This window comes from Zingiber officinale, chromosome 8A (genome assembly GCF_018446385.1).
Source record: "Zingiber officinale cultivar Zhangliang chromosome 8A, Zo_v1.1, whole genome shotgun sequence".
NCBI lineage: Eukaryota > Viridiplantae > Streptophyta > Magnoliopsida > Zingiberales > Zingiberaceae > Zingiber > Zingiber officinale.
Genome location: NC_056000.1, coordinates 14,541,445 through 14,613,533, shown reverse-complemented (window position 1 = coordinate 14,613,533; position 72,089 = coordinate 14,541,445). Strand labels below are relative to the sequence as shown.

General features: G+C 40.5%; 2 protein-coding genes and 2 long non-coding RNA genes across 5 annotated transcripts; 3 read left to right on the top strand and 1 right to left on the bottom strand.

Moving 5' to 3' along the window:
• Positions 1-24,700: 24,700 nt before the first annotated feature.
• LOC122011373 (probable receptor-like protein kinase At5g20050) lies at positions 24,701-26,416 on the top strand. The gene is made up of 2 exons (XM_042567756.1): positions 24,701-24,743; positions 24,832-26,416. The coding sequence occupies exon 2, from the start codon at positions 24,840-24,842 to the stop codon at positions 26,331-26,333; it is 1,494 nt and encodes a 497-aa protein (XP_042423690.1). The 5' UTR covers positions 24,701-24,743; positions 24,832-24,839; the 3' UTR covers positions 26,334-26,416.
• Positions 26,417-31,219: 4,803 nt separating this feature from the next.
• On the top strand, positions 31,220-31,774 carry LOC122012899. Its single transcript, XR_006120342.1, has 3 exons — positions 31,220-31,241; positions 31,345-31,410; positions 31,505-31,774. It is a non-coding gene; the product is annotated as an uncharacterized LOC122012899 (long non-coding RNA).
• Positions 31,775-44,081: 12,307 nt separating this feature from the next.
• LOC122012644 lies at positions 44,082-46,406 on the top strand. Its single transcript, XR_006120285.1, has 2 exons — positions 44,082-44,717; positions 44,794-46,406. It is a non-coding gene; the product is annotated as an uncharacterized LOC122012644 (long non-coding RNA).
• LOC122012643 (F-box/kelch-repeat protein At1g15670-like) lies at positions 45,412-46,977 on the bottom strand. Of its 2 annotated transcripts, none has more exons than XM_042569247.1 (2): positions 46,842-46,977; positions 45,412-46,672 (listed from the first exon to the last, which is right to left on the bottom strand). In XM_042569247.1, exon 2 carries the CDS (start codon positions 46,669-46,671, stop codon positions 45,544-45,546), a length of 1,128 nt encoding a protein of 375 aa, XP_042425181.1. In that variant the 5' UTR covers position 46,672; positions 46,842-46,977; the 3' UTR covers positions 45,412-45,543. The 2 variants fall into 2 exon arrangements, with proteins under 2 accessions (XP_042425181.1, XP_042425182.1); XM_042569248.1 differs by having other exon boundaries at positions 46,762-46,871.
• Between the last annotated feature and the right edge of the window lie 25,112 nt (positions 46,978-72,089).

Below are 72,089 nucleotides of genomic sequence, written 5' to 3'. Positions count from 1 at the left end.
TGTCAGATGCTCATCGATCGGTCGATCGGTCTATCCTTTTCTCCCAAGTCCAGTCGGCTCACACTTCTCCGGTGGACCCCCGGCCCTTTGATCTCCATGTGGCGCTGACCTCTTGCAACGGGGTCCCCTGCCTTGACCACCGGATCACTTGCCTTCCCCTCAAGTCTAGTCGAAGGAGGCGAAGTCCGACTGACTGGACTACCGATCTGATCGAATGACGACCGATACCCTAGTCCGCTCGGACAGGCTGAGGGTTGCTCGGCCGTTCGGCGATATCTTGCCCGTGCCTTGGAAATTATGTCGAGGCGTCTGTCAACCACGTGCGTTAACCGGTAACTTTCTGACACGTGGCTACCTTTCTCTTGTCAGGGTATGGCGGTGGCGTCACTTCCGATGGGACAGCCGCCGTTTGAAATGAACGGCTGGATGATGACCTCGTTATCGACGACCTGGATCGGGCGGCTGAAATTGATAACGGCCGCCCTTATAAAGTTCCGACTTCCGCTTTCTGCCGCATTTCGGCCTCATCTCCTCCTGACACCTCGCTGCTCCTTTCTTCTCCGGCAACCTTACGTTCCGGCTCTCCGGCGACCCTACAGCTTCTTCCGATCATCTCCCCTGCCCGTAAGGCTTCCTTTTCCTTGCTGCCTCTCCTTTCTTCTCTCTATTAGCTATTTCTTTTATCATCCCACACTCTTTCCTAGTTTTATTTCTCCTTCCTTCCATCATGCCTCCATCCTTGGCCTTATACCATGACCAGTACCTCACAGCCGACCGGCAGTGCTCCTGGTCTTTGGTATTCGACCATGGAAAGTCGGTTCGACGAGGAGGACGCCTTGCGCCTCACTCGAACCTATGATCTGTCGACCGACCACCACATCATAGTAGCTGACACCACCGACCGGCCACATGAACCGCCGTCCGGCACCGTTCTTTTCTTCAGAGACCAATTTTTGGCCGGGCTGCGTTTTCCACCCCACAAGTTCTTCTTACAAGTTTGCAATTATTTTCGCATTCCGCTCGGCCAGGTAGTCCCCAACTCCATTAGGCTGTTGAGCGGAGTGATAGTCCTTTTTAAACTGAACAACATCCCCCTCGACCCTAAGAATTTTCACTACTTTTTTATCCCAAGCAAGCCGAGTGGGGTACCTTTATTTTCCAGTCTAGGATAGGTTTCGTCCTTTTTGATAATATGCCGAGCTCCAACAAACATTGGAAGGAGCACTTTTTCTATGTGCGTTTTCCTGAGCCGCCAACTTTCCGTACCAAGTGGCAGACGGTGATGCCGGCGCAACCGGAGCTCGGCAAGTTTAGAGGCGATGCGGCCTACCTTCATGCAGCCGAGCGGTTGGTGGGTCAGCGCTATCATATCGACAAGCTGCTCCTCCCGGGAGTAATGTATATATTCGGCCTGTCTTCTACCCCAGCCGATCTGACCTGCAGCATGAGTAAGCGATTCTCATCCCTCCTTTTTCTTTTGTTCTAATTGATTTAATCTTTATTTCTGCAGCTGAAGTTATGTGGCGTGCTAAGGCGACCGAGAAGCTCAAATTGAAGGCCGCTCAGATTGAGGCGGTTAAGAACAAGGAAGTCGCCGAGCGGGGCCTTGCTCCAGCTGGTCCGGCCAGCGAAGAAGGTGAGGGGACTCAAACTATCCCCGAAGCCTTGACAGCTACTACCTCTCACGACGAGGCAGCGGGTGGCACAGAACCTTCTACCCAAACCGAGGTGGAGGGCCGTTCGGCCGATGATGTTCCCTTGCTCACTCGGAAGTGCAGACGGCCAGAGCCGGCATCTGCATCAACTGCCTTTGATGAGCCACAGCCCGAGCGGGGCGCGGATGCTCCAATGTTATCGGGGACCATTTCTCTAGAGAGTACCCCGACCCCACATGGCTCTCCGAGGGCAAGCTATGAGGTGCCGCCGTCCAGCCCTTCAAGAACTCTGCGCCGTATCAGGCGTTTGGGCGAGCTTCCTTCCTCGTCCACCGGTGGGCCATCCGGTAAGGCCGATGCTTCTCAGAGCGAGCCGAGCGGCTCGAACTTAATTAAAACCGTCATGCGCCTCCCCTCGGAAGAATACATGGCTGCTGCTGATCGGCCAGTGGTCCCCGAGCAGCAGATCACCTTGACGGGCCCTCTTGCAAAAGCTTGGGAGGATGCTCGGCGCCGAGTAGCCGCGTTGACTCCCGGGTAGCTAGGCGATAGCAACCTACAACAGGGCACCGGGGTATGCTCTTTTTCTTTGTTCGTGTATTTGAATTAAGTTTTTAACTTGTTCACGTTTGCTCGCAGAACTGGGTGGAGCAGATTGCCATTAGCGATCGGTTGGCCGAACTGGAGGACGAACTGAAGAAGCTCAAGGCTGCGAGGGACAACAGACAATCAACGGCCGCCCTGGAGAAGGCCAAAAGATTACTGGAAGCCGAACGGAAACGAGCTTCCGATCTGGCGAGCGAGGTCGCTCGGCTTGAAGCGATGGTCAAACAACGAGATAAGGAGATCAAGACGGCGACCACTCGGAAGCGCCAGGCCATCGATGACATGGACCGAATGAAGGTGGAGATCACAGGGCTAGAGCAACGCATCAAGGATCTGGATGCCCTTCTGACCACCGAGAAGGAGAGCCGCTCGGCCGATTTGCTGAAATTTGATGAAGACTTAAAGGCTCTCCATGCTGCCAACGATGCCTCCCAGGCCGCGCTCAAAGAGTATCAGGAGGGGGAGTCAGCTCGTTTTGAGGAAGTGAGGAAGACATTCGTCCGCTCGGATGCCTTTGGGGAGAAATTTACTGACAAGATCTCCCTTACCTTTGAAGAGGCGATCAAGGCGGCTGTGGATCACTTGAAGACCAAGGGCCACCTTCCCGCCGAGCTGACCATCCCCCCAGAGGATCTGGCTACCGTGATGGGCGCCATTCCTGATGCACTTTTTGATTTTGACGCGTGAGGAGTGTTTTTCATCAACTTTTTTGTTCCCCTGCCGTTCGGCCAAACTTGTTTTTTGCTGTAACTTTTTTGGTTTGCCCAGTGCTCGGCATAAATAGATTATCTTTTCCGTTCCTTCAACTTTTGTTTTGGCAAGAAAATTTTCTTTTGTCACATTAAGTGTTCTTTAAAACTCCTCCACTCGGCTTCACGCTCTAACGTGGACTCAAGCCGCTTGCCTTCAATAACGTCTTTCGCCATGCAATCGGGCAGCCGCTCGGCGCGCGAACGTCACCCGTTCACGTGCTCATATTTTTAATTCTAATTAACCATCTTTTGCTTTGCGCCTTACCTCAAAGGGGTTTTCGCTATATTTTTGCAATGCGAGCCGCTCGGACGTTTATAGACGCCGGCTCGTCTCTGGATATTTAACGTCGGAGCTCGACGGTCTTCCGCTCGGACGTTTATAGACGCCGGCTCGTCTCTCGATATTTAACGTCGGAGCTCGACGGTCTTCCGCTCGGATGATTTATAGACGCTGGCTCGTCTCTCGATATTTAACGTCGGAGCTCGACGGTCTTCCGCTCGGACGTTTATAGACGCCGGCTCGTCTCTCGATATTTAACGTCGGAGCTCGACGGTCTTCCCTGGGACGCTTATGGCCGGCTCGTCTCGATATTTAACGCCTGAGCTCGGCGGTCTTCCGCTCGGGCGTTTATAGGGCCGCCTCTCGATATTTAATGCCGGAGCTCGGCGGTCTTCCGCCCGGATGATTTAGACGCCGGCTCGTCTCGATATTTAACGCCGGAGCTCGGCGGTCTTCCGCTCGGACGTATAGACGCCGACTTGTCTCGATATTTAACGCCGGAGCTCGCCGTCCTTCCCCTCGGACGTTTATAGACGCCGGCTCGTCTCTCGATATTTAACGTCGGAGCTCGACGGTCTTCCGCTCGGACGTTTATAGACGCCGGCTCGTCTCTCGATATTTAACGTCGGAGCTCGACGGTCTTCCGCTTGGACGTTTATAGACGCCGGCTCGTCTCTCGATATTTAACGTCGGAGCTCGACGGTCTTCCGCTCGGACGTTTATAGACGCCGGCTCGTCTCTCGATATTTAACGTCGGGGCTCGACGGTCTTCTGCTCGGACGTTTATAGACGCCGGCTCGTCTCTCGATATTTAACGTCGGAGCTCGACGGTCTTCCGCTCGGACGTTTATAGACGCCGGCTCGTCTCTCGATATTTAACGTCGGAGCTCGACGGCCTTTTTTAAGGCTAACTTCAATACAGCCGCTCGGCAAACCCATTGGCCATCCTTTGAATTAATTTTGCTTCCTGCATTACAAGGGCACGGGCGACCAAAATATATGCAGAAATAAGTTACATTAGTGCACCTTTCACCCAGCCCGATAAGGCTGGAGATGATTCGCGCTCCATGGCCGGCCCAGTTGACGCCCATCTTCATCCTCCAGATAATAAGCGCCCGAGCGGAGCTTTTCAATAACCTTGAAGGGGCCCGCCCATGGTGCCTTCAGTTTGCCGACGTCGCCGACCGGCTTGACTTTTTTCCAGACAAGATCGCCAACCTGGAATGATCTGGGGATTACGCGGCGATTGTAGTTTTGCTTTATCCGCTGCCGATACGCCATAAGCTGAATGGACGCCTTGGCCCGCTCCTCGTCAACCAAATCCAACTCCATGTTCCTCCGTTCGGCGTTGCCATCATCATAGCTCTAGATCCGAGCGGATTTGACGCCGACTTCAACAGGAATGACTGCCTCGCCACCATACACCAGGTGGAAAGGCGTGACGCCCGTCCCTTTCTTTGGAGTCGTTCGGATGGCCCATAAGACGCCCGACACTTCATCCACCCAACTTCCTCCCAAATGGTCGAGCCGAGCGCGCAGAATACGAAGAATTTCCCGATTGGCCACTTCGGCTTGACCATTGCTCTGGGGATATGCCACGGATGTGAAGTCTTGCTCGATGCCATAGCTTTTGCACCAATCTTCGAGCAACTTTCCCGTGAATTGCCGCCCATTATCGGAGATAAGTCGACGGGGGATGCCGAACCGACAGATGATGTTCTGCCAAATAAATTTCTTGACCATCTGCTCGGTGATCTTGGCTAGCGGCTCGGCCTCCACCCACTTGGAAAAATAATCAACTGCCACCAATAAGAATTTTCGCTGTCCGGTCGCCATAGGAAACGGACCCACGATATCCATTCCCCATTGGTCGAACGGGCAAGACACAATGACGGCCTTCATTTCCTCTGCCGGTCGGTGGTAGAAGTTATGGTACTTTTGGCAAGAAAGGCATGTCGACACGGTCCGAGCAGCGTCCGCTTGTAAAGTTGGCCAAAAGTATCCAGCTAGCAGGATCTTCTTAGCTAGTGATTGTCCGCCCGGATGCCTTCCGCACGATCCTTGATGTACTTCTTGGAGGATGTAAGCCGAGTCCTCCGAGCTCACGCATTTCAACAGCGGGCGTCAGAAAGCCTTTTTGTAAAGCTGATCGTCGATGAGTGTGAACCGACCGGCTCTCCTCCTTAGCAGCTGGGCTTCATTCTCATTGGATGGTGTGGCGCCCGAGCGGAGGAATTCTATGATGGGTGTCCGCCAGTTGCTTAGAAACGTGAGGCCTTCCATCCGGTCGACGTGCGCCACCAACAATACTTTTTCAATTGGCTGCTGAATGGCGACCGACATTATTGAGCTCGCGAGTTTGGCTAACTCATCGGCTGCTTGATTTTCTGCTCTGGGTATCTTCTGGACAATAACTTCTCTAAAATTGGCTTTAAGTTTCTCAAACGCTTCAGCGTAGAGCTTGAGCCGGGCGCTGTTAATTTCAAAAGTGCCAGAGAGCTGCTGCGCGGCCAACTGCGAATCCGAATGAAGTGTTACCCGACCGGCGCCTACATGCCGAGCTGCCTGCAAGCCAGCTATGAGGGCCTCATACTCTGCCTCATTGTTTGTAGCTTTGTAGTCCAGCCGGACGGATAAGTGCATCTTTTCTTCTTGAGGGGAGAGCAACAATATTCCAATCCCGCTTCCAAGCCGAGTGGACGATCCATCCACATATATTCTCCACATAGCTTCCGGCTCCGGCCTTTGCACCTCAGTCACAAAATCGGCCAAGGATTGCTCTTTGATCGCCGAGCGGGGCTGGTATTGGATGTCAAATTCACTTAACTCCGTCGTCCATTTGATGAGCCGCCCGGATGCTTCTGGATTCAATAACACACGCCCAAGCGGGCTATTGGTCTTGACAATGATGGTATGCGTCAGGAAGTATGGGCGAAGGCGCCAAGCGGCGAGGACCAGAGCGAAAGCCAGCTTCTCAAGCCCAGTGTAGCGAGATTCAGCATCTTTTAAAATATGACTAAGGAAATACACGGGCTCTTCTCCGCTCGCCCTCACTAACGCCGAGCCGATTGCATGCTCGGTTGAAGACAGGTACATATAAAGTGGCTCACCCGTAGTCGGCTTGGCCAATACCGGGAGAGAGTTCAGATATGCCTTTAAGTCTTCGAACGCCCGATCGCATTCTTCATCACAGTGAAACTTAGTGGCCTTGCGCAAAATTTTGAAAAAAGGGAGGCTCCGGTTGGCAGTTTTGGAGATGAATCGAGACAGAGCAGTTATCCGACCGGTCAAACGTTGCACTTCCCTTGTATTTTTTGGAGGCGACATGTCTTATAGAGCTTTCACCTTGCTGGGATTTGCTTCGATTCCCCGCTCGGTCACTATGTATCCCAGAAAACGTCCTCCCTTTGCTCCGAACAGGCACTTCTGGGGATTTAGCTTGACTCCATATTTGCGCAGCGTTCGGAAGGTTTCCTCCATGTCTTTGAAGAGATCGGCCGCTTGGACGGTCTTGATGAGAATGTCGTCCACATACACTTCCATATTTCGCCCGATCTGCTCTCTGAATACTTTATTCATCAAGCGCTGATAGGTGGCTCCCGCATTCTTCAATCCGAACGACATCACATTATAGCAATATGTGTCGTCGGCCGTCACGAAGCTGACTTTTTCTTGATCTTCACGGGCGAGCGGCACTTGGTGATAGCCTTGGTAAGCGTCGAGCATACAAATTAATTCGCAGCCGGCCGTAGAGTCCACTAGCTGATCTATCCTGGGCAGAGGATAAAAGTATTTTGGGCAGGCTTTGTTGAGATCCCGAAAATCTATGCATACTCTCCACTTGTTGCCCGGCTTGGAGACTAATACTACGTTCGCCAGCCAGCTCGGGAACTGCACCTCGCGTATATGGCCCCACCTCCGCCCGGATGATGGCATTCTGCTCAGCGCTGAAATCTCTTTTTCTCTGCTTGATTGGCCGAGCGTCCGGTCGGACGTGGAGCTCATGCTGCGTAATACTTGGTGAAATTCCGGGCAGCTCATGTGTCGACCAGACGAAGACATCATGGTTTCTTCTGAGGCATTGGATCAGCTCCTCTTTCTGCTTCACCTCCAGATCGGACGCAATGAATGTCGTAGCCTCCGATCGAGTGGGGTGTATCTGCACTTCCTCTTTTTCTTCATAAACTAAAGAGGAAGACTTTTCAGTTATAGCATTCACCTCAATTCGTGGCGATTTCCTAGCGGAGCATGCTTCTGCTCGGACCATTTTAATGTAGCACCGCCGAGCTGCCAGTTGGTCTCCCCGTACCTCTCCCACTTTGTCTTCGACGGGGAATTTGATCTTCTGGTGGAAGGTGGAGACGGCCGCCCGGAACTCGCTGAGCGCTGGTCGTCCCAAAATGACGTTGTATGATGAGGGAGAGTCGACCACCACGAAGTTTGCAGTCCGCGTCCTTCTCAGCGGCTCCTCTCCCAGCGAGATAGCTAGCCGGATTTGCCCGACCGGCAGGACTTCATTGCCCGTAAACCCATAGAGCGGGATTGTCATGGGCAGTAATTCGGCTCGATCGATTTGTAGTTGATCGAACGCCCTCTTGACTGAGCTCCCTGTGTCAACAAATACGCGGTGAATAGTGTAATTGGCTATTACCGCTTTGATGAGCAGAGCGTCGTCGTGGGGCACTTCAACTCCTTCCAAGTCCCCGGGCCCGAAACTGATTTCCGGTCCGCTCGCCCGCTCTTGGCTGCAACTGACTGCATGAATTTGGAGCTGCCGGACACTCGCCTTTCTGGCTCGATTAGAGTCTCCTCCGGTCGGCCTGCCAGCAATAATGTTGATCTCGCCTCGAGAAGTATTGCTTCTATTCTCCTCTTCCCGTGCGGACGGCTGAGACCGTTCTCGTGACTTTCGGCGATCCTCCTGCCTAGGAGAGCGGTGCCGATCGGGCGTCTGTTGCTGTCGCCTATCAGTTCGAGTCCGGTCGGCTTCATGAGTTCTCTGCCTCCTGTCGACTGAGGGAGACCGTCGTCCGGTATTCCGGGGCACGGGATGAGCCACGAAGGGAAGATTTCGACAATCCCTTGTGTTGTGCGTATCCGTCCGGTGGAAGGAGCAGAACATTGGGGTCCATTTCTTCTTTGGCTTGGACCGAGCAGCAGCTACCTCTTGCACGTGGGATCTGGCATGGGGGGATCGGATTACTTCGGCCCTTGGTCCTCTGGGCGGCTGATGAGCGACGTGCTGTTTCCGCTCGGCAGGAGGAGCCCGCTCGGTTGGAGTTTCTTTTTTCCTTGCCGCTTGCGCTTCTTCCACGTTAATGTATTCGTTAGCCCGGTATAGCATGTGATCATAATCTCGGGGCGGCTTTCGGATGAGCGATCGGAAAAAATCCCCATCCACTAGGCCTTGTGTGAAGGCATTCATCATGGTCTCCGAGGTGGCCGTTGGAATATCCATGGCCACTTTGTTGAACCGCTGGATGTAAGCTCGGAGCGATTCACAGGCTTCTTGTTTGATGGCGAACAGACTAACGCTGGTTTTTTGATAGCGCCGACTGCTTGCAAAATGATGGAGGAAGGCCGTTCGGAAGTCCTTGAAGCTTGTGATGGATCCGTCCGGCAGCCTCTGAAACCACCGTTGAGTCGATCCCGAGAGAGTGGTAAGAAAAACTCGGCACTTTACTCCATCTGTGTATTGATGGAGAGTAGCTGTGTTATCGAACTTACCCAGATGATCATCCAGGTCGGTTGTCCCATTATACTCGCCAATCGTCGGAGGCACATAGTGCTTGGGCAGAGGATCTCGTAGAATAGCCTCTGAAAATTGGCGATTGATCCGCTCGGGAGATGCGTCCGCTCGAGGGGCTTTCCCTTTTCTATCATCTCGTCTAGGCATTTCGTCCGAAGAAGATCCTCGATCTCTATGAGCTGCTGCGGCTTCAGGGGTGCGGAATAGGGCTCGATGAAATGCAACGGTGGCTGGCGGTGCTTCCGCTCGACCACCAGACGCTGACGTTGCTTGCTCCACGAGCTTGGCGGCCCTTATCTCGATCAGAGCGTCGAGTTCCTCATTCGAAAGCGTCACCGCGTGTTGTCGTCCAGTCTCGTCCATTGTTTCCGTTCGGATGCAGGAGCGTTCCCACAGACGACGCCAAATTGATCCTGTCCAAATGCTGAATCAACAGACGCTGGGCACGGGGCGCTTTCCGACTGCTGACGTGGATCTTCGACTGGTGGCACGAAGCTCCGGCGAACCTGCACAGAAGTCAGGCCGGGAAGGGGTTCCCGGCGGCGACCCTCCGACGCTCAAGTCAGGTAAGCAAGTGGTGGAAAAAGTAGCTCCAAAGGTGTTCAACGCGTACCTCCGGCGAAGTATGAGGCTCGTTATATAGAACGGTGGAAGGGTTCTTGTGCGTCCACCGAGGCACATACATGTCCGAAGCCCATACTTCGGTATGTGTCTGTCAGAAAGCTTACCTGACGCCATACTGCTACAGTCCAAGTATGTCCTTGATGTGACAATAGAACACCTCGTTGTCAGACTTGGAGTATGGCCTAGCCATAGGACTTGACGGTTGTCAGAAGAGGTTCATGTCCTTCTTTACCCACCACCGGCCGGGACGTCCGTCCGGCCGGCTGGACGAAGAGCGTCGTCCGGACGACCCTCATCCCCTGCGCCGTCCGGGCGGCACGCCCATCACGTCCCGCCTGTCGTTTGCATTGATATGCTGGGAAGACTTCCGGGCGGGTGCTACGTAAGGACTGTTAGCAGTATCACCTTCTCTTAAGCCTTCCACTCGGCTCTTAGCTATTGTTTCAACTGAGCGTCGGAACCCCGACCCTTGTCAGGGCACCTTTTACTGTCGGATGCTCATCGATCGGCCGATCGGTCTATCCTTTTCTCCCAAGTCCGGTCGGCTCACACTTCTCCGGTGGACCCCCCGACCCTTTGATCTCCACGTGGTGCTGACCTCTTGCAATGGGGTCCCCTGCCTTGACCACCGGATCATGTATGGTGGAGGTGCTCGTATATCAAATCCGAGTCCATCTCGGAAATCCATCTTGAAATTGAGCTTATTGATGACATCTTTGACTTTGTTGAAATTATGAATTCAACTTCTTCTTCCTCTAGCTTGTTGTCCTTTCCAGCGATGAGTCTGGTGAAGAGCGGTCTCGCTCTAATACCACTTGTTGGGACATTCCGGAGCTAGAGTGGGGTGAATAGCTCGTCTCTCTTCGTTAATGTTGATTTGTAACAGGAAATACAAAGCCAAGATCTTCAATACTAACACAAAGATTTACTTAGTATTTACCTCAAGATGAGGTGACTAATCCAAGGATTCACGCCGAGCACACTCTGTACTATAAAATACACTCTTTCTTGGAACAATCCAGAGGTGGAGATGTTAGAACCAAAAGAATTCAGATATCTCCACAATGATATGATGTTGTCCACTTTGGACCTGAGCTCTCATGATTTTATTTTTGGGCTCTACCTAAAAGGCTTCATACAAATATAAATATTTTTATTTTATAAACTCATGATCTTTTCCATGCATTTCCAATGTGAGACTTTGATTGTATTTCCAATAATCATTTCCTCAAATGAAGGACCATCATTATTCTCATGGTTCGGGTATCCCCTCAAGTATCGGGTCACTCTTGACTTGCTCAAGGGCTCCCCTCGAGTATCGAGTCACTCTTGACCTGCTCAGGGTCTCCCCTCAAGTATCGGGTCACTCTTGACCTAATCAAGGTCTCTCCTACTTTGTTCAAGGTTCCACCCACATGGTTCGATCTGGATCATGGCTCTGGCTCGTGCCTCTTTTAACGATTAGTCTGGTGAAGAGCGACCTTGTTGGTTGCTACTCGGAAAACCTAGAGGTTCCACTGTACAAAAATTTTATACAAAGGTATGAATCTTTTCCTAGCTACCATGTGTTCTTTTAAATTAAATTTTTGGATCGCCTGCGGAACTTAACACGTTTGATCCAAAACTTAATCTATTTGTTCTTTAAGGTTTAGACTTGGATCTCCTGCGGAACTTAACACGTTTGATCCAAATCACCTAAGTTATTAATTCCATTAAATATTAATTTCCATAATTGGTTCCCAGTACTGACGTGGCGAGGCACATGACCTTCTTGGATATGGGAACAACCACCACCGACTAGACAAAACCTTTTATAGAAAGCTAATATTTAATTTCCTAAAATAACTTTAGGTCAACCAAAAAGAACAATCAAATCACAAGGAAAAGAAAAATAAAAGAACACAACTTCGAAAAACATATTCGAAATACTAGAATCGTAAGCCTCTTGTATTTGGTATTATTTCCATAAATAACTAGCATGATGCGGAAAAGAAAAATTACTAGTTATACCTTCTAAAAAGACCTCTTGATCTTCTACCGTATTCCTCTTCTAACCTCGGACGTTGTGTGGGCAATGATCTTCCGAGATGAGAACCACCAAGCACCTTCTTCTTCCTTGCAAGTTTCGGCCACCACAATTCTCCAAGAGAAGTAGAGGTCCGGCCACCACCACCAAGCTCCAAGCGATGCAAGAAACAAAGCCACCTTTCTCTCCTTCTTCTCCTAGCTAGAACCGGCCACCATCAAGAGCTCCAAGAGAGGTTGCCGCCGGCCATAAGAAGAAGAGAAGAGGAAGAAACTAGGGCCGGCCACCAAGGAGGAAAAGAGAGGAGAAAAATAATAGAGTTGATCCCCGTGAAGGCACCTCTACCCCCTCTTTTATAATCCTTGGTCTTGACAAATAAGGAAATTTTAATAAAAAATTCCTTAATTCTTTTGTCATAAAAAAGAAAAATTATTTTAATTAAAAAACAATTTTCTTCTTTTAATAATAATGGCCGGCCACTTCTAATTCCCCAAAACAAGGAAAATTTAATTCACACAAGAATTAATACTTCCTAATTTGTTTCTAGAAATTTATAAAAATTTCTCCAATAATTTTTATCCCTTCATGATTGGTTAATAAAAAGGAAATTTTATAAATTAAAATTCTTCTTCTAAACATGTGGATAATTTCCAAAAGGAAAGTTATCTCTAAAAATTAAAATCTCTTTTCAATCTACAAATAAGGAAAGATATCAAATCTTTTCTTAATCTTTTGTAGAAGAGAATATTTAATTTTTAAACTTCTCTTTTAAATTATTATCATGGTCAAAAAGGAAAGTTTTTCTTAAAAATAAAATCTCCTTTCAATCTACAAATAAGGAAAGATTTCAAATCTTTTCTTAATCTTTTGTAGAAAGCTTTAAAAGGAAAGATTTAATTTTTAAACTCTCTTTTAAAACTATGATATCCACATAAGAAATAATTTTAATAAAAAATCCTTTTTAATATGATGTGGCCGACCACCTAAACTTGGGCTCCAAGCTATTGGCCGGCCACCTTAAGGCCAACCTTTAGGCTTGGCTTGAGCTTCAAGCTTAGCTTGGCCGACCCCTATTGGTTGGGTAAGAAGGTGGGTATGTGGTGGGTATAAATCTCTATATACAAGAGGCTACGATAGGGATCGAGAGGAGGAATTGGTTTTGGTATCCCGATGAAATTAAGCTTCCCGTGTTCGCCCCGAACACACAACTTAATTCCATCAATAATAATTCATTCCACTAAAGAACTATTATTGAACTACCGCACCAATCCTAAATTACATTTTGGGCTCCTTCTTATTATGAGTGTGTTAGTCTCCCTGTGTTTAAGATGTCAAATGTCCACTAATTAAGCGAGTTACTGACAACTCATTTAATTAATATCTTAGTCCAAGAGTAGTACCACTCAACCTTATCGTCATGTCAGACTAAGTCCACCTGCAGGGTTTAACATGACAATCCTTATGAGCTCCTCTTGAGGACATTCTCAACCTAGATCACTAGGACACAGTTTCCTTCTATAATCAACAATACACACTATAAGTGATATCATTTCCCAACTTATCGGGCTTATTGATTCATCGAACTAAATCTCACCCATTGATAAATTAAAGAAATAAATATCAAATATATGTGCTTGTTATTATATTAGGATTAAGAGCACACACTTCCATAATAACTGAGGTCTTTGTTTCTTTATAAAGTCAGTATAAAAGAAACGACCTCTAATGGTCCTACTCAATACACTCTAAGTGTATTAGTGTAATTATATAGTTAAGATAAACTAATACCTAATTACACTACGACCTTCCAATGGTTTGTTCCTTTCCATTATGGTCGTGAGCTACTGTTTATAATTTATAAGGTACTGATAACATGATCCTCTGTGTGTGACACCACACACCATGTTATCTACAATATAAATTAATTGAACAACTACATTTATCATAAATGTAGACATTTGACCAATGTGATTCTTATTTCTAGATAAATGTTTATACCAAAATCTAGGCTTTTAGTATACACTCTAACAATCTCCCACTTATACTAAAAGACTAAGCTGCCATATCTGCTGCCATACATCTGATTCCCAACCCTTCAACATGTCCATCAAAAGCTCTCGCCTTAAGGACCTTAGTGAAAAGATCTATAGGTCATCATCTGATGCATTCTAGGCGGCAACAAATTCTCCTCATTTATACGATTTCTCGTATTGGGTAGTACTTGCGCTCTATTGTGTTTACTTGCCTTATAGACTTATGGTTTCTTCGAGTTTGCTACTGCACCAACATTATTACAATAAATTGTAATAATCTTTGGACAAACCAGAAATCATATCTAAGTCTATCTTGAGATTATTGAGTCATTCAGCTTTTATGGCTACCTCAGAGGCTTGCCATATACTAAGCTTCTATGGTGAAGTCCAGAAAAACACCTATGCTTATCACTTTTCCATAGTTATGACTTTACCTCCTAAAGTAAACACAAAACCCCGAGATGACTTATTATTGTCCCTATACGATTGGAAGTCAAAATCCATGTAACCCACAGGGACCTAATTAACTGCCTTGTAAGCTAGCATATAATCTCTAGCGCCTCTAAGGTACTTTAATATATGCTTTACTGCGGTCCAATGTACTTGTCTAGGGTTACTTTGATATCTGCTAACTATGCCCTTGGCAAAACAGATTTCTGATCTCGTGCATAGCATACATTAGGTTATCTAACTGCCGAAGTATAAAGAACTGCCTACATGTCCTCAATCTCCTTTGATGTCATCGGAGACATCTCTTTAGATAAAGACACTCCATGCTTAAAAGGTATGAAACCTTTCGAGGAGTTTTGCATGCTTAAAACGAGCAAGGATTTTCGGATGTATCAAGCTTGGGATAAGTAAAATATATTTTTTCTTTCGATCCCTTATTATTTTGATCTCAAAAATATATACATTCTCCCAAGTCCTTTATATCGAATTATTTGGACAACCATACCCTTACTTCTGATAACATTTTGATATTGTTTCCAACTACCAAAAATGTTATCTACGTATAGTACAAGAAATACCACCACGCTTCCATCACACCTTTTGTATACACAAGACTTATCCGGTTACTAAATCCATAGATCTGGATTACTTTGATAAACCGGATGTTCCAAGACCTTGAAGCTTTGCCTCAGTCCATAGACTGATTGAGCTTGCACACAAGATGCTCTTAGCCCTTTGCAATGAACCCTTCTGGCTGCTTTATATGGATGCTTTCTTCAAGACTTTCATTAAGGAATGCTGTCTTGACATCCTCTTGCCAAATAGATAAAAGAATCTGGATAGACTTAAGCATGACTACCAGTGAAAAAGTTTCCTTTTTCATCAAGCCTTGCTTTGAAAGTTACTACCTTCCTGTCTATCCCTCTTTTCCTATTATAGACCTTTTTACACCCAACGACTTTTACACCATTTGGTGATTCTACAAGCTTCCAGATTTTATTAGAATACATATATTCTAATTCTTTTATTCATTACTCTTTGCCAAGATGCTGCATCTTTATCTTGGAGTGCTTCATCATATGACCGGAGATCAGGTTCATGTCCTCCAGGGATCGAGTCCAAAAACTCTCCCAAAACATGAACCTATTTAGGTTGCATAACAACCCTCCCACTACAACAAGACACTTTCTGTAATTGTGTATCAATTTGTGATACGTGTTGCAGTTTTCTTGTGGTATCTCATCTTGTACAGTTGGTACTAGGTTAGACATGTCCTTTATTATTTCCTTAAGAACAAATTTACTTATGAGCACGTGGTTCATTATATAGTCCTTTTCTAAAAAATCAGTCATTGATGCTAACAATGACCGTCTGATTTTTAAGACTATAAACCTACTTTTGTTTATCTAGGATAACTTACAAACAAGTGAACTCCTATCCAACTTATCATTGTCTCTCTTTAACATATGTGTTGGATTACCCGAATCCGAATATGCTTCAAAATAGGTTTTCACCTATTCAGCAATTCTATATGAGTAGAGAGTTCTAACTTGGAAGATACTATGTTCACTTTCATTTTCAGAGTTTATCCTTAAAACAAATTTGGTAATTTTCTGAATAACTCATCATCTATCTAATTATTTCATAAGAGTCCTTTACCTTCTTTCTACTACACCATTCTGTTGGGGTGTACCAGGTGCAGTTAGTTGGGATTGAATCCCTACTTTTGATAAGTGACTCCTAAATTCTCCCAAGAGGTACTTGCCACTACGATCTTACCATAGTGACATTTACTTTAACATTTCTCCGCATCAGCTTTGTACTCTTTGAACTAATCAAAGTACTTAGTCTTGCGGTACATTAAGTAAATCTATTTGTATCTTAAATAGTTGTCTATAAAATAGACGAAATATTCAATACTACCTCTTGTTTGGATAGTCATAGGATCACACAAATCAGAATGAACCGATTTCAACATATCTTTGACTCCATACCCCTTGGACTTAAAAGCTTCTTGGTTATTTTCCTTCCAAGTAAGACTCGCAGGTTGGAAAGATTTCCACTACCAATGAACCCAAAAGTTCATCAGCTACCAATGAATCCTACTTAAGTATAACCTAGCTTTAGGTGCCAAAGATATAATTGGTTCATTTCCGAAGGTTGCTTTCTCTTAAAATTAGAAGATGTGTTACTAATTTCCATTTGTTGCATCGTGAGAGTTATTGGATTATAAATTGTCAACCATCATACCAGAATAGATAACTTCCCTATTTTTCTTGATAACAATTTTGTTATCAAAATAGACACAATATCTATAATAGTTTAGAAACTGAAATCAGGTTCTTTCTAAACTTGGTACGTAAAGACAATTACTTAAAATCCATATTTTATTCTTATCAAAGGATAAACATCTCCCACTGCAACAGCTACCACTTTTACAGTAGTGCCCATGTGGACGGTGATTTACCTTTCATTTAGTTGTCGGGTTTCCTGGAACCTTGCAATGAATTGCAGACATGATTAATGGCATTTTGTATCTACACTCCAGGTTCTGGTAGATAACACCACTAGGCATGTTTCAACTAATGAATTAAATACACCTAAATTGTTCTTAGTTCTAAGAAGACAGTCTACCTTAATGTCCAAGTCCTATTTCCAATCATTACAATTGGGACTACTAAATCTTTTCTATAGTATGACTACTAGGGATTGACAAGCATCCTAAGAATCTCAAAAATATTTGGTCAAGATCAACTCCTTAAAATCTCCATAAATTTTGTGTATACAAAATCGAAGAGGAGATTTTATTCATTAATTTTATTATCTCGTCAACTTTAATTTATAACGAATAAAATTAATAGTTGATCTGTCTTTGATCAAATATTTGGTCAAATCTCTTTGAATTTAAAATAACATTGATTCCTCAAACAATATTATTTAAATTTACCAACACCTCAAACACCGTGAATTTTGCATGCCACGTTAGTGTGGACGTATACAAATTCATCATTTGTAAGAGGAGGGTTTTACCCATTGACTATCTTGTCAATATAACTTTTTGACAAATAAAATTACCTCAAACACCATGAATCTTGTATGCCACGTTAGTGTGGACGTATACAAATTCAAACATTTGTAAGAGGGGTTTATTAATTTTATTATATTGCCAATCTAGTTTTATGACAAATCAATAGTTGATTTCCTTTTGGTCACACAAGTGATAGTAGTGACTCCGTTGGGGAGGATACTATTAAATGTGTCTAAGTGTATACCATTACTTGACACTAAGTCCATTAATAAGATTATGCCCCTTCCGTTGGGGAAGATCACGCGCTCTTAATTAACTTCCTATAGTCATCCAAAATGGAAGTCTGTCTAGTGATCCACAAACAAGCTCATCCGTTATGGAGGAAGGCACTCGAGCCAACGCAAGCTTGTTTGCATCACTTACAAACCAAGAATAGAGACCATGAGATTTACTTAAAATCCCTCTCCCACTTAGTTATTTATAAATGAGAATTTTAACTATGCTAGCCTACTAAATATGCATACTAACAAGCACACAACACAAAGATAAAAGCAATAAATAGAAAAACTAATTTTCAACTATTATGGCTTTTATCTATCATTGTCCGTGTGTCACCAACCCTAGCCGCCATCTTTGGCCACCAGGTCTAGTTATCGCATCCATCTTGCTCCTTGTTCCGCTGCCCTGGTCCTTAAAAGGTTCCACGCCTTGCAAGACTCGATCCGCGACATAAATAGAATTTTACATTTTTCGATCCTATATTCCTCGAAGGAATGTACATGTATCTAGATCAAAAATAAAATCCTAATAAAACTAAATACAGCTCATGCTGTATTTTATAATACAATCATGCACACACAATAAAATGCCCTTGACATGTCCAAGGGTCCAATCACACATATAATAACTATAAGCCATAATAGTTGGATCCTGCATCCACAAAGTTAGCATATCCTACTATTAATTTGCCTAAATTATGTATGACATGTGCATAATTAAACTAATACCAAATACATAGAGGCAATACCCTAGCTCTGATACCAATTGTTGGTTGCTACTCGGAAAACCTAGAGGTTCCACTGTACAAAAATTTTGTACAAAGGTATGAACCTTTTTCTAGCTACCATGTGTTCTTTTAAATTAAATTTTTGGATCGCCTGCGGAACTTAACACGTTTGATCCAAAACTTAATCTATTTGTTCTTTAAGGTTGAGACTTGGATCTCCTGCGGAACTTAACACGTTTGATCCAAATCACCTAAGTTATTAATTCCATTAAATATTAATTTCCATAATTGGTTCCCAGTACTGACGTGGCGAGGCACATGGCCTTCTTGGATATGGGAACAACCACCACCGACTAGACAAAACCTTTTATGGAAAGCTAATATTTAATTTTCTAAAATAACTTTAGGTCAACCAAAAAGAACAATCAAATCACAAGGAAAAGAAAAATAAAAGAACACAACTTCGAAAAACATATTCGAAATACTAGAATCGTAAGCCTCTTGTATTTGGTATTATTTCCATAAATAACTAGCATGATGCGGAAAAGAAAAATTACTAGTTATACCTTCTAAAAAGACCTCTTGATCTTCTACCGTATTTCTCTTCTAACCTCGGACGTTGTGTGGGCAACGATCTTCCGAGATGAGAACCACCAAGTACCTTCTTCTTCCTTGCAAGTTTCGGCCACCACAATTCTCCAAAAGAAGTAGAGGTCCGGCCACCACCACCAAGCTCCAAGGGATGCAAGAAACAAAACCACCTTTCTCTCTTTCTTCACCATCAAGAGCTCCAAGAGAGTGCCGGCCATAAGAAGAAGAGAAGAGGAAGAAACTAGGGCCGGCCACCAAGGAGGAAAAGAGAGGAAGAAAAAATAGAGTTGATCCCACTGAAGGCACCTCTACCCCTCTTTTATAATCCTTGGTCTTGACAAATAAGGAAATTTTAATAAAAAATTCCTTAATTCTTTTGTCATAAAAAAGAAAATTTATTTTAATTAAAAAACAATTTTCTTCTTTTAATAATAATGGCCGGCCACTTCTAATTCCCCAAAACAAGGAAAATTTAATTCACACAAGAATTAATACTTCCTAATTTGTTTCTAGAAATTTATAAAAATTTCTCCAATAATTTTTATCCCTTCATGATTGGTTAATAAAAAGGAAATTTTATAAATTAAAATTCTTCTTCTAAACATGTGGATAATTTCCAAAAGGAAAGTTATCTCTAAAAATTAAAATCTCTTTTCAATCTACAAATAAGGAAAGATATCAAATCTTTTCTTAATCTTTTGTAGAAGAGAATATTTAATTTTTAAACTTCTCTTTTAAATTATTATCATGGTCAAAAGGGAAAGTTTTTCTTAAAAATAAAATCTCCTTTCAATCTACAAATAAGGAAAGATTTCAAATCTTTTCTTAATCTTTTGTAGAAAGCTTTAAAAGGAAAGATTTAATTTTTAAACTCTCTTTTAAAACTATGATATCCACATAAGAAATAATTTTAATAAAAATCCCTTTTTAATATGATGTGGCCGGCCACCTAAACTTGGGCTCCAAGCTTATGGCCACCTTAAGGCTCAACCTTTAGGCTTGGCCGGCCCTAAGCTTGAGCTTTAAGCTTAGCTTGGCTGGCCCCTATTAGTTGGGTAAGAAGGTGGGTATAGGTGGGTATAAATCTCTATATACAAGAGGCTACGATAGGGACCGAGAGGAGGAATTGGTTTTGGTCTCCCGATGAAATTAAGCTTCCCCTGTTCGCCCTGAACACACAACTTAATTCCATCAATAATAATTCATTCCACTAAAGAACTATTATTGAACTACCGCACCAATCCCAAATTATATTTTGGGCTCCTTCTTATTATGAGTGTGTTAGTCTCCTTGTGTTTAAGATGTCAAATGTCCACTAATTAAGCGAGTTACTGACAACTCATTTAATTAATATCTTAGTCCAAGAGTAGTACCACTCAACCTTATCGTCATGTCGGACTAAGTCCACCTGCAGGGTTTAACATGACAATCCTTATGAGCTCCTCTTGAGGACATTCTCAACCTAGATCACTAGGACACAGTTTCCTTCTATAATCAACAATACACACTATAAGTGATATCATTTCCCAACTTATCGGGCTTATTGATTCATCGAACTAAATCTCACCCATTGATAAATTAAAGAAATAAATATCAAATATATGTGTTTGTTATTATATTAGGATTAAGAGCACGCACTTCCATAATAACTGAGGTCTTTGTTTCTTTATAAAGTCAGTATAAAAGAAATGACCTCTAATGGTCCTACTCAATACACTCTAAGTGTACTAGTGTAATTATATAGTTAAGATAAACTAATACCTAATTACACTACGACCTTCCAATGGTTTGTTCCTTTCCATTATGGTCGTGAGTTACTGTTTATAATTTATAAGGTACTGATAACATGATCCTCTGTGTGTGACACCACACACCATGTTATCTACAATATAAATTAATTGAACAACTACATTTATCATAAATGTAGACATTTGACCAATGTGATTCTTATTTCTAGATAAATGTTTATACCAAAAGCTAGGCTTTTAGTATACACTCTAACAGACCTCACTCTGATACCAATTGTTAAGATCGAAAGAATTCAAATATCTCCACAATGATATGATATTGTCCACTTTGGGCATAAACCCTCATGATTTTATTTTTGGACTCTACCCAAAAGACCTCATACTAATAGAGATATCTTTATTTTATAAACTCATGATATTTTCCATGTATTTTCAATGTGATACTTTGATTGTATTTCTAACAACTCAAGAATAAGAAAATACAACTCGAAACAAGGAAGCAAATATAAATACAAATCAAAACATGACTTAACACTTTGAGCCTTGAATCCCTTGAGCTTTTCTTGCTTTGAATGTCTCTTGAAGGTGGAAAATGCAGCAACACTTTTTCTCCCAAAACTTCCAAGAACTGGCAGAGAGGAGCGTATAAATGTTTGGTCAGTTCTACTGAGGAAAAAGCTTGCTAACGACTTTATTTTTGCCCTATCCCAATCAATTAGGTTTGTTCCTAATCGATTGACACATCAGATCCAAGTAATCCCAGCCATCCAAAGCTCGCAACCTACGCAACTATCATCTCTTAATCGATTGTTGATCGATTAGGAGCAGCTGGATCGATCAGCTGATCCAGAAGTCTTCTGTGCTCTCACAGAAGATCCTGAATCGATTGACTAGTTGATTCTGGCTGCCTCGCTATATCACGAGAACAGTAGCTCCAATCCATCAACCGATTAAATTGGAATAGCCCAATCGATCAGTTGATCGATTGGGAAGCTTTCTGTGCTCATGTGATTTCCTCTCAATCGATCACTTGATCGATTGAGCTCCTCGAGTCAAAAAACATTACTCAATCGATCCACTGATCGATTAAGCTCTTGCTCAATCGATTACCTAATCAATTGACCAACCCAAACTTGCTTAACTCAAGTCTAGGGTTCCCAATCCTAACATCCGGTAAATCATGACATGTTGGGACTTCCTCATGCTTAGCATCTGGTCAATTTTGATCTACTGGGACTTCGTCACCAAGTGTCCTGTCAACTTTGACCTACCTGGATTTTCACATGCCTAGCTTTACTTATCAGGGATTTTGACCACCTGACTTCACTCACCAAGTGCTTGTTGGGATTCAATTAAAGTCCTATATTGGAAAATTTTGGAAAAGATTATGAGTTTAAAAAGATGTAACATATCTCCATTGATATGAGACCTTTTGAGTAAAGTCCAAGAGCAAAGCTATGAGGGTTTAGGCCTAAAGTGGACAATATCATATCATTATGGAGATATGTGAATGTCCTTGGACACAACAAATGGTATCAGAGTCATGGTCTAAACCAGATGTCATGTGGCGCAGCCTTAAATGAAGTTGAGGGTGGGCTTGTAGCATGTCAAGGTGATTAGATACTCATGGGGAGGTTGGGAGCAGGTCAAAGTGACCGGATACTTACGGGGAGGCTCAGAATACATCAGGATAACCAGATGAGCCGCGAGGAGGCTCGGAGTAGGTCAAGAGTGATCGGATGCTCGCGGGGACCTAGACCATGAGAGTAAGTATGGTTCTTTATTTGAGGGGAGGATTATTGTAATTCAATAGAAGTCCCACAATGGAAAGATTTGGAAAAGATCATGGGTTTAAAAGAATATAAGATATTTTCATTGGCATGAGGTCTTTTAGGGAGAGCCCAAGAGCAAAGTCATGAGGGTCTAGGCATAAAATGGATGATATCATGCTATTGTGGAGATATGTGAATATCCTTTGGACACAACAGTACTTCCCTCTGTCTAGCTTCACTCACTGGGGTTTTTCACCTGTCTTCACTCACTAGGATTTTTCTCACTGCCTAACTTCACTCACTAGGACTTTCTAACTGCCTGACTTCACTCACCAAGACTTTTCAATTGTCTGACTTCACTCACCAGGACTTTCCAACTGTCTGGCTTCATTTACCCAACTTTTCACACCAAGTGTCCTGTTAACATTGACCCACTTAGATTTTCTACTTCTTCCAACTTTCTTGTTGGTCTTGCCCTTGCCTAACTTTTAGTTAGGGCTTCTCAGTCAAGTATCCGGTCAACCTTAACCTACTTGACTTTTCTGGTCAACCTTTCACCGTTAATATCCTATATGGACAATTGCACCTGCAATATCCATATATTGTCAAACATCAAAACTCAAGCATTAGCCAACTCAAGCTTAGTCAATTTAGTCAACTTTGATCCAGGAGAAATTGCACCAATAATATCTTCGAGGAAGTCCAGTTAGGTTAGTATGACAACTGACCGGAATTTAGATAGGACATCTAGTAGGAAGATATAGTGGGTCAGACGTCAAGTAAATCTGTAAGGGATAAGTAGAGATAAGCAATTTGAGAAGAAATATCTAGTAAGTATAAGTCCCAATAGGAGTACAGACACTCGTTCAACTTGATCAACTTTGAAAATCTAAGTTGAAATCAACATTATATCTTTAATTTGGTTAAACAAGATATAATTGATAATTTTAATTATCTATATTAACTCCGTATTGTAGGTATTTTATGTTAGTTTGTACTAATATGTTTTACCGGAGCTCAGAGCAATAATAAAGTTCAGATTAACAGTGCTAGTGAAGGGCAGATGTGCATATTTTATATAGACTTTTCATCGTAGTTTTATGTACATTTTGTCCTGTTTATGTATTAATTTCGCATATTAAATTTTTACATTTATTATGATATATTTCTTTTTGACAAACTGCTCTCACGTATATTTTATGATAGGGTGCGAAAAATAATAAAAACAGAGAATTGAATCTAAGTATTTGAAGCCCCAAGCTTACCTCAATGTTCATGCTAGTTGGCACAAGCCATGTTTCATTCATCTAAGTTCCTTTATAATCATCGAACTGGTGCCCGTAAGAGTAATCGAGCATCCATAGAAAAACAGTTCATCTTAAATTAGACGGCTCTGTAATAGTCAGTCGTCCAAATCAAAGTCCAAAGGATTGAAAAAGTTATCTTGGGATTATGATGTAACAATAAGATATTTAAGTTATCATTCAGATATTTATAATTCGAGTCTTAATTATGATGAATTTGTAAAAAAAAATTTTACAAATAAGACATGTAATTAAAGAATGCTGGGCTCCTGAATTACGAATACTTTCTAATTTATCTTGATATCGATAAATTTTTTTTATAAAATCGAATCCATCATTTCAAATTTAATGTTACCTAATTTAATTAATTATTTTTTTCCAAAGATTGAAAAAGTCAATCAATCGCTCACCATCACTTATAAATGATTCCTAGAGATTTATTTAGAAATCGAAAGGAAATAAGGACGTCCGACTATTCTAATAAAAAGGCGGCCTTTTGATTTTTCGTAGCAGTCGTAATGGAATTGACATTGACTACCTCAATTTTTAAACATTTTTTTCAATCGGCTTGCTGTGATGGAGACTAGCCCACTGCCCTTTTGCAGCAAAAATGTAACCCCTCACCAACCTGAGGACAGATGATGTGGTCTGTAATTTTACGGATGAAAAGATGATTTATTATTATAGATTTTTAATTTAGATGGACCTATTAATTTAAAGATGGACTTCATCTAAATCAATAGTTAGATTAGATCTTCTGATCCGTAATTTACGGATCAGGGGATGGTCCACTGAGGATCATTAATCTGGATGGAACCCACCTTAAGTTGATAGGATCCATTCAAATTAAGAGTCTACAATAATGAACCATCCCTAATCCGTAAATTATGGACCAGATGATCTATCCTCCTCCAGAACTGTCCTTATATTTATTTATTTTTTAAGTAAAAAGAAGTTATTTTCATCCGGACATTTCTCAGAAACCATCCTTAATTACGTGAAATAATATAAATTATGATATTAATTTATAAGGCTGGTATGATTTTTGTTTTTTGTTTTTTCAAACACATGCGCCACCGGGAATTGTTCGCTGGCATCTCTGCTTCACCAGATGAACCGGTGGTTGTATTAATAAATGAATGTGTTCGCATGATTTAGATTTTTTTGTTCTTCGTTTTCTCTTGATCTATTCAAGTTTTTACGCTAGTGGAGATCATGGCGGACGTCAAGCTGAGGCTCATCACCGCTGCCGTGATCATCTTCCAGCTCTTTCTTCTCCTCCTCCTGTGGCTCATCCTCCACCGCTCCACCGCCTTCTTCCTCACTGGGAGCATCGACGCCGCTGTGCTCTTCGTGGTCCTCGGCTGGTCCTGCGCCCGTCTGCTCTTCCTGAGCCACCGAGTCATCGGCGTCGCTGAAGTGACCCTCGTCGTCCTCGCCGCCGTGGCCCTCCTGGCCATCGTCGCGGTCTCGTGCTTGAGCCGCTGTCCGGTGGTCTTCTATACTACCTCGTCGGTCGACCTCGCTTTGACCCTCGCCCTCGCCTCTTGGGCGGTATCTGAGGGTGCGAAAGCTGTGAGAATTCGACGCGAGCGAGATCTGTTATCTTCCGATGAGGAGGAAGGAGAAGATGTGGCTTTATTGGATTCTACCTTTTATAAAGAAGTCATCGGTCTACCGCGACGATTCCGGTACCACGAGCTCAAGGCCGCCACGCAGGACTTCCGGACTCCTATCGGCCGAGGTGGCTCTGGCTCGGTCTTCAAGGGGTGCCTTGGGGGCGGCGCCGACATTCCCGTCGCCGTGAAGCGAATCGAGGGAGGCGAAGCGCGCGGGGACAAGGAATTCCGCAGTGAGATCACCAGCATCTTGAGCGCGCAGCACGTCAATCTTGTCACGGTCATCGGATACTGCTTTGCCCCAAAGCGCTGCCGCCGTTTCCTCGTCTACAAGTTCTACGAGAATGGATCGCTCGAGTCGTGGATCTTCCCAGGGAGCGGGCGCTGCCTTCCCTGGTCTCGCAGGTACCGAGTCGCCGTCGACGTTGCCAAGGCGCTCGCATACCTCCACCACGACTGCCGCGTCAGAGTCCTCCACCTCGACGTCAAACCGGAAAACATCCTCCTCGACGAAGGGTTCCGGGCGCACGTCACCGACTTCGGCATATCGAGGCTGATGGACGCCGACGCGAGCAAGGTGGTGACGACGCTGCGGGGCACTAGTGGGTACTTGGCGCCTGAGTGGTTCGTCGGCGCCGGCATCTCCGAGAAATGCGACGTGTACAGCTACGGAATGGTGCTGCTGGAGCTGGTGGGTGGGAGGCGTAACGCGCGGTTCAGCGAGCACGACGGCGACGCCGAGGGCAGGCGGTGGTCTTACTTCCCCAAGAACGCGAGCGAGAAGGTGCGGGAGGGGAAGGTGATGGAGGCGGTGGACGAGAGGCTGCGCGCGGGGGAGCAGGTGGAGGAGGAGGAGGTGAGGAGGTTGGTGTACGTAGCCCTGTGGTGCATACAGGACAAACCGGAGCTAAGGCCGAGCATGGCAACAGTGGTGGCCATGCTCCAGGAGTACGTCGCGGTGGTCGAGCCGCCGGAAACGCAAATGTTCCTTGTGGACCGCACGTTGCCCTCTGAGTCAACAGGGGCTCCTTCAGTTTCCAATGCAAACTCGACAACGCAGTCTTTCTCGATCTCAATTGACCCACCATAATTTTTTTTTTTAATAATCCAGAAGAGGAGCTGCCTTTCCTGTTCGCCCATTCGATTCCAAAGCGTTTTCCATATGAGCAAACATTTCCATATGAATTTTGAGCCATAATACTAGACTTTGATATGTTCTAAAGATGAATAAAATAATTCTATTCGACTTGTTTTTCTCTAAGTTCTATTTGTAACCAACATTTATCCTTCCTGTTGATGTATGCTTTACGTCGTCTGATCTGGGGACTGGGGCTAAAATCTCTCTTTAAGGCAAATTTAAGTTGGATTTAATCAAGGAGCTCAAGAGGAAACACGATCAGTCGTTCGCACCGTTCAAAGCCCAACTCGCAAGTACAGCCCAATAGAAGGACACATGGCCCTTAAGTTTTCCTATTTATTTTTTCTATTTGTTTTTCTTTTTTGGTTTCGATTTGTTTAATTTTAAAATTGTTAAAATGTCCCTTTCCCATCTAAATATTTCAGCCTAACCTAGTCGGCTGCATGTGAGCAACCTTTGAGATAGGTCTGACCCCAGAGCGAGTCTAAATCAAATCCGGATTTGGATCTGGAACCGGGTCAATGAGTCAGTTACTTGTGGACAAAGTTTTGATTCATCCCCTTCAAAAAATTCCCATCGGCAATTAATTCGAACTGACGATTCAATTTTTTTTCGTTTTAGACTGTTAGAACTAATAGTTCATTACCGTTGAAAGTTCTAGCCGTTGGGATGAAAAAAAAAAGGATTTTTTAAAAAAAATTCAATAGTTGAGATCATTTCAGCGTTTTTTTTTCAATGGCTACGAATACGATTTAGCCTTGGTTACTCTCTAAACTCCATAAATAGAGAGATCATTTCATTATTCACACACATTTTCTCTACTCTTGTTTTCAATTCCGCAATCTATGCATACTTTCGACTCTAATTCTCCACACTTTCAACTTCCTCTTCCGAGTTTCGGCTATAATGGAAGGAGGCCGAGGGTAAGAACAAGGTCAAGAGCGAGGAGGTTTATCATCTCGATCTGAGGCAAGGAGGAGGAAATAGTAAATCCAAAACACAAAGAAGAATTGGTACAATTACTTCTAAGGTTCAGGAAGTTTCTCCTTTAAAATCTTCTATTTTTACTAAACATTTTGATAAGATCACACTTTCATCGGAAGAATTGTGTGCAAAATGTAAACACTATAATGTTTCCTATAAATTTCAAGCCAACGTCAACTATGGGTCATTGAAACGACACGTAAAAGTAAAGCACCCAATGGAATTTGGAATTGACCATATTCTCAAACATAATTATTTAGATTTTCTACTCAGCGAAGTAGTAATTCTAGTTTATTTTTATATTTTGATAATAAATTAAGAGAATCATTAGCTAGATTTATTTTTATGGAACATCTTTCATTTAGTTTTGGATCTAAACGCACTTTTGAAGATTTTTTATAGAATCTTTTAATATATCTGCTAAATGTATTACTAGAACTACACTTCCAAACATAATTAAAAGAATAGTAAAACAAAAGGAAAAAATTAATTGCAAATTAAATAATAAAGTTTATTTATGTTCCGATATCTCGAGTGATGATGGGTAAACAGATTCATATATGGGTATGACTTATCATCGGATCGATAACTCAAGAATATCTAAAAAAAAATTATTAGCTTATAAAGTTTTTAATGAATCACATAATGCTTACAATATCTTGTAATTATTATATTTAATTTTAGAAAATATAGATGATAAAATATTTTCAATATTAATTGATGATGCTAGTTCTAATACTGCTAGTATTGAATGATAGGGCTGTAAATGAATCAAGCGTTCGTGAACAAACTTGGTGTTCGGCTTGGTAAGAGCTTGTTTATGTTCGTTCAATATATATAAGATTAATTAAACAAATAAGCTTGAACAGCTCGTTAAGCTAAACAAACAAGCTTGAACACATATGTGTTCAGCTCGTTAACGTTTGTAAACAATGTTCGTGAACAACGTTCGTGAACAATGTTCACGAACCATATTTATTAATAAAACTCTTTTCAATATACTAAATAAATAATAAAATAAAATAAATAAATAAATTTAAATTATCAATCTTAATAACCAATTAAACAATAAAAAGTTTCAAACAATCAAACAAACTTGAATTAAGAGCTTGATAACATCTAAACGAACCAAGCTCAAGCCAAGCTCGAACCTAAGCATGAATTGAGAGCTTGATAGCATCTAAACGAACCAAACTCAAGCCAAGCTTTAAACAAGCTCAAGCTCATAAAAAATAAACCAAGCCAAGCTTGAACACTCATTTCAAAAGCTTGGTTCATTTTAAACTCGGCTCGGTTATCTTATCATATAAGCTTGAACACCCAAAAACTCAGCTCAACTCATTTACAGCCCTATTGAAGGACTTAAATTTATATGTAACATATTATTAGTAGTTTATTTTTTCATATTCATTGTATTTGTCATGTTTTAAATTTATGTATTCAACATAAATTAAGAATTTTAAAAAATCATATTAAACTAATTAGAAATATAATTTTCTATTTATAGTTGCATTCATCTATAATGAAACAAGAAGATAAATTTTATTAAATTAATAGAATGAGACCTAAAAAAATTTTGTGTTAGAATTTAACATATTATAAAATTTAGTTCAATATAAAGAATTATTATGTTCATTTTTTCACATAATATTAATAATGCTAATATATATTTATTTTCATAATAATGAAATATTTATAGTAATATTTGTAAAATTTTAGAAGTATTTAATGATGTAACCAAATAATTTTTCAATTTTTATCATCCTACTTCTCATTTAGGTTTATTTTTTTTTAATATAGTATTAATTTTAAATAAAAATTAGTACCTGATGTGGCAATTAAGGGCAACAACCACTTGTCGCATGAAAGTCAAGATAGAGGGTAATGTGGTAGTCAAGTCAAGGTCAAATGAAAATTCAAGGAGTGAATCTGTGATCCGTTAGCAACTTAATTGATCAATCAGCCATTAATTACCTATTATTTCCCCGAGCGGGACCCGCTGGTCACTCAGCTCAAAGGGCTCGCTTGGTCGAAGACCAATGCAATATGTCCGGCTAAGTGATACTTTTCACCTACCAACCGGTTAAAACACCAAGGAGAGTCCCGAGTAGCTCGTAGGTCCGTGGACCTAGCAATCGAAGATGGGTCTGTACTTCGAGAATAATGTGCTACTTGTAAGGATATAGTGTGTTAAATATATGAAAAGTGTAGTGAAAAATTTATTAGATATTCTCCATAATATTATCTGGAATTTGAGTCAGATAGATCGTCGGATGAGATTTCATGTTGACCGAATCATGATATCACTCGGGGGGTATGCTGAGATGACTTCTATGTTGACCAAGTCCTCAGAAGTCCTCTGGTCAACGCTACCTGCAGCCAACGATCGGATCACCCCGGTCTCTGGTCGCCCCGGTCCCTGGTATCCTGATGCTTGAGGCAGATCCAACGAATATATAAGTAACAGATTAAGATGTATAATAATGAAATGCACATAGAATAAGAATGGAGAATGTACTCTGGCCTAGGGGGCACCCTCGGATGGATCGGTGAGTAAGTTAGGATGCTGATCAAGTTGTCATGACCCAGAGAATAGTAGATGAATCTGAACAGGTTGGAGAGCTGGATCTGACGATGCGGAGCAGGACGCGGTGGCACGAAACCGGATGCGACCTCGGTACGCAGGCCGGGATATGATATCGACACGCAGGTCGAGATAGGATATCAGCTCGCAGATCGGGATATGAGATTGGCACGCAAGCTAGGCTACAATAACAATACAAAGGCCAAAACACAAATTAGAGGAAGCTATGAAAAAAAATCTGCCAGATTTGTTTGAAGAACAACTAGACTTGCTGCACAATTTTGTATGTATATGTTTGGTTATTGTAATCCTATTATGATAATATTCATTCCTTTTTATGCACTGTTATAAGCGTGTTTTATTTTAAATGTATCTGTTAATGAAATTAAAACTTAAAAATCTTTTTAAACATCTAGTTTCTGTGCAAGAATATCTCTTTTTACTAATCCTTCTTTTATCAGGTGACATAATTTTGACCTTCTCTTTTACAGTTGGAAGGTGTACCTGTATATCGTTGTGTTCAAAATGAAGGAGAATTTGTTCTCACGTTCCCACGAGCATATCATTCTGGATTCAATTGTGCGGAGATTGTAAATGTGGCTCCTGTTGATTGGCTACTCTATGGACAGTATGCTGTGGAGCTTTACCGCGAACATGGACGCAAGATATCCATATCGCATGACAAATTGTTGCTGGGAGCTGCAAGAGAAGTCATTAGAGCACAGTGGAATATTCTATTCTTGAGGAAAAAGCACTCCAGATAATTTAAGCTGCCTCAAATGTAGAGTCCGTTGAAAGTCATTTACATGGCATGCCAGCAATTGCATTGGAGGGTAATGTATAGTGCATGTTTTATATAGACTTGCTCTAAATCAAAAATACGTGGTCTTCTGAATTTTCTATATAACATGCATGCTTATTTTCCTTAGTTATCTTTTCTCAGGAGATGGTACTAATGCAACTGATTATATATCTTTTCTCAGGAGATGGTACTAATGCAACTAATGCAATCTTGAAATTTGGCCCGATTAAACATCAATTACGTTTCATTTCTTTTAAGTTCAAAGTTTTTTATATTACATGTCTCATGTTCAAATAAAATTTAACCATTTCATTTTAAATTAACAGTTTCTGATATAGTCCTAATAAACATGTAAGTTCATTTTCATTATGTGTCAAACGCTACCTTTGTCTAGAACAAGGGTGAGCATTTGCCTCTATAATATAGGTGGTGTGATGATATTGGTTGAGAACAAGTGGCAAACAAGCTTCTTTTAAAGACAGTCTTCCAGGTTATCTTTCACTATCTTAATCTTATTCCCATCTTACAATAACTTTTTTACATATACTTTTAATTTGAGTTTTGCTTAGTGGCTTTCGTTTACCTCATGACAGGTGATGCTGAGACTGTTTAGTCCTCGTAAGACCACTCTACTATTTGTTATACGAGATAAAACAAGGGTGAGCATTTTCATATGTGCATTTTTTAACTTCTGTATTGGAGACTCCTAATCCAATGAAAATGAGTATTCATGTGCATTTTTTATATGTCGAGATCTCCTGGTGCCTTATCAAAGGGATGAAAAGATTGGACTTTTTGATGGAGCTGGTGTGGGAAGACTGGATTTATTATGGAATTGATGATCAACAATGTTGGAAAAGGGTGACATGGAAGAATCAACAAGTGAGAAAGAGGAGTCCAATGAAATTCTACAAGTTAAAGATTGTGATGAGACTTGGGTTAACAATAATTACTTGCAATCCTACATGGCATGAACCACCATCACAAGTTTCTAATCTTTTGACTATTGTTCATTAGTTGTAAATGAAGTTTATTTATTTATTTGTATTGGAATAAATTTTATTTGAATATTAGACATGTTTTTTCTTTTGTGATTGTAATTCTTGTATAAGTAACATTTTGAATGACATTGATATGGAAAATATTCTTTCTTTTGTGATTATGATTCTTTATTGTATATTTATATTGAAATATGATATATATTAGTATTAAAAGATAATAATTTAAAAGACAACGATTTAAAATCGTTGTTGTCTATCACCCTCAAAGACAACGGTTAAAAACCGTTGTCGTAGCCCCAAAAACGGTTGTAAACTCGCATTGTTAAAAAAATGCTTTAAGCAACAACGGTTTTAAACTGTTGTCTTTTCATTCAAAGATAACAGTTTAAAACCGTTGCAAAACTATTGTCTTTTCATTCAAAGACAACGGTTTAAAACCGTTGTCGTAGCCTCCCACTTTTAACAAAACTGCCAATTACAACGGTTTTAAAGGGCCTATGACAACGGTTTTTAACCGTTGTCTTTTAATGTTTTTGTTGTAGTGAATAGTGAGTTGCACTATGGTTGTAACTCGGGATACGACACACAAATTGGATCGACACAGGGGTCGGAACACAACATTGACACAGAGTCGGAATCGGGGCAAAGTCGGTGCGTGGACTGCCGACACATGGAATGCTGGCACGTGGAGGCTGTCGACGAAGGAGGCTGCAGCGCGTGGTGGATGCAAGCCCCTGCGGCGACACTGAAAAGGGAACTGCTACCCTCATGACGGGAGACGACGGCAAGGTGTGTCTTGGTGGCCAGCTACAATGGCAACCGCTGGATGCAGCGGCGTACGCCGGATGAGAGAGGAGGAGAGGAGAAGAGGGACAACTCGGCGACAGCCTCCTCGACTGAGGAGGAGGCAACGAGAAGCCAGCGTGAGAGGTGGCAGAGGTGTGCGCCCTCGTGGGTTAGACGGCGGCGATGTTTTTGTGCGGCGTCAGCTTGTAGGAGGAGGCAATGGTGTTCCTTGGCGGTGCCGGCATGGAGAAGGGAGGATGCGGTGGCTTTCGTTGGGACTGCCGGTGAGAGGAGAGGCATTTGGGCTGCCGATGGGTGTGAGAAAGAGGGAAAGAGAGAGTTGCCGACGTCGGATGTGATCGGCACCAAGGGTGGAGAAAGTGGTCTCCTCCCTCTTCCTAGTGGCCGCCTTCTCCAACGAGCACCTCTTCTAGACGTGGTGGCGACGGAGAAAACCAAGAGGAGAGGAGGAGATGGCGTCGAGAAGAAGGAAAGGAGAGGAGCGACCACCAGCGGCGGCGAGGAGCGGAGGGTGTTGGAGAGCCCTTCGTGAAGTCCCTTGGCAGTGGAAAAAAAACACCGACCTCCCTCACGTGAACAATGCATCCCTTTTTGTTTCCGATCCTAAACAGTGAAAAGACCCAAATGCCCCTCCTTCCTCTCCTAATTTCTCCTCTATCCTTAAGACATATCCACATCATAAGCCTCCCCTTTAAGTCTTGTCGAAGGAGGCGCAAGTCCGACTGACTAGATCTAGCCAAATGAAAAGCGAAATCCCTCCTGAATGGAGAGTCCGATCGCTGGGCTTGTCGTATAACGTCGAACAAGTAGCTATGGCGATGTTGAGCAAGTGACGAAAGTAATATTGATTGAGCGACGAGAAATAGTACCGAGAGTATGCCGAGTAAGCAATCGATCGAATGCGAGGGGACCAAGCGATATCAAGAAGACGGTTGGACGATGATGAGCAGAGCTATCGGGCGATTATGCAAATGCCAACTGAAAAGTAAAAAAACCAGGTGTCGACTAGGCGGCAAATGCGGGGCAAAGCGACGAATGAGACACGAGCGACTGGTGCATGGCAGAGCGGCGAGTGAGACGTGAACGTTGAGTGCAAGGCAGAGTAGCGAGTGAGTCGCTAATGATGAGTGCAAGGCAGAACGGAGAGTGAGTCGCGAACGATGAGCGCAAGGCAGAGCGGCGAGTGAGTCTCGAATGATAAGTGCAAGGCAGAGCGGCGCGTGAATCGTGAATGATAAGTGCCAGGCAGAGTGAAGAATGAGGCGTGAGCGATAAATGAGATGAATATTGACTAGGCGATGAGTGTTAAATAGAGCAGCAATTGAGACTAGCACTTGATCAAGGAGATAACCCGGCCGACTAGTCGTTATGCCCGACCGAGAGGTTATTGGCCATGAGAGCCTTATTCGCTTATAACTCGCTCTTGAGTGAGAGCTTAACCTAAAAGTACTCTGGAAGTCCAACTGGGAATTGGTCTAGAAGCCCGACCAAGAATTGGTCTAGAAGCCCGATCGGGAATTGGTCTGGAAGCTTGACCGAGAGTTGGTCTAGAAGCTCTATCGAGAATTGGTCTAGAAGCTCGACCAAGAGATCGTTAGCGATACTCCGATCTGAGACTGGTGGTGATACTATGGTCCGAGACCAGTGACGATAGTGTTGGTTGCTACTCAGAATATCGTACCAGTTCCCCTATACAAAAATTTTGTACAAGTTCTGAACCTTTCCTAATAACTTCTTGCGTTCTTTAGAAATTAAACTTGGAATCGCAAACGAGACTTAACATTATTGATTCCAAATTTAACTTATCTGTTCTTAGAGGTTTAGACTTGGATCGCAAACGATGCTTAACATTATTGATCCAAATCCACCCATGTTACAAATTAAATTAAATATTAATTTCATAAATCGGCTTCCAGGTTAAACATGGCGAGGCACTAGACCTTCTTGGGTATGGGAGCATCCACCACTTCCTAGACAAAGCCTTTCAACGAAATTTAATATTTAATTTCCTTATAGTAACCATAGGTTTAACCAAAAAGAACAATCGAATCACAAGTTCGAAAAACAAAAGAAACACAAAATCGAAAACATAAATTCGATTACCTTGATTCATTATCCTCTTGTGTTCAGTATTTCAAGATCTAAATAAAAAGATGAACTAGTTATGATGCGGAAACTAATAACTAGTTATACCTTTTATAGCTTATAGACCTTATGATTTTCTGTCATATTCCTCTTCTTATCTCGGACGTCGTGTGGGCGATGATCTACTGAGATGACAATTCACCCAAGCTTTCTTCTTCTCCAAGCAAGTTTCGGCCACCACAATAACTCCAAGAGAAGATGAGATTCGGCCACCACCATCAAGCTCCAAGGGATGCTAGAAACAAAGTCTCCTTTCTCTCCTTCTCCAAGCAAGATCCGGCCACCACAAGAACTCCAAAAGAAGATGAGGTTCGGCCACAAGAAGAAGAGAGGGGAAGAGGATTAGGGCCGGCCACACTAAGGAAGAAAAGAGAGAGAAATATAGAAGATATGTTATAAAGTGAGGCACCTCTATCCTCTTTTTTATATTCCATGGTTTTAGCAAATAAGGAAAGTTTTATAAATAAAACTTCCTTATATTCCTTGCCAATATTTAAGAAGGAAAATTTAATTAAAAATTTCCTTTTAAACCCTTAATGGCCGGCCACCTCATTGTCTTCCAAATAAGGAAAGTTTTAAACGTAAAATTAAAACTTCCTAATTTGTCTTCCAAATAAGGAAAGTTTTAAACGTAAAATTAAAACTTCCTAATTTATTTTCAAAAATTTTTAAAATAAAAATTGCTCTCTTAAAAATTTCCTTCATAGATGGTTATAAAAGGAAACTTTTATAAATTAAAATCTCTCTATTAAAATATGTGGATGATTTACAAAAAAGAAAGTTTTCTTTAAAATTAAAATCTTCTTTTTAACTACAAATAAGGAAAGATATCAAATCTTTCTCTTAATCTTTTTGTAGTAAGCTAAAAAAGGAATGATTTAAAATTTAAAACTCTATTTTAAAATCATGAGGATGGTTACAAAAAAGGAAGGTTTTATCAAAAATTAAAATATTCCTTTTAACTATAAATAAGGAAAGATATCAAACTTTTCTCTTAATCTTTTGTAGAAAGCTATAAAAGGAAATATTTAAATTTTAAACTTTCTTTTAAAACCATGACTTCCACATAAGAAAGATTTTAAAAAATAAAATTCTTTTAATTTATTGTGGCCGACCACACCAAGCTTGGGTTCAAGCTAGGGTCGGCCACCTCACACCTTGGTTTGGTTGGCCCTAGCTTGGGCTCCAAGCTAGGGTTGGCCGGCCACCTTAAGGTGGGTAAGAAGGTGGGTATGGGTGGGTATACCACTTTATAAATAAGAGGCTATGACAAGGACCGAGAGGAAGAATTGGTTTTGGTCTCCCGATGAACTTGAGCTTCCCGTGTTCGCCCCGAACACCCAACTCGAGTTCATCAATAATAACTCATACCACCAAAGAGTTATTATTGAACTACCGCACCAATCCCATATTACTATATGGGCTCCTTCTTATCATGAGTGTGTTAATCTCCATGTGTTTAAGATATCGAATGTCTACTAATTAAATGAGTTACTGACAACTCACTTAATTAATATCTAGCTCCAAAAGTAGTACCAGTCAACCTTATTATCATGTCAGACTAAGTCCACCTGCAGGGTTTACATGACAATCCTTATGAGCTCGTCTTGGGGACATTATCAACCTAGATAACTAGGACACAGTTTCCTTCTATAATCAACAACACACACTATAAATAATATCATTTCCCAACTTATCGGCCTCTTGATTTATCGAACTAAATCTCACCCATTGATAAGTCAAAGAAATAAATACTAGATATATGTGCTTGTTATTATATCAGGATTAAGAGCACACACTTCCATAATAACAAAGGTCTTATTTTTTTATTCAGTCAGTATAAAAAGAACTTACCTTAAATGGTCCTGCTCAATACTCAGAGTGTACTAGTGTAATTTTATAGTTAAGATAAACTAATACTAAATTGCACTACGACTATTCCAATGGTTTGTTCCTTTCCATCTTAGTCGTGAGCTAATGTTTATAATTTATAAGAAATTGATAACACGATCTTCTGTGTGTGATACCATACACCATGTTATCTACAATATAAATTAATTGAACAACTACACTTCATATAAATGTAGACATTCGGCCAATGTGATTCTTTATTTCAAAATAAATATTTACAAAAGCTAGGCTTTTAGTATACACTATAACAGATAGCTCGACCACAAATGGGGGAGGTGAAGCCCTGAAGTCCTTAGAAGTGGAGCCCGTAGCAATATGAGGGAGGAGAGCCTTTATCATACCTGATCATGGAGTGGTGTCGACCGACTGAGGATCTATCTTGGTCTCTCAACTCTCGAATAATTGTGGAGCCAGAGGAGAAGATAATAATCTGAGCCCTGACCGTCAAAGAGAGTGAAGCCCATAGCAATATAAGGGAGCAGAACCCGTAATAATAGAAGAAAGCAGAGTACCGTAGGGGGAATGGAGCAGAACCTGTAGACGTAAGAGGATGCAAAACCCCACAGATGGAGGGTGCAGAGCATATAGTAGTAATAGAGTGTTGCACCTATAGCAGTAAGAGGATGCAGAGTCCCATGGTGAAGGGTGCAGAGCCTATAACACATTTGATCGGGGAGATGGACCCCTGGTCTCTGATCGGAGAGTAAGACCCCTAGCCTATAATCAAAGAGCAAGACCCCTAGATCTTGATCGGAAAGCTATACTGCGAGTCACTGATCGGGAAGCGGTGTCCCTAGTGTCTGATCAAGGACTTGGGCCCCTAATGTATGATCGAGGAGCTGGGCCCCTAGTGTCCGATCAAAGATCAAAGACCCTAGTCTTTGATCAAGGAACTAGGATTTTACTCTTTTATCAGGGAGTTATAGCAGATCCTATAACCGTAAAAAGGGAGTAGAGCCTGTAACATACCTGATCGAGGAGTTGTGCCAACCAGCTAAGGGTTTGTCTTGGTCCCTTGACTCCCAAATACCCGTGGAGTCAGCTAAAAAATATAATGAAAAAACTAACCTGTCGGACAGCTAAAACTCTAACTCAATCTCTCGACTCCCGAATACTCGTGGAGTGAGGGTAGAAGATAATATGTTCGTCAGGATCCTACGAGACTGTGATAATGGCAGAGAATCTTCCAACGTCGTCCATCTTCACGTTCCAGAACAGGTGGAGAAGCTTCCCACATACAGCGCTAAATTGATCATGTTTGGAATCTGAGTCAGATGGATCGTATGGTGAGGTGGATGGAATGTTGACTGAATCGCGACGTCACGGAAAGGGGTATGCTGAGATGACTTCTATGTTGACCAAGTCGTTAGAAGTCCTCTCGTTAACACTACCTGCAGCCAACGACCGGGTCACCCTGGTCCCTGGTACCTCGATGCTCGAGGTAGATCTAACAAATATATAAGTAACAGACTAAGACATATAATAATGAAATGCACATAGAATAAGAATGGAAAACGTACCCTGGCCCACGGGGGCACCCTTGGGTGGATTGGTGAGTAAGTTCGGATGCTGATCGAAGTGTCATGATCCGAAATAGTAAATGAATCTGAACAGGTTGGAGAGCTGGATCTGACGACGTGGAGTCGGACACGATGGCATAAAATCAGATGCAACCTCAGCACGTAGGCCGGGATATGACATCGGCATGTATATCGAGATAGGATATTGACGCACAGGCCGGGATATGAGATCTGCATGCAGACCGGGCTACATTAACGACACAAAGGCCAGAACACAATAGCAAGGTGCATTACGACTGCAGCTCGGGATACGACACACAAACTGGATCGACACAGGGGTCGGAACACAATAGTAAAACATAATCAGAATCAAGGCGAAGTCGATGCATGGACTGCAAACATGGAATGTCGGCACATGGAGGCTGCCGTCAAAGGTGGCTGTAGCGCATGGTGGCTGCAAGCCTCTGCGGCAGCACTGAAAAGGGAGCTACTACCCTCATGACGGGAGACGACGGCAAGGTGCGTCTTGGTGGCCAGCTGCGATGGCAGCCACTGGATGCAGCGTCGTACGCCGGATGAGAGAGGAGGAGAGGAGAAGAGGGATAGCTCGGCACCAGCCTCCTCGACTGAGGAGGAGGCGACGAGAAGCCGGCGTGAGAGGCGACAGAGGTGTGTGCCTGCGTGTGTTAGACGGCGGCGATGTTTCTGGGCGGTGTCGGGTTGTAGGAGGAGGCGACAGTGTTCCTTGGCAACGTCGATGTGGAGAAGGGAGGAGGCGGTGGCTTTCACTGGGACTGCCAGTGAGAGGAGAGGCGTTTGAGCTGTCGACGGATGTGAGAAAGAGGGAATGAGAGAGCTGCTAGCGTCGAATGTGACCGACGTCGGGGGTGGTGAAAGTGGTCTCCTCCCTCTTCCTGGTGGCTGCCTTCTCCAATAAGCACCTCCTTTGGATGTGGTGGCAGCGGAGAAAACCAAGAGGAGAGGAGGAGATGGCGTCGAGGAGAAGGAAAGGAGAGGAGCGACCACCGGCAGTGACGAGGAGCGGAGCAGAGGGTGATGGAGAGCCCTTCATGAAGTCCCCTGGCGGCGGAAAAAAAACACCAACCTCCCTCACGTGAACAGTACATCCCTTTTTGTTTCCATCCTTAAACAGTGAAAAGACTCAAATGCTCCTCCTCCCTCTCCTAATTTCTCCTCTACTTTTAAGACATATCCACATCACTCTAGAATATCTATGTAAAGGAAAAACTATTATATACTAAGTTTGATTAGAGGGTTATACCTTTGATTCATGCACTCGATCTCCCGACAGCTAAGATCTCAGCACGATCATATGTCCATGCCTCTACGATATCCACACGAACAAGCCTTCATTGTCTCACAAATTCACGAAGTGGAGAAAGAAACAACCTTTGGTTGTGCTTGCAACCACCAAGGATGTTTCGGCCAAGATAAGGAGGAACAAGATGAGGAGGAGGAATCTCAATGGACACAATAAGTTTTCATCTAATGAAAATTCCATTCATAAATCATATTTATATCCATCTAATGAATATCAAAGGGTTTTACCCTTTGGTCTTCCTCTCTTCAATCCAATAGTTCAAAATTGATCATTCAATCCAATGGTTTAAAATTGATCATTTATATTCCTTGATGAATTCAAGTTCACCTAATGAGTCTAACTCATTGAACCTAATCAATCCATATTGATTCCATGAACATCAGTCTCCATTCACTCCATGAATATAATTCAAATTAGACTCAATCCAATAATTGGATCAAATTGAGTCTAACTCAATGAGTCTAATTCGGATTAGATTTAATCTAATGATTCATCATATGAATTCATCTCCAAATCAACTTGTTCTTTGTGTGTGACCCAATAGGTTCTTGTAACGTTAGCAATATATCCAAATCAACATTTTAGATACATAAACAATTAGTGGCATCTAGCAAGACATCATTACTTCCCAAGTGACGAGAATGTCGAGATCTGACTTAACATTTCCATGGCTATTATCTTGTATACTTGGTCTTTCTATTCTTGATATCTAGATTGATCAATGAGGCATAGATCATATCATCCTCTTATCAATCTTTGAGTTTCTTGATCTCTAAGTATACACACTCAATTAAATAAGCTCAATATCTCATATTGACTCATTTGAGCATGACTATACTTTCTTGTGTCCTACTAATTAAGAGGCCAATAGATATCGCTTCCATCATATAGAAGGGATAGATCTCATCTACTTCACTCACATCTCTACGCATAACTTATTGCATACCTAGTGATCGACTTTATAGTCTACCTTGTTACAAGTGACGTTTACCGATACCAAAGTATACAATGCCTTATGTAGAGAACCGTAATCACTTCAGGTCTAAGGACTATTCATACCAATAGTCACATGAGAATATTTATGACACTCATATAACGATCCATGAAATATTCTCATGGCGAGTCATTCAGTATATATTATCTAATATATACTCATGTGTCAACTCGATATCTCATATCCATGACTTGTGAGATTAAGTCATCCGTTGATCTATATGCTAGTCTCAATGCATTAATATTGCCCTTACATATTAATATTTAACTTGAAATAGTTAGAGTATTGTTCTATGTATATCTATAATATCTCACTATCAATTTAATCAATTGATATGTTGTAGATTAGAACCTCCTACTTTAGGACATTATTATATTTATTTATTTGATACTTAATTGAAATAAATATAATAACTAATTTTACCTTTATTAATAATAAAATATGATAAAAAATAGTTATTTATAATCATTTTATAATTAGTATTAGAACTAATACTAACAATACTATGATCCGTGAGAATATTATAACTGATCGAAAACGTACCTCTTGCTCAACTAGCTGTAAGCCAAGCTGTCTCGGTGTTCCGATGCCCTGCTAAATTCGGAAGCACTACATAAATATTAGTTAATGCATCGTGAATGTATTAAAAAGAGGAAAGGTCGAGCGAGTAGTAAAATAGAATACTTCTCCCCACAGGTAATGCAACTTCATTAAACATGAGGACGAAGCCAAAATAAAATATTCTATCTGACTGCAATTACCACCAACATTAAAACCAGAGAAGACAAAAGGTCATCAACAGCAGGATAAAAGGCGAAAGAAAAGGGGCAACATCATTTGAATCTAAGTCTTGCAAGCCTTTTCTACTATTTCTCTTTCTCAAATTACTTATGAGTTGAGCTTCTGAGTAGTAAATGTCGGGTCTGTGTGCATCCTCAGGTGTTCCAGACCCCTCCTCAATCACTACCTCAACGTGGTGCCAATGACAGCGATCAACCGCTCTTGTTCACCGATGAGTCAACCCCGAGAATGGTGTACTAGCAAGGAAAATGAATTATGAAAAATATTTTTTCCATATCAATTAGAAGTTTTACAAAACGTTAGATTTGTATTATGATATTTTAATTTTATTTAAAGATTCCTCTTCTCCTTATCTAAATAATGTTGCATATAAATAATGTTGTATATCATATTAGAAATTATTTAGATGATATTTATAAAAAATATAATACAAAAATATGTAATCCAACCTAATATTTCTAAAACACAAAATACTAATAGTAATTTAAAACTTATAAAATCATGAATTTTATTAAAAGAATGTATGGAATGCTCATGAAAATCTTTAAGTCTATATAAGAATTTAAGAATTATTTTATTACTTATTTTGATTTTAATAAAATAGATAGCGAAATAAATTTTAATATCCTAAAGTGGTAGTTACAGAAGATTCAAAGCTCTTCCATCCTCTCTATAATATATCGTCAAAGAAATTTTAATTTGTCTAGTGTCAACAGTTGTTGTGGAACATATGTTTAGTACCGGTGGTAATGTATTGGATGAACGACAATCAACTTTATCTTCTGATTTATTGGAAGCCCAAGTATTACTAGATGATTGGATTAGAACTGAAAAAAGAAGTAAAGGAATACAATTTTTAGATGATGAAGTCAAAGAATTTGATACCAAATGAACAAATAACACGATAACGAAAAATAAAAGTGAGTAACAATACTACTTCATAAGATAAAAAGGTAAGAGAACTATATTAGTTTTGATTACCTTACACCCTAATAGGATATGTAGATAATTTAAATAAATGTAAGTTTTTATTTTATTATAATTTTTAATTTTTTTAGTATAATAATTTTTAATCACGACGAACCGTGAGAAATCGTACATCAACCATAAACCATGATCATGATAAACCGACCATGAACTGATAATTTTGAACCACATACTATAATCATCTAAGATAATTAAAATTAAGAATCATCCCGAACTATCAAATCGACATTTCTGAACCGTCCATTTCCAATCAGGATCGTATCCACTCCGAGATATTCTCTTTATTTTAATTTGCTTTTTCATCTCTTTCACTCCTTTCCTTTCGTGCAAGCCTTTTCTTTTCTCTCTCCCTATCTTTTCCTAAGGATTTTTTTTCACCATCAATTTCTTAAGTAAACATAATCTAAGAAAAGTCCGAAATATTACGAACGCCTCTATTTTAATAATCCCATTTGACTTATTCTCACACAATTAATTAGTGCAACGTCATCATCCCTGTTAATCCTTATCTGATCACTAAAATATTTAAGCCGGACAATAATTGTATATTATTATCTTCCACATTTGTCTGAACTACATGAAAAATTTCAGTATTACCCCTAGACGTATTTAATTTTCATAATTTCATAAATCTGTATTACATTTCTATTATACCAATTTCCTTTCCATGTTTAATTTTTCCTCATCCGCTCAAAAATTTACTATTCTAAATTTAAATTCAGATATAAAAGTATATGGATATATTAAAAAAAGCTTATAGAAATATATTGATTTTGATTTAGATAATTTAAAGTTCTCTAAATTTATTAATCAATTTAGGATGAAATTGACTAATGAATCTATACCATTAAAAAATTTAAAATTTAATATTTTTTTAATCATGTTACTTATAGGAATTTATTGATTGTATTGATTAGTGAGTATCATCATCCTAATCTTATAATAAGTTTATAATAAATTTTATTAAATCTTTACAAGTTAAAAAATTGAATGATCTCAATTTATGCAATTCAAATTTAAAGGCATAGTTATATTAAAAAGGCTTATCAAAATATATTAATTTTACTTTAAAGTGATTTAAAAATTATTATGTCCATATAAAATTGATTGACGACTTAAAAAATTCTGAATCACTTCGAATTAAATTCGATATAGTCCTGCTAACCTTCCTAATGAATTAGATATAAATTTGGCAGTATAAGTTGAAATTAATAAAAATTTGAATGGGGGAAGAAAAATTTAAACGCGTAAAAAAGGAAGAAGGATAGACTGGAAATGCCGTACGTGTTTTTTAAATTATGAAAGTTGGGTACTTTAAGTAACTACTAATGAGGTTGACAGGTTGAGTAAAATGCCGTATTATCTTTCGTGGCAAAATGACTTCAAACGCTGATATCTATTATTATCCTTGTCGTTCATATTTTGTCTCCCTTCTTTCATTTGGGATGGAAAAAAAACTCAATTGCCATCGCATCCGGATTATTATCTCGTGATTAACAAATAAATTTCTCCGGGTTAATTAAACAAATCGCCATAACCTAACTTTGATCTCTGAACCACTTCCAATCAATTAATTAGCACGCACAACGTACATTTGCCTACTGGGATGCACGTCGATACCTATTTAATTATCGAATGTGGTGTGGCATAATCTCGACTATGCCATCCTTGTCCTAATCACACAATAACGCCAAACAACAAAATTATGATTGAATATCAACATGATGACGGCAAGATTAGATTAATTAATCGCAATCATTTGGAATGAGGTCAGTAATTAACCTTTTTAAGTTAACATGCCCCAACTCCTCCTCTCACCTGCACACAACGTAACCCCTGTTGGTCCTCTGTTCTGGGGTCTGGTATCTCCGGTGCTACATGGCTGCTTCGGCCGGACTCCGGCGGCGGTGCCTCTCCACGGTGAAGCATCAAAAGACCCGCTTGTACATCCTGCGCCGTTGCGTGTTGATGCTCCTTTGCTGGCATGAGCATAGTCTCTCCGATTGACCGAAAGGTAGCTCGATCGACCGACCGATCAACCAACCGGGGGGCAAGATCTATCGGATACCAAGGAGACAGAGTAATGGCAATCTTAAGCGACCAAATAGGAGAAGATATATAATTTGTCTCCGGTGTTAAAGCTCAAGTTATTAGTGTAAATAATTAGCTAAATTGGAGTCTGATGCAGAGTTTTATTGGAGATCATTTTCGGAATGTGTAAATAAAGTAGTTTTGTTTTCCAAATCGGAATGAGATTATATTTAACTAATTGTTCATTTAGTTTACCAAGGAACCTTAGAAGGTTTATGGCTGGATTAATTGAACTGCAAAAATGCACCGATATAAGGGGGCCGGGCTTTCTTTGTTTCTGTGTAGTTGACTCTATTCCCTAAAAGCAAAAGCTATTAAATGCGCCCACTGTCGCTATTCCTCTCAAACAATTGTTCATCCTAAGAAGGTTAAGCCCTTCCATTGTTGCTGATATTGACACTCTTCTAATGGATGATGCTCACGACGTTCACATTCCTTTGCAGCGGTGGTCTATCCTGATGGTGATGAAGTTCCATATGTAGTTGATATCCTGATGATCACAAGGTACATCGCAAGTTATATTTGCCATTTTTTTTTCATGATTTAGGAATTGGAAATCAAGAAAAGTAAGATCAACTTGATGACGGTGATGATGTTGAGGAAGAACACTGAATTTTAGCTGGCTATTGGTCTTCCTATTTGGAAAGGAAGTGGAAAATCTAAATGCAGTTTCAGCCGGCTGGGATTAAATCAAAATTAGATTCTATAGCTGTAAAGAGACCTTCACTTGAGTTTTTTTTTTTTTTTGTGCCTTTAGTAGATCATATTCAATGGTCGTTTGCTGGGCTCCCAGACAAGCATCGTACTCTTGCAGACATCTTGTTGTTGTCAATGTACTTTGTGAGACTCGAGACTTCGCCATCATCTTAAATATAATTAAATTGCCATTGCTCGTAGTTATTTGCAGTCTTATCTGTACAAGCTTAGCGTAATCCTTTAATCTTTCATGTTTATTCCCCTGCTGACATCGTTAAGCAATGCTGCTTTAGCTGGACAATCGCCGTTGTCATGAAATTTTATAATCATCGCAGTAATCATAGGTATAATTTCAAGTAAAAAAGTAGCAAAATCCAAAATCCATTAATACGCAAATAAAATTTACATGTTTTTTTTTTTGGTATTTTCACAAAGCTTGATTGAAGCAGGAGCAAGACCCTGGTCCAATTCCAGTCTGGTGGTGATTCGGAGAGCTTCTAGACTTCGAAGCTGCACAGAGCTTGGACATGGCCCGAGTACTCCCTCGGCACCGCCACCTCGTGCCACGTCCTGGTCCCCTCCTCATCCTCACAGCCCGATTCAAGAACGTACGCCATCTGGGGCCCGCCGCGGGCCCCTGAACCCAGCACCATCAGCCCCCTTTCCCACGCCACCATGTGCAGAGCTGCCCTAATTTCCCGCGGCAGCTCCGCCACCCTCCCCCACCCCGATCTGCCGCCTTCCTCCATCATCTCCACTTCCCTTCCTTCCCGGCACATGTAAATTTTCCCTTTCTCGGACACCACACATGTCCGCGTCCGCGGGTTGGCCGCCTCCTCCAGCGCCGAGTCCCCTTCTGCCGCCCACCGCCAGGTGGCCACATCGAACGCCTCGACGGTCTGCGAGAACTGACCTTGCGCCTCAGTCGGGTAACCCCCGAGGACGCGGAACGCACCGCCAGAGAAGAATCCCTTGCACTCGTCGCGCGGCCGCGCCATGTCCGGCAGTTGCGTCCACGCGTCCGCCGCCACGTCGTAGACCAGCGCGGACCGCAGCGCGTTCTTGCTCTCGTCGTGCCCGCCGGCCACGAACACTAACCACCGCCCCTCCGCCTCGGCGGCGGCGCAGGCGAAGAAGGAACGCCGCGGGCCAGGCATCCGCGCCCCGCGGCGCCAGACGCCGGACACCAAGCCGTAGACGTGGACCTCGTCGGTAGCAGCCCAGGTGCGGGGGTCCCACCCGCCAATCACCACCAGCTCCCGCCCGACGGCGGCCAGCTGGCAGAAGAGCGGGAGGCCGTGGGGACGGCCGGGGATCATCGGGGGCGAAGTCCAGGCGTCGGTGGCCGGCTCGAACACGACCAGACGGTAAAAAAGAGGGGAAGGAAAGGAGTGCTTGCTGGCGGGGGTGGAGGCGGGGTCGGACTGAACGAAGACGATGACAGGTCGGGCGAGTCCAGCGGCCCTGCGGAGGCGGTGAAAGGGCGGGGACGCGACGACGCGCCTCCAGTGCCTGCAGACGTCCTGTGCGGCGCGGAGGGCCTCGATCGGAAGGCGGATGAGGCATTCGCGGGCGACCTCCTCCGGGAGCCCCGGTATGAGCTCGTTCTCGACCATGGCAGACATTCTAAGAAGAAGAAGAAGAAGAAAAAAGATCAATTCTTTTTCAACACAGCAGAATCAAACGAGGAGAGGAAGAGGGGAAAAGCTAGAGACAAGGGCAAAACGGAAGGGGCGTTTGTTTGTTTATAGGCGGAAGAATCAATCAAGAAACCAAACAAGAAAACAGACTCCACCGGAATTAATTGCGATGACGATGACGACGACGACCCAGTTCCCCCTTCTTGGATCTGGATCCAATAATTCACTCCAATTGGCAATTTGCTTATACACTTTTTTTTTTTTTCATTTTCTTGATGTTCACGCTTTGCTTTACCAATTTCTTTTTTTTAATAAAACTAAACAAAACTAAACTAAATCATATTATATTGGACATCTAGAAGAATTCTTAGCCCCGATGACGTAAGACTTTTTCTGAAAAAAAATCTTTATATATATTTTAAATTATTAAAAATCAGTCGGGTAAGTGGGGAGAAGTTACATCTTTCTAACTAATAGAGACAGGGATGTTAATTTTTCCCGTCAATTTCGAGTTGCCTGGGAAAAATTTGAAATGAGAACGGGAATCTTCAATTTATTTTAGAATGGGGATGCATTTAGAGATTTTTTTTTGGAGATTGGATGAATTCAGGACGGATATGGAAATATTATTCCCATCTTCAAATTCGTCTCGAAAATAATAATAATAATAATATAATTATTATAATAATATTATTTTTAAAAATATTAATATTAACATTAACATTTTTTTAAAATATTAATAATAAAATTATTATTAATACTGATATTAATATTAGTATTAATAATAAAATAATAATAATAATAAATTAATTTAAGGATGAAAGTGAGGATAGGTGTAGATTTGATATTAACATTTTTTTAAATATTAATAATAAAATTATTATTAATACTGATATTAATATTAGTATTAATAGTAAAATAATAATAATAATAAATTAATTTAAGGATGAAAGTGAGGATAGGTGTAGATTTGATATTAACATTTTTTTAAATATTAATAATAAAATTATTATTATTACTGATATTAATATTAGTATTAATAGTAAAATAATAATATTAAATTAATTTAAGGATGAAAGTGAGGATGGGTTGGGATGTTGATTTGATCTCGATGATTAAGGTTCGGTGATTCTCTGAATTTGAAAAAATAGGAATGAGAACGAGGATAAAGATGAGGATGAAATTTGAGGGTGAGATGAGACTGACAAATCTATCTACTCGTCTTATTATCATTCCTAGATAGAGATAACCAAAGGATCTTGCAGTGTTTTTTTTTTTTTCAAAATGATACGTGTTTATGAGTTGGATTTGACTCATTTGTGTACGGCAGGGCGAGACACAAATCTGTATAGAGTCTACTTTTAGTTCGATGAATCGGCTAAAAAATATAATCATATTTCAAGGGATTTTAATAAATTATTACATATGACCATCTGCTAATTTGGTGGCACGGCTAGACATAAGAATTAGATACTGCTTCTTTGATCCAGCATATTAGATATGTGCGTGGGTGCACAACATGCTAATAGTGAAGAAGTTGGGCAGTGGATTGGCATGTACACAAGACATACCAAGCAACGGACTGACAGTGAGTGTTGGTAGTGTGCGGGATATTGTCCAACCCCAATTCTTACAAGAGATAGACTTGACAAATAAACAGGTGTGACATATGCGCAAGACATGCCAAGCAACAGAACAGTGGAGCGGGGTGTTGTTGTAGGAATTATATATCTATTAATTGTATAAAACAATTAAATACTTGTAGTAATTTCCCATAAATATGCAATCGGCGATGGCAGGACTTACTGTCGAAAGAACGATCATAAAATCGAAAAGCTCTCCTCAATTCCATGAATCAAATTCCACCGCCTCAGATGTTCTTCTTCCTCTCTCGTTGTCTCTTTCTCCACCTTCGTGAATTATCTTTGGACGCACCCCTTATAAAGGGAAAATAACGTAGGGGTATAATGAACTTTTCCATTAAAAGTAGTGGGCAACGTGGGCACGTTCCTATTTGCTACATCTCTCACTCGTCTAAGGTAAGTCACTAAGACTAGTTCATTCAGGTAACTCACAAAGACTAAATAAGTCATATAGTGTTGGGATGTATACTATAAGTCTAACTTTTGTATGAATATATGTTTTTGAGATATTTTGAAATGAGAATTACTTTGGTTAAATGTCTGCATTTTATATTTGTATATATGTCGATGTAGTTGTCTATTTAATTTATATTGTAGATAACATGGTGTGTGGTGACACACAGAAGATCATGTTATCGGTTTCTTATAAATTATAAATAGTAGCTCACAACCAAGATGGATAGGGACAAACCATTGGAACGGTTGTAGTGTAATTTGATATTAGTTTGTCTTGACTATATAATTACACTAGTACACTATGTGTATATTGAGCAGGACCATTTGAGGTTGTTCGATTTATACTGACTATATAAAAGAACAGGAACTCTATTATTATGGATGTGCGTACTCTTAATCCCGATATAATAACAAACACATATACTTAGTATTTATTTCTTTAACTTATCAATGAGTGAGATTTATTCATTAAATCAATAGGACCGATAAGTTGGGAGATAATACCATTTATATGGTGTGTTATTGATTATAAAGGGAAACTGTGTCCTATTTATTTAGGTTGATGATGTCCCCTTGAGGAGCTCATAAGGATTATCATGTAAACTCTGCAGGTGGACTTAGTCCGACATGATAATAAAGTTGAGTGATACTACTCTTGGAGTCAGATGTTAATTAAATGAGTTGTCAGTAACATATTTAATTAACGGGCATACGATATCTTAAACACAGGGAGATTAACACACTCATGATAAGAAGGAGCCCATATTGTAATATGAGATTGGTGCGGTAGTTCAATAATAACCCTTTAGTGATATGAGTTATTATTGATGAACTTGAGTTGGGTGTTCGGGTCGAACACAGGAAGCTCAAGTCCATCAGGAGGCCAAAACCAATTCCTTCTATCGGTCCCTGTTGTAGCCTTTATGTATAAAGTCTCGCATCCACCCATCCATAATCGGGTTTGGTTTAACTTAACTTGGTTGGTTTAATTTAACTTGGTTTGGTTTAACTTAACTTGATTTGATTTAACTTAACTTTGTTTGGATTAACTTAGTTTAGTTTAATTTAACTTGGTTTGTTTTAACAAAATTTGTTTAGATTTTTTCTAAACAAAATTTTGTTAATTTTTCTTTCCTTGTAACTGACGGTAAGTCTATAAAAAGGAATAGGATGTGGCCCCCTAAAACCTAACTTTCTTATTCTCCATAATCTCTTCTCTCCTTGTGGTTGCCACCCCCTCTCCTCCTCCTAGGGCCGGCGGCACAAACCTACTCTCCTCCCCCCTTTCCCTCTCCTTCTCCTTGCTTAGGGTCGGCGCCTTTATTCCCCCCTTCTCCCTTGGTGGCCGGCGGCCCCTTCTCACTTGGTGGTTGGCGCCCCTTCCCATCCACTTGTGGGCGGCAGCTTGAAGAAAGGGAAGAAGAGCAAGAAAAGCAAGAAGAGGAAGAAGAGGAAGAAGAAGAGAAGGATATTAAAAGGTGCACCATCCTAGCGACTCTTTTGTGGCCGATAGTTTTGGAAGAGAAGAAAAGAGGGTGGTGTTGTCTTGGTAGATCGTCGCCCACACGACGTCCAAGAAGAGGAGAGGAATACGGCAGAAGATCTTGAGGTCTTTAGCTATGAAGAAAGGTACAACTAGTTCTTTAATTCCAATGTGTATCTAGTTTCATTTTTCTTTGTATCGATTTTGCGTATCGATTTTTAATACCAATTCAAGAGGCCAGCGATCTTGTGCTTCGATCAAGGTGCATTTTGATCAATCAAGAACTTGTTTGATTGATCAAACACATGTCTGATCGAGAATGTGGGTTGCTAGGAAAGGTTCTGTGCTCGTATAAATTTTTGTATAAGGGATTTACACAGAATGGAATTCTCAGCGCCAACACATAGAATATTTGAGAGTTAGTCACAAAGACCATATTAGAACATCCAATCCATACTTAGAGAAATTGGTTCGTGCGACAGCAAACACATTGAGCGATAGTTGCTAAGAAGATTGTTACTGTTAGAGTGTATACTAAAAGCCTAGTTTTTTATAAATATTTATTTTGAAATAAAAGAATCACATTGGTCAAATGTCTATATTTATATGCTAAGTGTAGTTGTTTAATTAATTTATATTGTAGATAACATGGTGTGTGGTGTCACACATAGAAGATCATGTTATCAATTCCTTATAAATTATAAACAGTAGCTCACGACTAAGATGGAAAGGAACAAACCATTGTAATAGGCATAGTGTAATTTGGTATTAGTTTATCTTAACTATAAAATTACACTAGTACACTCTGAGTGTATTGAGCAGGACCATTTAAGATAAGTTCCTTTTATACTGACTGAATAAAAGAACAAGACCTTTGCTATTATGGAAGTGTGTGCTCTTAATCCTAATATAATAACAAATACATATATCTAGTATTTATTTCTTTGACTTATCAATGGGTGAGATTTAGTTCGATAAATCAAGAGGCCCGATAAGTTGGGAAATGATATTATTTATAGTGTGTGTAGTTAATTATAGAAGGAAATTGTGTCCTAGTAATCTAGGTTGATAATGTCCCCAAGAGAAGCTCATAAGGATTGTTATGTAAACCCTGCAGGTGGACTTAGTCCGATATGACAATAAGGTTGAGTGGTACTACTCTTGGAGTTAGATATTAATTAAGTGAGTTGTCAGTAACTCATTTAATTAGTGGACATTCGATATCTTAAATACAGGGAGATTAACACACTCATGATAAGAAAGAGCTCATATAGTAATATGGGATTGGTGCGGTAGTTCAATAATAACTCTTTAGTGGTATGAGTTATTACTGATGAACTCGAGTTAGGTGTTCGGGGCGAACACGGGAAGCTCAAGTTCATCGGGAGACCAAAACTAATTCCTCCTCTCGGTCCCTGTCGTAACCTCTTATTTATAAAGTCTTATACCCACCCATACCCACCTTCTTACCCACCTTAAGGTGGTCGGCCAAGCCTAGCTTGGAGCCCAAGCTAGGGCTGGCCAAACCAAGGTGAGTTGGTGGTCGGCCCTAGCTTGAACCCAAGCTTAATTGGCCGGCCACATTAAAATAAAAGGATTTTATTTTTTAAAAGCTTTTCTTATGTGGAAGTCATGATTTTAAAAGAGAGTTTAAAATTTAAATATTTCCTTTTATAGTTTTCTACAAAAGATTAAGAGAAAAGTTTGATATCTTTCCTTATTTGTAGTTAAAAGGAAGATTTTAATTTTTGATAAAACTTTTCTTTTTTGTAACCATCCTCATGATTTTAAAAGCGAGTTTTAAAATTAAATCTTTCCTTTTATAGTTTCTACAAAAGATTAAGAGAAAAGATTTGATATCTTTCCTTATTTGTAGATCGAAATGAAGATTTTAATTTTGAGAAAACTTTTCTTTTTGTAATCATCCACATGTTTTAATAGAAAGATTTTAATTTATAAAAGTTTCCTTTTATAACCAATTATGAAGGAAATTTTTAAAAGAGAAATTTTTATTTAAAAATTTCCGGAAACAAATTAGGAAGTTTTAATTTTATGTTTAAAACTTTCCTTCCTTGGAGGATTAGATATGGCCGACCACATTAATAAAGAAAAGGATTTTTAATTAGTTAAATTTTCCTTTTCAATGACAAGGAAAATAAGGAAGTTTTTATTAAAACTTTCCTTATTTGCCAAGACCAAGGAATATAAAAGAGAGGGTAGAGGTGCCTCACCTCAAGACAACATATCATCTAGTATTCCTCTCTTCTCTTCCTTGTGGTGGTCGGCCCTCTCTTCCTCTTCCTCTCCTATTCTTCTTCCTTGTGTGGCCGGCGGCATCTTCATCTCAAGGAGCTTGGTGGTGGCCGGATCTTGTTAGAGGAAGAAGGAGAGATAGGAAGCTTTGTTACTTAGCATCCCTTGGAGCTTGGTTGGTGGCCGAAAGTTCTTCATCTCTTGAAGATTGGTGGTGGCCGAAACTTGCTTGGAGAAGAAGGAAGCTTGGGTGAATTCTCGTCTCGGTAGATCGTCGTCCACACGACGTCCGAGATAAGAAGAGGAATACGATAGAAGATCATGAGGTCTATAAGCTACAAAAGGTATAACTAGTTATTAATTTCCTCATCATAACTAGTTCATCTTTTTGTTTAGATCTTGAAATACCAAACACAAGAGGCTAACATTTCTAGGTTTCGGATTTATGATTCGAATTTGTATTTCTTTTATTTTTTGATCTTGTGATTCGATTGTTATTATTGGTTAAACCTAGGGTTACTATAAGGAGATTAAATATTGAATTTCATTGAAAGGCTTTGTCTAGGAAGTGGTGGATGCTCCCATAACCAAGAAGGACTAGTGCCTCGCCATGTTTAACCTGGAAGCCGATCTCTGAAATAAATATTTAATCAAATTTGTAACATATGTGGATTTGGATTAATAATGTTAAGCATCGTTTGTGATCCAAGTCTAAACTTCTAAGAACAGATAAATTGAATTTGGAATCAATAATGTTAAGTTCTGTTTGCGATTCCAAATTTAATTTCTAAAGAGCACAATAAGTTATTAGGAAAGGTTCAGGACTTGTAAAAAAAATTTATACAAGGGAACCAATACAATATTCTGAGTAGCGACCAACAATTACACCTTACATAGCCGCTCTCTGAGCGATCAATGCTAACAAAGTTATTACACTTTTCTTAGCCGCTATTCCAAATAAATTAGAGACACACTCTTCATGACACATAGTTTCTCTCTCCTGGTGGCACATAGCCTTTATCCAGGATTCATCCAGTCTCCCAGTGACACATATCCATTATCTTAGAGATATCCATATCTTGTTATTTACCCAGATTAAATAATTTTTATTTACATCAATATGAACATCTCTAATCTCTTATAATGACTATTATGTCAACAACATGTTCCATATTCAAACATTCACTATCATTTCTATACATAACAGAAATGGGTCGACCAGTGAATAACACCAAAAGATGTAAATTTATTTAATATTCCTTTTTAGCTAGAATCTATTCATTTTAATCAGTTGCTTTCCTAGTTATGCATCATAGACCGAATCATCCATAGTCATAGGATACGCGCTAAAGTAGCAGACACTGATTAAAATTTCAAGTAAATAGCTAAATAGTTACTAAGGACAAAAGATGAGATTAACTTATAATCTCAAAGGTCTCACATAGTAAAGAAACAAGGATCCATTCTCCTACTACCTTTATTGTCGCAATAACACATGTGGTATGAATCACATGTTATGATGTTATTCTCTTTACTAAAAAGAGCATATGTTGTCTTCAAATTTAACATCGTACAGATTTTGATCTAGACATATCTAATGTCTAACCCTAAATTCAACATATGAATTCTAATATGGCTTTCAACAGGTTCAGTAAATGGTGGGTTCATTTACTTCGATCATTATTAACACATAAATGATCTCAACTTGACACAATTATCAAGACGAGCTTAACTTATGGTCTATCTCTTTTTATAGCTACTTAAGTTGTCCCAAAAGCAACGATCTTACCTCTATTTGTACTCAACAAACAGAGATGATTGTCCATGTGAGTGCACTAATCTCAACCTATCAACATGCTCACCGAGATCTTGAATGTAACAAAATCATATACACTGAATAAATTATGGCAAGTCACACAATGAAATCACAAAGTCTGATTATTATTTCAATATCGTTACATTCTATGAAGTCTCAGAGACTTTACATGTTCTTTAAATGACTCTTTAGTCATTGGCTTAGTAAAAGGACCTGCAAGCATAGCATGTGTAGGGATATACTCAAGAATTACTTTTCTTTTAGCCACAATATCCCTCACAAAGTTATATTTTATAGCTATATGCTTGTCTTTGCTGTGATATTTGGGATCTTTAGAAAAAACTATCGCAGCTTGACTATCACAGTAGACAGTTACTGGACTCCCACTGTCCTCAACAATCTTCAGATGGTTCAGTAACCTTCTTAACCAGACTGCTTTTTGCATAGCTACTGAACATGCCACATATTCAGCTTCCATAGTTACTCCCCAATAGGAGATATGCACCTTGTTAAGTATATAGGTCGTAGTTAATAATGCATCTCTCCAATAGGAGATAGACAAATTAGCCTGCGCCATCATAGACATAATCATTTCAAGAAGAGTTCTATTTCTTCTTTCAGCTATCTCATTTTGATGTGGAGTTCCAGGGATTGTCAGTTGTTTAATAATTTCTCTATCATTACATATTGTCTTGAATATATTAGATAAATATTCTCTTCCACGGTCAGTGTATAAAGTCTTAACTTTACGTTATGTTTGATTCTCAACTTCATTTATATAACGAATAAAACAATCCAATGTTTCAGATTTATGAGAAATCAAATACACATGACTGAACTGAGAGAAATCATCAATAAATATAATGAAATAGGAAGTTCCATGTCTAGCCTTCACATTCATTAAACTATAAATATCCGAATGAATTAACTGCAATGGTGATTCAGCTCTAATAGCTTTACCAAATGATTTCCTAGTTGCTTTTCCAATAAGACAATGCTCATATATAGATAAGTGAATCTTAGCCCGAGTGCCCAATAGACCCTCTCTAGCTAACTGATTCATACGTTCTTGTCCTATGTGTCCTAATCTAGCATGTCAAACCTTATTAGTTATATCTGCATCACTAGTTAGAGCAATGTTTAAAAAACAACAATCAATAGCATAATGGACATCTGATTCTACATCAAGAACCATAAAATCATTTGTTAAAAAATTATATCTGATTGACACTGAGTCAATCTTAAGTTCAACACATCGGCTGTGAAAATTAATACAATATCCTAAATCAAGAAGACACGTAATGGAAACAAGATTCCGTTGAATTTCAGGAGTATACAGGACATCATATAGAAACAAAACACTACCACCACAAAGGTTGAGTTTGCAAGTGCTGACTCCTTTGACTTCAACTCTTGCATTGTTTCCTACATAGATCCATTTGTTGCCAGCTAGTACCCAATGATACTCTACAAATGTAACTCACTCCTAGCTACATGGTTGGTTACTCCCGAATTTATAATCCACAAAGGATAAGAATCAACTAACAACACTGAGCTAGCAACAAAATGCTCAGAAAAAGAAGACACATATGGATATACCTTTTTTGGTTCAGTGCACTCTTGAGCGAAGTGACCCTTCCGTGGCAATTAAAACAAGTCAACTTATTTTTAGGTTTCTTTCCTGTCTTCTTTCCTATCTTCTTGATAGAGCTCTGTCCCACAGTAACACCTTCCTTCTTCTTTCCCTTCCATTTCTTGAACCATTTCTTTTTCATGGATCCAGATGATCCAAGAGAATCGACAACCACATAGGCTAGTCCAGAAATCATTGCAAATTCAACTCTCTCCGCCTCCAATTCTACATGGCGTGAGACGTCAATGAAAGTCTTGATACTTTCACTGTGAATTAGGGTCTGCTTCATAATCTCCTAAGAATTTGGAAGGGAACGAATAAATGCTTGAACCTGTTGTTCATCGGTCAACTCATAACCAATAGTTTTGAACTCTCGAATTATGTTCGACATCTCCCTGAAGTGTTGAACCATTGACACATTCGGACTCTTCTTGTAGCTGTTAAACTTGATTGTCAACTGTCGAAGCTTGCTCAGGCTTACTCCACTGTATTTTTCTTTAAGGGCTACCCAAACTGCATGAGCCGAAAGATACGACTCATACTCAAAAGTTAGGTCATCTACCATTGAACTAATCAATATGCCCTTTGCAGTGGAGTCCTTTTTCTTCCAAGCCTTATAGACATTAAGATCTCGTCTGTGCTATGTAGTGGGACCATCTACAGGTTCTACCATAGCCTGATTTACAGTCTCTAGAACTTCTTGTTCCTCAAGTACATACTATATCATAAGGTGCCAGATCTTATAGTTATCCCCATTAAGTTATTCACCCTTGTTGAGTTCAGCTATAATATTTTTGGTTGTCATAATCTATCATAAATGAACACATTATTTAGTATTAAGTGTAATTCATATATATATAATTTATGATTGACTCAATATTAATTTGAGTTGGTTTACAAAATCAAGTAATAACTACGTTTTCACTCATCATTTGTAAGACCAATCAAATCAATATTGATCAATACTATTACATACATCCCAACTAATGAACTAATCATTATTTATTATACTCATAATGAACTAATCAAAGAGTATCATGCATCATGTAGAGTAAACAACATAAATGAATGAACATATCATTAACATAAAAATATGCTGCATATTGTTAACACATAACAAACTAACATGAACGAAATGGCTTAATATTGTTCATACATAACGATAATAACAATAACAGAATTCTAATAAACAAGATAGACTATCACCACTCCCACTAGGACAAACACTAGTGTAGTGGCCAACATTATCCCTTTCAGCCTGGACTCATTTGGAGTAATCATAGGTGGGACATTCAGGATTCTTCATCGGATCCACAATCGGATCCTCTTCTTGATCCTCCACACACTTCTGAATATATGATGCGTCCTTCATAACGCCCCCATATATAGTCTGCTATGAACTTAGGATGCTCTGGCAATGAACGCATCAAAGCCCAAATCCTATAACTGTCCAGGACCGGAAACTCTTCTAACTCAAGTTTCCAAAATAGGGCATCAAGCCGTCCAACGTGTTTGTCAACTCTATAAGCAGAGTTATACTCTATTTCCTGAATTTCCTCCTTGAGCTGGTTCCACCGCACTTCGCGACGAGTCAATGTGGTAATCGTCCATGCCATCTGAAAAATTAAAATTAAATAAGCCAGTACAAAACTAGCTTAATTCAATTTATACATGCATAGAACCAACATAATAAATCAAGAAAAACAAATCTTCTCGATTTTCTAGAACCTAAGTCGACTGACCCATTTGACCGGTCGATCGAGAATCCATATCCTAAACTTAGTCCATTGTCCTCAATTAGAACTGATCTAATTGGACATGGATCTACTGTACTTATGTTCTATTATTGTTTAATTTAAGTCCAATTCAGCCAAATTCAGATTTATTAATCACACTCAGGTCCGTTTGATCAAACCAATATCCATTAGTTTAAGTCTGACCCATTAGAACAAATATAATCTTTTTGATCAAATTTGACCCAATAGAATAAATCTGATCATTTGATCATATCTAGTTTAACCCTAATTAAATCAACTCAAATTGATTCCAATCTGAATCAACCTAATTTAACTAAACCAACTAATGATTTAAATTAGATCAAGGTCTAATGGTCTAATTAAATCATCTGGTTCAAACCCATATGGTTTGAGCCAGACCAGTGAGATTTTTTTTATTTACGTGAAGCCCACTGCTCACGTTTTATTTTATTTTATTTTATTTATTTTGAATTCTACAAGTTTGCTCACATGTTTTTAATATCAACCTGCATCGTTTTTTTTAACGCTCACGGTTTTTTTATTTGATTTTCTAAAATCAAACATTTTCCTCATGAACACTGTTCTTCGGGTTCATTTCATCCGTTTTCTTCGCCGCCCCATGCCAGCCACTTGTTGGCCTATTGGGAAGGTCGCTAGTCCTTTTCGACACCAGACTTCGATCGCTCTCGGCCCAACAAGGTTGTCAGTGGTTGTTCTGCCCGTCTCGACCACCAACGCACCACTGACCAGCTGAGACGCTATCTCCAGCCACAGAATGTTGTCACCGGCATATCCTCGCAACCCGAGCCCTGTTCCGATGGAAATCGCGACTTTGTCACGATTTTGACACAATGTGTTGCCAAACAGCAGTGCTGACGCCGACGATGACTCGATCGCTGACCTGTGACCCTATCGCTGGTCTACTACTACCGTGATGCAATCGTCGACGCTCCTTTGCAACGACCAAACCATCGGCCACAGGAGCATGGAGATTTCCGGCAGAAAGTCACCTTCGTGACTCGATGCGACATGTTCAGCGATGAGGTAACAAGATATAATTCCTGATGCTTTGATACCAATGTAGAAATTATATATCTATTAATTGTATAAAACAATTAAATACTTACAGAGATCTCCCGCAGATCTGCAATTGGCGATGGCAGGACTTATTGTCCGAAGAATGATCACAAAATCGGAAAGCTCTCCACAATTCCACAAACCAAATCCTACAGCCTCAGTTGTTCTTCTTCCTCTCTCGTTGTCTCTTTCTCCACCTTCGTGAATGATACTTGGACGCACCCCTTATAAAGGGAAAATAACTGAGGGGTATAATGGACTTTTTTCATTAAGAGTAGTGGACAACGTGGGCACATTCCCACATTCCCATTTCATACAGTTGTCTAAGACTAAGTCATGCAGGAGACAAACTTGGTAATCAACTGAACCTGACATGTGTGCAAGGCATGCCAATCAGCGAAAAGGATTACGATAGTGTGCGAGGCACTGTCCAAGTCCAAATCTTGCAGGAGGCAAACTTGGCAAACCAGCGAGCCTGACATGTGCACAAGGCTTACCAAGCAGAGTGGCAGCGTGGAGCTGTCCAAGCCCAAGTCTACAGGAGACAGACTTGGTAATCTTCCAAGCATGGCATGTGCGCAAGGTATGCCAAACAATGGAAACTTGTGATAGTGTGCAGGGTGCCATCTAAAGCACCAGTCATGTAGGAAGCAGACTTGGTGATCATGTGAGCAGGGTATATATGTGTAAGGCATGCCAAGCAACAACAAAGTTGTGACAACATACAGGGTTGTCTAACCACAAGTTATGCAAGGGAAAGACTTGAACTGTGGCGAACAAGTGCAAGGATTGGAGGTGCTAGGTCCGATCATTTAACCAAGCAAGGCTTGCAAGAAACTGAACCAAGGCATATGGCAGGCACATACAATACAACACAACGGATAGAGTAGTAGGGGATGTTTCACACAAGTTTGTGGAGCAAGACTTGGGCCATGCACAAGGCATGCATACAAGACTTTGGCGCGGTGCCAAAGCAGCGGAACCATGGACCAAGCACAAGGCGTGCATACAAACTTTGGCATGGGGCCAAAGAAGCGAGATGGGTGTGTAGATAGACTTTGGCGTGGTGCCAAAGAAGCAGAACCATAGTCAAGCATAAGCGGTGCATGCTGACACTTGGCATGGACTAATGCAACATAATGATGGGGCAAAGCACAAGGTGTGCAAGCTACCATTTAACATGGTGTCAATGCAACCAAGACATATGGACAAAACGATTTTGTGCAAGTTCGGTTAGTTTTGTACATGTGGCACAAGTAGTTGGTGCAATCACAATGCAACCTCCATTGTAACAGTTGCCTATGCATGATAAATATGCAAGGTTGGCATTGGAAAAGGGGTGTGCAAAGAGTGCAAATTGTGCAAATTCGTGGAGAACTTGTAGAGCCGAATCTAAGCAAAATCGGGAGGGATTTGTATGAGTGAATAATGAGCGATTTGTGAGTGATTATGTATTATTCCACATATATTTCTTTGTTATTGAGAATAAAAAAGGTTGGGAGTTTTTTATATTTATGTATGTTGCTTGTTGTGGCTTTTGTGGTGTTTTTACATTGGGATTCTTTGTACTTTAGTGGTGCATTTGTTGATAGACTGAATTAAATGTAGGACTTGATTATCGTGTAAAAAATTTTGAAGATAAAAATTTATCCTTGTGACATCATCCATATACAGTTTGCGTTAATTAAGTATGATCAATGAGTCTAATAGTCAATTGTCCATTAAAAAAATTATAAATAAATATATAATATTTATTAAATTAGGACTGTATTAATACATGTATTGTTTAAATTTTTAAAAAATTATATATATAAATATATATATATATATATATATATATATATATATATATATATATATATATATATATATATATATATATATATATTCAGAAAATTATCCCTCGATTAAAGTAATAACCTAACAAATTAATAGCATACAATAATTGATTTTTAAATTTATCTTTTTCTTGATTGAATATTGCTTGTGGACCAACTTGGCATTTGATTATGGAGTTAAAGATAAGCCTAAGCAAAGCACCGCATGACCACATTCGGTCCCACTCTCTATAAAAAAAATAATATTTATGTGATTTTGAAATTAAAGATAAGCACATCCAAAGATATTGATATTTGATTAATAATGGATAGTGAAAATGATATGAAAAAAATATATAAATGATTGATATGGCGATGACAAACTATATAATTTAATAGAATATGTATTTCAATTTGATCAATAAATTTAACTAAATTATCTAATTTTTATTTATAAATCAGGTGTTGTAAGTTGATTTCATAGTTAGATCTGAAGTTTATACAAAATCGAGAACTATGAAATTAAAAACAACCATCTTAGACTTAGAAGCAGCTATCTAGTTTTTATTTATAAGTCACGTTGTGAAAATCAAAATTTTCAGATCAAAATCGATCGCGAGTCAAAATCTAAGCATAATTATATGGGTAAGTTGACTTTTAGAATCAATTCAAAGGTTGAAATCTGAAGTTCAATTCAAATTAAGGTGTTAGAGATTCCTTCGTAAATATCTTATTGGAAGAAAATCATTGCCACTAGATTTTGTAGCTTAGCTCTATCGTTTTTAATTGCGGATATGTAAGTTGACTTTAAATCTAAATAACTTGTCAACAAGAAACAAATTGCTTTTCTTATATTTCTTCGGATTAATAATCGTGAATGGGAATTTAAGCCAACCGACCATTTTTTATATTAGTTTGAGCTTACGTATAACTCGTGCTTCTTTTCTAGAATGAGTGCATTATTGTTTTCAAAATATCCATTATAATTTATAAATTTTACTTGTAGGCTATATTTCCGATCATTTCCTATAATTTGTATTTCTTTATAGAAGATTCCTTCCTTCTTCCAATTAAATTAGGCAAAAAGTAGCTGATTTAAACCATTTTTTTCTCCCTCCATTTCTCGCCAAAGAAAAATTGAAATTATTTTACTTTTGTTCTTCAATAAAATCACAAGCCTTTTGCTCTAATTTACATAAAAATTATAAAATAACTATATCCTGTCATATAATTATTTTAATTATCTTGTAGCTGCAGTTAATAGTTGATGAGCAAACTTGCGTAATAGCAAAAAGTGTTTTAATCTCTTGCTTGACTTGGTAACTTGGTAAGTTGATAATCTTAAGCAAACTACTTTTGAGATTGAAAGATATTAATGCCTAACAACTTATTTTGTTTAAATACGGAACTATATGCAATTTTTTTTAAGTTAACAATATCTTTCAAATAGTAACTAGATTGTGGATTGAGATGGAGAAAATAACAAAGCGACTATTAAAATAAATAACCTAATTTGATTCCCTTTTGGTGATATATAATTACGTTTATTTTATACTAGCGAGGTGAGACAATAACCTGTTAATTAATTGATTTAAATTTATTTTATAGTTTAATGTCACACTAGTGACATTAATGATTGTGTTAATTTCTTCTACTTTATCCTCTTTTTCCTCCCACTTGCTTTCCTCTCCTCTGAAGTAAACATAGCCTTAGATGACGAGGCCACAGACAAAAATGACTTCTGCTGTCGCCTTATGTTTATCTAAAGAATAGCCAGGCGCTATCACCGGGATCATCTTCATAAACCAAAACAATTTTTACTTTTCTTCCAAGTCTAATAGAATACGTTAAGGAGTATTTCATTTACTAACTGTTTGACAAGGAAATGAAGCGTCGCATTGGGCAATCCAAAGGTTATATTTTTTTTTAAAAAAAAAAAACAATAAACCAACTAGCTCGGATGACTAGTCCGGTCCAACCCATATAATTTTCTCATCGGCCATACAGATGAATTAGGAAGTGCTCATGCACGTGCAACCTAGAAACCCAACATCCTTTGATTGTGCATCTCATTTAGAAAAAAAATTCCTACAAATTCGTCATAGTTGAGGATCAAATCATGGGTGTCTGAGTGACAATCGTTATGTCTTTCCGCCGTACCATAGCCCCAGGGGCATAATGATTAACCAAGTTAGATAACATCGAGCTTGGGTGACCAACTCAGCCCCATGAAAGTTTTCCACCGATAACCAGTATAAATTGGAAAACACTTGCAGTTGGCAACCCAGAAGCGCAGCATCCCTTAGTTACAAGTAGGGGTGAGCAGTCAATCCGCCAAACCGACCAACCCCGCTTATACCGACCCGAACCGAACCGAAAAAAAATGATCCGCCGGATATAGGGCCGGATGTAGGGTCCTAATATTGCATTATCTGATCTAGTAGGGCCGGATAGTTTTTTTATCCCAATAACCGAACCAACCCGATCCGATCACCCCTACTTGTAGCAACTAATGTTGATAAGCTGTTACACGTTGTAGCAACTATTGCCGATAAGTTGCTACACGTTATAATAGTTATTTCCGATTAACTGTTATAACGTGTAATGAGTAATGTCTATTATCATATAATTTTTTTTTTGTTATATTTATATTTATATTTTATATTTCATTGGATATAGGGTCGAATATCCAAATAACTGACAACCCGTCGGATATTTGAAATATAAGAACCGCAGGATATAGGGTCGGATGTAGGTCCCGATTTTGTATTATCTGATCTAGTAGGGCCGGATAATTTTTTACCCCAATAACCGAATCAACCCGATCCGTGATCACCCCTAGCTACAAGTCTCATTTGGAGGAACAATTTTTGCAAATATGTCGTAGCTGGGAATCGAACCATGGGTGTCTGAGAGACAACTGAACGCCCTTACCGCTGCACCATAGGCTATAATTGGTTTGTTAAAGAACTTATACAAGTGGTATTACTCCATGGCCATCTATTATAATCCTATTTGAAATTGGAGAAGATAGAGTGCTGGGTAGCTATCTTTGCTACTGACTGCGAGGAGACTTTGAGTTGGTTGGGGATGGCACCAAATGATCCTTTTTTGCACACCATAGAGAGAGCAAATGAAAACATTAGAGCGAGAATCAGGGAGGGGGTCCCTAGTGTAGGTACTCCAACGCTCAAGTCAAAATCGTAGGAAAAGATGGAGAAGTAGATGAACAGTAGAACAGTAAATATCGATATATGTGCGTGAGTATGCGCGTAGTAAAGCGTACTTGACCAACGGTAAGAACCCCTTTTATATACTAATCCGCATAACCTCCACAATAATGAGACGTCAGAGAATGTTTGGTGTCAGAATATGTCGAATAGAGGAAGAGGTACGATCACCCTTGGAGGAAGGTTCTATTGCGTGCATATGCAGGGTAGCGGAACATTCCCTGACGAATGATCGTTATTCTCTGATAAGTTGTTGTGATTCCCTAACATTGTTGTCTCCTGGAAGAAATTTGACTGACCTTATAGCCGACCGGTTGTATGTTGAGAGACTTGTACAGGAGAAGTGGGAAGCTTAGTCTCGTAGGTTCGACCAACACTTTTGGTCGACCGACCATATGATGGGGGCCTTGCTCTTGAGGAGTGAGGAACTGAGCTCTGGATGTCCGACCGGTGTTGAGGTCGATCGACTGTATGCTGGGAGATATGTACAGGAGAAGTGGGGAGGTTAGATCCATAAGTCCGACCGACACTTTGACCAATCGGTCATATGTTGGAGTGTTGGTGCAATATCTTTTAGGTCAAGGTTGACCTAGTTGACTAAGCTTGAGTCTTGGTTTGAGTTTCGATGTTTGACAATATATTGGGTTTAGATGATATGGACAATGCAGGTGCAATTGTTCATGTGAGAAGATTGTGAAGGAGAGTCAAGTAGGTCAAGGTTGACTGGATACTTGACTGAAAGTCCTGGTGAGTGAAGCCAGGCAGTTGGAAAGTCCTGATGAGTGAAGCCAGGTGGAAATCCTAGTGAGTGAAGCTAGGTGAAAGTCCTGGTGAGTGAAGCCAGGCAGTTGGAAAGTCCTAGTGAGTGAAGCTAGGTGAAAGTCCTGGTGAGTGAAGCTAGGCAGTTGGAAAGCCCTGGTGAGTGAAGCCAGGCAGTTGGAAAGTCCTGGTGAGTGAAGCCAGGCAAGGGAAATCCAGATGAGTCAAGGTTGACCAGACATCTGGTGAAAGTCTAAGTAGGTCAAAGGGATTGACCGGACACTTGGTGAGGGAGTCCTAGCAGGTCAAGGGTGACCGGATGCTAGGCGTGATGAACCAACATGTCATGGTTGACTGGATGTTGGTTTAGGGGGCTTTGGATTTGGTTTGGGCGAAAACCAAGATCTGGATCGATCAGCCGATCGATTGAATCATGTCCAATCGATCGGCCGATCGATCGGGTGAGTCCCCGCGACAAAGCTCCTCCCAATCGATCAGTGGATCGATTGGGGAGAAGCATCGTGCGAACAGAACACCTCTGGATCGATCAGCCGATCGATCCAGAGCTCCCAATCGATCAGTGGATCGATTGGAAGGCGCGACTTCGCACGATAAGCCCTAGATCGATCAGCCGATCGATCCAGGCATTTTTCCAGAGCACAGAGGCGCTCTGGATCAATCAGCCGATCGATCCAAAGCCTCCCCGATCGATTGGGAGCAATCCAATCGATCGGGATTCGACCGTTGGCGTCGTTTATAGCTGCAGGCGTTCGAGAACTTCAGTAGTGCTCACGACATTCATCTCCGATCTTCACCAGCGACTCCACAGCATCTCTTGAGGTTTAGATCGCCAGTTCTTGAAGGATCTTGGAGAGACATCCAAGTCAAGAGGCGAGAACACAACAAGAAGGAGAAGTTAGGGTTAGGGTTTTCGGTTGTAAAACCTGTAAGATTTCTTGTATTTGTTTTTCCCTTTGCTTTCTTCTTGTATCGAGAGATTGTAGGGCTTCTCCTCCTTTGGTAGTTACCATAAAGGAGTGTTATTCATAGTGGAGGGTGTGTGAGTGTGTGGATCCTTGGATTAGTCACCTCTTGTGAGGTGGATACCAAGTAAAATTCATTTGTTAGCATTGTCGTAGTTGTTTCTTGTATTTCCGCTGCACATCTTTGAAGAAACAAGCAACGTCAAACACGAAGAGCACGCGACGAGCTATTCACCCCCCCCCCCTCTAGCTACATTTTGGTCCCAACAAGTGGTATTAGAGCAATGCCGCTCTTCACCGAAATCATCGCCAGAAGGGGCAAACAAAACAAGCAAAGTTAGAGGGTGAAGAAGTTGGAGCAAATTTATCAAAGTCAAAGAATTCAAGAAGCTCAACTTCAAGATGCAATTTCAAGATGGACTTAGATTTGACACAAGGGTGGCTCCACCGTATACATCTACTAGCTTCGATCTTTGAAAATCAAGAATCGAAAACTTCTTAATGGTGGAGATAGAGCAATGATTTGCTCTAATGGAAGGCTTCGAGACTCCAAGAAATTCAAAGGGCAAAGTCCTCAAGAAAAGCAATTGGAGCAAAGAGAAAATCAAAAATGTGAGGTCAATGATAAAGTGACCAAGCTTTTGGTCAATCTATTGCCTAGCCACATTCTTGGAAAAATTGGAGAGTTCAAGGATGCCAAGGAGCTTTGGAGCAAATTGACATCAATCCATGAGATCCCCTCCACTGTACCGAATCAAGAGGAATCCAAAGAGGGCGACTCATTGGATCAAGACCAAGAGGAGGACTCCGAAGTTGAGAGATGCTCAATTTCCGAAGAAGTCCAACTAGAAGCTTCATCTTCAAAGGGATGCGATGAAGAGGGCAAGGAGGGAGCATACTCCTTGTTCCATGTACAAGATGAAGATGAAGAAATCTCCACCTCTAGGATTGAGGGGGAGCAACTTTTGGTGACACTGGATCAAGTAGAAGGAGAAGTCTCCACATCCGGGTCAAGAAGAGAAGAGGATGAAGAAGCTTCCACCTCCACAAATCAAGACATATCTATTGGAGGAAAATCATTTGCGGATCAAGAGGAAGCCTCTACCTCCAGATCCAAAGGAGAAAGTGTCATCCCTACACATGAAGGTATAAGTGTGTCAATTAATAATAAAAATCATATCATATGCTTTGAATGTAGGGAACATGGGCATTACAAGAGTAAATGTCCTAAATTGGCCAAGAAGAAGGGCCAAGTGGCACAAAAGGGCAAGGAGAAGCCTAAGGAGACCACTCTCGGAACCAAGAATAGCAAGGAGCACATTGTGTGCTTCTCTTGCAATCAAAAGGGACATTATCAGAGTCAATGTCCCAAGGGGAAGAAGGCGGTCAAGGCTCAAGGAGGAAGCTCAACTCAAGGGGGAGACTCCAAGGTAAAAAGAAAGGTAACATTTATTGAGCCTACCCCTTTAAATAATGGTAAAAAGCATGCTAGTTCAAATTTATATCATTTCAATGCTATTTACCATGAAAATAGGAGGCATGATAAAGTTAAGGAGAATCATGTAGCTTATCATGCTAAAACTTCTCAACCAAGGTTTAGAAAAGTAGATAGGAATTTAGGCAAGAACCCTAAGGATTCTAGGTATTTGCCTAAGAAAAAGAAAAATCAAGGTTTTAGTGAAAAACCTAAGGTTGAAGAATTATGGAAGGAAAATCAAGTCTTGAGGTCAAGACTTGACAAATTAGAGAGGTTAGGAAAATCACAAATATGACACAAGGGTCCAAGAGTCAAAACCTAGGTCTAGAAGTATCAAAGTCATCCAATGGTCATAAGAGTTTGGGATACAAACCTAAAACCAAGAAAGATGTAATTTCTTACCATAGGGTTCCATATAGCTATGGAACCAACCCTAGGCCTAGTGGGCAAGCCAAAAATACTAGGGAGGTTATCTCTAGGAGTATTTTTGCAACAAATGTGACTAAGACTTATAAGAAGTCTAAGAAAGTCACTAAGAAGGTCACAAGGGAAGAAATTCCTAGGGTTGACCTAGAAAATGTGACCAAGGCTTCTAAGAAGCCAAACAAGGTCACTAGGAAGGTATCTAGGGAAGTTATCCCTAGTGAGTACCTAGAGCATCCAAGGAGCACCAATAGGTTTTGGGTTCCTAGGAGCATCTTCTCTACCCCATAGATGGGTTAGAGAGTGTAAACTCTAAGTGGAAGGGTAGTTAACCCAATCATGATGAAGTTGACACTCAAGGAGCATTTTCAAGGTTATTATTAACCTTTGAAAATGAAAAGGATAAAGGGTTTACTCTTGGAAAGAGTAAAATGTGTCATATTTTGAGAAATTGGATGAAATTTTTAACTGACACAAATTTGAGAAAATCATAAGAACTACCAAGCTGGGATTTTGGTATTTTCGAATGATCACTCTTGTGGAAAAATGAAATATGCCAACATTTGAGGAATGTTTTGAATTTTTAATTGGCATTAATTAATTCAAGAGATGGAAGAAATGCCAAGTTGGGTTTTGGCATTTTCTTGAGGAAATTGGGCAATCTAGGGTAAATTTTTAAGTTAGATAAGGGTTAAGGATACTTAGGTAGGTAATCTAGGTATTTTATTTATGCTAAACATTGCCATGCTGTGCTTGCCCATCAAATGCCATGACATCATATTTATTTAATTGTGTTTGCACTCATGCATTATTATGAAAACACAAACATACCATGTCATGTCATCCATACATCATATAGCTATAAAAAATTTCTTTTGAAAATTATTTCTTTTTGATGTATGCCATAACATCATTTCATGCATTAATTTTTAATTCCTTGTCTATTAAGGACTAATGACATCAATTAACAAGTAACATCTTTGGTGGATGTCTATTATTCAAAAATACCTAGATAAATATGCATGATCCCTAGTGATCCGGCGGTAAGAATGGGGGACCCACTTCCTGAAGGGTCCCAGCCTGAGGACGGATGGAGGGCTGACTAAGCGGGTAATGGCCGCGTCAAGCAATTGAGCAGGTCCGAGCGGAGCCAGAGATAACCCAGCCATAAGCTTGGGTTTCCGACGCCAAGGCGGGAGGACTGAATGGCCGAGCGGGTGTCTGCCCGGCTGGAACCGAAGGGCCGAGCGGGTGGTCCGTTTGGCCAGGATAAGGGCGAGGATACAAAGGTTAGCCGAGCGGCCTATTCGTTCGGCTCGGGATATGGGATGTCAGCAAAGGCATGTCTGATGATTATGTCGTACACAAGATTTCACGACAGAGGGTCTTGCCGTCACATCATGGAGAGGTTCATACAGTAGCGGTATGGCCTTATGGATGCCCTTCTGACAGACCCATACCTGGGCATGGTCGAAAGCAGGTGATACAGTAGCGGTATGGCCTTATGGGTGCCCTTCTGACAGACCCATACCTGGGCATGGTCGAAAGCAGGTGATTGCTTTGATTGGCGCGCCCAGGCTCCTTCGAGAGGTCTATATAAGGTCTCCATTTCTTCACCGGAGGTACGCTGGTCTGAATCTCTGAAGCCACCTCTTTGTTATTCCTCGCCTGACTTGAGCGTCGGAGGGCCGTCGCCGGGACACCCCTCCCGGCTCGGTTTTGTTGCAGTTCGCCGGAGCACTCGAGGATCCAGCAGGGAGCGCCACATCCCCAGCGTCCGTTGACTCCTGGTTCGGACAGGATCACCTAGATTAGGGTAAAACCAAACTTTACATATCATAAAGACCCATAAGGTGACTTGTATGTGTTTTAGTGCACATTAGATATAAGTGAGATGTTAGGATGATGAACAAAACTCAAGATGTTGATTTAGTGCATTCTTTTGAGTTTTAAGTTCATCAAAACACATAGTTATGTGTTTTCCCATCATTGGGAAAGCTAATGTACAAGACATGTGCATTAAGTCCAAGGAACATGGTGGGATATTGGTTTTGAAAATCATTTTAAAATGCTTTTGGAAAACCTTGATGAAGACTATCTTTTGATAGTGATCATCATTAAATAGTTGAGCACAAACTAGAAGAAAACACTAAAGTTTTTGCAAGTTCTCTAATTTGTGTCAATCTTAAAAAATATGAAGTATTTTATTAGAAAACTATTTTTTCATGATAATATATGGCCTAAATAATGTCTACAACGATTTTTATGATTTTTGGATTTTTGAAGAATTTTCTAGGGATTTCTGAAGTTGACTGAAATGGAATTTCAGCAACTATCAGAATTCCAATCGATCACCTGATCGATTGGAGTGCCTCAATCGATCGGGCGATCGATTGAGAAGGCAAATCCCGCGAGCAGAAGCTCCCTAGATCGATCCACCAATCGATCCATCCTATCTGAATCGATCAGTGGATCGATTCAAGATGGTTCAATCGATTGGGACCCAACTCCAATCGATTGAGGAAGCTGATTTTGGCTGGGAAAGCCTGACTTCAGCATTCCAAACCAAGTTTAGTCTAGGTAATCATTCCAAACTCATCAAAGTACATTTGTATACATAAAAAGGGTGTTTTCATATTGAAAACAAGGATGGATTGGTTAAGAAAGACTAAATTGAAGTTTAGGTTGAGGGTTGCTTCAAATTTTGAACATTTGACCCTCTAAACTTCTAAATTTAGGGTTCCTAAAGATTTAGGGATTCCAAGTCATTGTTGGTATAATGACAGAAGGTACTACCATGTCTTTAGGGGGAGGTACTCTTTAAGGACATGAAAATTATTTTTCATACACCTTGGAAGGTGGTTAACCTTCTTTTAGAGAAAATGCTCAAGGTTGGGCATTGGGATTTAATGGGGAGTGGATATCCTCATTGTTTAAGTGGTGTTTGCTCATGGAAGAGCATTCGATACAAATGAAGGGTATGAGACCTTCATTTGGGCTATTCTAGTGGTTAATGCTCAAGGGTGAGCATTGATGATAATGAAGGGTATGAGATCTTCATTATCGTGTTGATCACAACGAGTGAAGTTGTGAACAACGATAAGCAACTCTTTAGGGAGAGAGGTTGTGGTTGATGGGTGCCCAAAGATGGGGGCATGTTTATGATGTGTGTCAATAGGGGGAGAATGCATGGTTAAGTTAGACCTTCAGTACCTAAGGGAGAGTTTGCCCTCTAGAAAATGAGAAGAATGAAGGGAACCATCATTCAGATATTGGCATGAAGGGAGTTGAGACTATGAGATTAGCCTAATTTCCTAACTTAACATGTGGTATTGTCAAACATCAAAAAGGGGGAGATTGTTGGTGCAATATCTTTTAGGTCAAGGTTGACCTGGTTGACCAAGCTTGAGTCTTGGTTTGGGTTTCGATGTTTGACAATATATTGGGTTTAGATGATATGGACAATGCATGTGCAATTGTTCATGTGAGAAGATTGTGAAGGACAGTCAAGTAGGTCAAGGTTTACTGGATACTTGACTGAAAGTCCTGGTGAGTGAAGCTAGGCAGTTGGAAAGTCCTGGTGAGTGAAGGCAGGTGGAAATCCTAGTGAGTGAAGCTAGGTGAAAAGTCCTGGTGAGTGAAGGCAGGCAGTTGGAAAGTCCTAGTGAGTGAAGCTAGGTGAAAGTCCTGGTGAGTGAAGCTAGGCAGTTGGAAAGTCCTGGTGAGTGAAACCAGGCAAGGGAAATCCAGATGGGTCAAGGTTGACCAGACATCTGGTGAAAGTCTAAGCAGGTCAAAGGGATTGACCGGACACTTGGTGAGGGAGTCCTAGCAGGTCAAGGGTGACCGGATGCTAGGCGTGATGAACCAACAGGTCATGGTTGACTGGATGTTGGTTTAGGGGGCTTTGGATTTGGTTTGGGCGAAAACCAAGATCTGGATCGATCAGCCGATCGATTGGATCATGCCCAATCGATCGGCCGATCGATCGGGTGAGTCCCCGCGACAAAGCTCCTCCCAATCGATCAGTGGATTGATTGGGGAGAAGCATCGCGCGAACAGAACACCTCTGGATCAATCAGCCGATCGATCCAGAGCTCCCAATCGATCAGTGGATCGATTAGGAGGCGCGACTTCGCACGATAAGCCCTGGATCGATCAGCCGATCGATCCAGGCATTTTTTCAGAGCACAGAGGCGCTCTAGATCGATCAGCCGATCGATCCAAAGCCTCCCCGATCGATTGGGAGCAATCCAATCGATCGGGATTCGACCGTTGGCGTCGTTTATAGCTGCAGGCGTTCAAGAACTTCAGTAGTGCTCATGACATTCATCTCCGATCTTCACCAGCGACTCCACAGCATCTCTTGAGGTTCAGATCGCCAGTTCTTGAAGGATCTTAGAGAGACATCCAAGTCAAGAGGCGAGAACACAATAAGAAGGAGAAGCTAGGGTTAGGGTTTTCGGTTGTAAAACCTGTAAGATTTCTTGTATTTGTTTTTCCCTTTGCGTTCTTCTTGTATCGAGAGATTGTAGGGCTTCTCCGCATTTGGTAGTTACCATAAAGGAGTGTTATTCATAGTGGAGGGTGCGTGAG

What these genes read in the sequence shown, in the direction of transcription:
- LOC122011373 (XM_042567756.1), top strand. Translation starts at nt 24,840, where the DNA reads ATGGCGGACGTCAAGCTGAGGCTCATCACCGCTGCCGTGATCATCTTC.
- LOC122012643 (XM_042569247.1), bottom strand. Translation starts at nt 46,671, where the DNA reads ATGTCTGCCATGGTCGAGAACGAGCTCATACCGGGGCTCCCGGAGGAG.